The sequence below is a fragment of the Henckelia pumila genome, chromosome 3, assembly GCF_033568475.1.
Source record: "Henckelia pumila isolate YLH828 chromosome 3, ASM3356847v2, whole genome shotgun sequence".
In the NCBI taxonomy this organism is placed as follows: domain Eukaryota; kingdom Viridiplantae; phylum Streptophyta; class Magnoliopsida; order Lamiales; family Gesneriaceae; genus Henckelia; species Henckelia pumila.
The window spans coordinates 145,013,208-145,085,296 of NC_133122.1; the positions used below are offsets into that span (position 1 = coordinate 145,013,208).

Here is a 72,089-nt window from a genome sequence, read left to right on the forward strand (position 1 = left end):
GGTGGATTGTCAAGAAGGCATTGGAATGTTTGAAGATCATTTTGAAGGGTGTTACAATGTTATTGAAGTCCAAAGAAGTCAAGAGAGCGGAGAAAATGTCGAAGAGAATTAAAAAATATGCAACACATCCCAAGACGTATGTGCGCCCGTGCGCTGTCTAGCAATTTTGTAGTTTCGCGGACAGAACTTCATGCACGCCCGCGCCTCCCTGACGTGCGCCCGCGCCTGACGGACAGAACTTCATGCGCGCCCGCGCCTTCGAATTTTACACATAGTTCGGCGTGCTGTGTGTGTGCGAGACTTTTTGATATTTTGGCATTATTTTATATTTTGAGTCTTTTAATTAAACTAGGAAAATTTCTAGATGATATCTTTGATATCTTTAGGCTATATTTTGCGTTATCTTTTATTTTTTATTGTAAACTATAAATAATTTTGTTTTATTTCATTAATAATAATTCAGATTCAGTTTATACAAAAATTATTGAAAATTCTCTCAAGAATTTTATTGAAAGCTTTGCTTTGTTCTTCAAATCAAACTTTCTCAGTTAATTACTTGGAAATGTTTATCGATTGTTTCTCACTGAAGATTGTCAGATACAAGTTTATCTGAAGGTTTTCTTTGGTTTCAACTGTTGTGGTTTCTGTTGTTAATCGTACCATCGATTAAACGTGGAAATCCAAAACCCTATCAATTTTACTTGTTTCAAAGATTGGGCAAAACTTTGAGTCTTTTGTTTATTGGTTAGAGGGTGCGATTCAAATTATAATCGTGTTTGCTAATTTTACACAACAAGATTCATATCATTTGGTATCAAAGCCAAGGTTTTGAATCAAGTAAGTACATATCTTCATCTATCTCTGTTCTTCGTGTTCTTCGTTCTTCATCTAAGTCTATTCTTTATCAAATTTCTGTGTCGTTTCTTTCAAACTTGTTATCCAAGTCTCGTGTCTTGTGCTACAAGTTATAAATTTCAAAAAAAAAAAAAGAAAAAAAAAGTGAAGAAAAGTAACTTGTGGCCAATTTCCTACTTGTGTTTGTGCAATCTTTGTGGGTCAATTTTCAAGCGTCTAAAAGTTTTAAACTTGAAGGTTTGAATCTTATTCTGCAAAGCAAAGCCTCTCCATAAATTTGAGTGAAAAAAAAGGAGTGCTTGAGTTATTTGTTTGGAGTGAACTGTGAGAATTTGTGTGAGGAAGTTTTTTACTAACGATTTTCTTGCAGGTACCATGAACCCCAATAAGGATGTTAGTGAGAGTGTGAACCAAGGAATTTCCAAGGTTCAAATGGATGAGTTGATGGGGCAGTTGACTAGGGCGATGAGATCGGAGTTAGAACCTCTTCAAGAGAGGATGAGTAAGTTGGAGGAGAGTAGTGGTAGCGGAAAGAAAAATAAAAATAGGAAGGGGAATGATTTTGAAGACGATGAGAAAAGTTTTGATGAGAATTGGGAGGAGGAGAGAAGAGTACATAGGGGTAGACATAGGCGAGAAGCGGTGCGAGGAAAATATACGGAGGGTAGTAAGGAGGATGGGAATATCAGTAGTATTAAGATGAAAATTCCAGCGTTTCAGGGAAAATATGATCCGGAGGCGTATCTGGAATGGGAAAAGCATGTAGAGTTTGTGTTTGATTGCCATCACTATTCTGATCTTAAGAAAGTGAGGTTGGCAGTGGTTGAGTTTGTAGATTATGCATTAATCTGGTGGGATCAATTAGTGACCACATATATTCACCTTCCTGAAAGGTGATACTCGTAGGAACACATATTCACCAGATCTCATCACCTTCCTGAAAGGTGATACTCGTAGGAACACATATTCACCAGGCTCAAATTGCAATGGCCTGCGATGAATATTAGCATAACTGACTTGTCTATCTTGAGCAGCTTTGATCCTCCGCTTGATCCAATCTACCTTGTCTACAATCTGCTGCACCAGCTCAGGACCCTCGACTTGTTGTTCTCCGACTTCATCCCAGAATAACGGAGTACGACACCATCGACCATACAATGCCTCGAAAGGTGTCATATCAATACTACGATGATAACTGTTATTGTAGGCAAATTCGATCAAATGTAACTGATCCTGCCAAGACAAAAAAAAATCCATGACAGAAGAACGTAGCATATCCTCCAACGTACGAATTGTCCGCCCTGACTGCCCATCAGTCTCCAGATGATATGCAGTGCTCAAACTCAGAGTGGTACCCAAAGCCTGTTGAAAACTACCCCAAAAATGTGAGGTAAATCGCGGGTCTCTATCACTAACTATACTCACTGGAATCCCATGTAATCGCACTATCTCCTGGACATATAAGCGTGTCATGCGATCATAAGAATACTCCCGGTTGTAAGGAATAAAGTGTGCTGATTTCGTCAAACGGCCAACAACGACCCAGATAGCATCACACTGACGTGAAGTTATAGGCAAGTGGGTGACAAAATCCATAGTCACATGCTCCCACTTCCATTCGGGAATCTCAAGATTCTGCAGTAATCCACCTGGTCGTCGGTGTTCAACCTTGACCTGTTGACAAACCAAACATCTTGAAACAAACTAATATACACTCCGCTTCATCCCTTTCCACCAGAATCTGGTTTGCAAGTCCTTATACATTTTCATGCTTCCAGGATGAAAAGACAATCGACTCATGTGAGCTTAAGATAGAATATCATTCCTGAGCTCCGTAACATCAGGTACAACCACTCAATTTGATAAGCACAATAAACCATCTGCCTGAAAATGGAATCCAGATGTATTACCCCCATTGGCTAGGCGTGCCAAACGCTGAGTCTTAACATCAGATATCTGAGCATCTCTGATCCGAGAATACAATGCTGGCTCAGATAATATAGTATACAAACAAATTCCATTTCTTCCTTTCTTGTGCTTGAGTGTAAAACTCAATGAACAACACTCTTGAACCAAATGAGATATTTCACTAGTCTGAAGTGCAGAAAGTCTCACCTGCCGACTCAAGGCATCAGCAGTAAGATTAGCAGAATCTGGATGATATTTGATTTCACAATCATAATCCTTCAAAAGATCCATACAGCGTCTCTGTCGCATATTCAACTCCGCCTGAGTGAATAAATACTTCAAACTCTTGTGATCCGTGAATATCTCAAATTTCTCGCCATAAAGATAATGCCTCCAAATCTTGAGTGCAAATACAATGGCGGCTAACTCGAGATCATGTACTGGATAATTATTCTCATGCGTCTTCAACTGTCGAGAAGAATAGGCAATAACATGTCCATGCTGTGTAAGAACACATCCTAACCCCTGACCAGAGGCATCAGTATAGACAACATAATCTCCTGATCGAGAAGGTAGAGCTAACATAGGTGCAGTAGTAAGACGTCTACGTAGCTCGTGAAATGACTCCTCACAATCCGAGGACCATATGAAGGCAACATCTTTCCATGTAAGCTGTGTCAAAGGCTTGGCCAACTGTGCAAAATTATCGATGAACCGACGGTAATAACCCGCTAGACCCAAGAAACTTTGAATCTCAGCAACCGTCATCGGACGAGACCAGTTCAGCACTGCCTCTATCTTACTTAGATCAACAGATATTCCTTCATTGGAAATCACATGACCGAGAAACACTACCCGATCAAGCCAGAATTCACACTTGCTCAATTTCGCATACAGCTGCTTATCTCGTAACGTCTGTAAAACAATTCTCAGATATTGTGCATGCTCATCCTTGTTATGAGAATAGACAAGAATATCATCAATGAAGACGATGACAAATCTATCCAGATATTCTCGAAATACCTTATTCATCAGATTCATAAAGACTGCCGATGCATTCGTCAAACCGAATGGCATCACCAGAAATTCATAATGCCCGTATCTGGTCCTGAAAGTAGTCGTAGAAATATCTGAGTCTCGTACCCGCATCTGGTGGTATCCAAATCTCATATCTATCTTTGAGTAAATAGTAGTACCCTCTAATTGATCGAACAGATCATCAATCCGCGGCAAAGAATACTTATTTTTGATGGTGACACGATTCAACTGTCTGTAGTCAATACATAATCCAATCGATCCATCCTTTTTCTTGACAAATAAAACAGGTGCTCCCCACGGAGAAACACTCGGACGAATATATCCCTTATCAAGCAGATCCTGCAACTGCTGTTTCAATTCCCTCATCTCTGATGGTGCTAGACGATAAGGTGCTCGGGATATAGGCGTCGTTCCTGGTACTAGATAAATACCAAATTCAACCTCTCAAACTGGAGGAAAACCAGGAATCTCATCAGGGAATACGTCAGGAAACTCGCTGACAATCGGTAGCTGATCAATACTCGAACTACTCGTGGACATATCAACTGCATAAATGAGGTAGCCCTCCCCACATGACTCCAAGACATGACATGCCTTCAGAGCCGATACAAGTGGCATTGGAGGTCGCGCACCCTCACCATAAAAGTACCAGCTATCACCCTCATCCGGATGAATCTGTACCAGACGTTGATAACAATCCACAGTAGCATGATACAAAGTCAGCATATCTATTCCCAAAATACAATCAAAATCTGTCATCGCTAATATCATCAAATTAGCCGATAACACATGACCCTCAAACTCTAGAAAGCAACCCATCACTAGACGCTTAGTTACTACCTCCTGCTCCAGCGGAGTAGATACAACTAAATTCATATCTAATGATACATAAGGTAATCTATGTCTCTTAACAAAGAGACTAGAAATAAAGGAATGCGATGCTCCAGTATCAATTAAAACAGGTGCAGGAATACCACATAACAAAAAGGTACCTGCCAACATGCGATCGCTTCCCTCAGTAGCCTGCTCCTGAGACAGAGCAAATACCTGCCCTTGAGTCTGTGGACGGTAACCAGAAGAACTCTGTGGTGCTATCTGCTGACGTGGAAAAGTAGAAGCCTGAGATCCAACCTGTGATCCCGATCCACCAGCAGAACTCATGCGCTGAAGACAATCTCTCCGCAGATGTCCCTGCTCACCACAAATATAACAAGCACCAGTAGCTTTCCGACATGAAGCTGCAGGATGCTTCCCACCACAGTGACTGCAAAATTCCTCCTTCTTCTTCTTCTTCTTCCCAAAGCGGAATGTACCTCGTGAGCCACGAGAACCAGACGAAGTAGTAGGAGTAGAAGAAGACATAGGTCCAGATTGCACAACAGATTGAGCCCTAGGCCCAAGAGATCTACTAGGATGTCTTGGCATCATCAACAGTGCCCAAAATTCCGCCTATTGTTGTTCTCCACTTGACGGCAACGGTTCACCAAAGTCTCATAAGATGTCGGATTATCACATACGACAACTTTTGAGTAGATATCTTGATTCAGGCCTTGAAAAAAGATATCATACTTGGACGCATCACTGTCATTGATATGAGGACTAAAAGGTAGAAGATCAAGAAATCGTTGCTGATATTGATCAATAGTCATTGATCCTTGCCTCAGAGTCAGCAACTCCATAGATCGTGCCTGTCGAACTGCTGGAGGAAAATATAGTTTCTGAAAATGCTGACAGAAATCCCCCCAAGTCACCTGTCCTCTCTCAGTACGTGCTTGAGTAGCTTTGGCATCCTACCATAAGCGTGCTCGATCCTCTAGAACGAATTCTAGAACTTCCAGTTTCTGCTCCTCAGTGCAATCGAAAGCTCAAAACGCACTCTCGAGTTTTGACATCCAAACTCTTGCCTGTTCAGGATTCCCGCCTCCCAACAAGGGTTTCGGTCCTCCTTGCATGAACTTATTGATAGAGTAACAATGTCTACCCTCATGAGGACGATATCGATCATCATGATGGCGATGATGACGATGATGACCACCTCCTTGGCCAACACTACCGTAACTTTCGTCAGCCATATCCTGAAAAGAATTGCACATTAAAATCCCAAATGAGCAAGAATTACTCAACACTAAACTAAATCCCAAGTACTAATTCCCAAAATCTATGCATGCTCTGATACCAAAAATGTAGTGACCCTGCATGGAATCACCTACTAACTGGCAACTAATAGCATGCATTAAACTTAATACAGCAAAATACTTAACAGAGTAAAACGTGCGGAAACATAATCCATAAATTACATGTCAGCTTAATAAAATATATCCAGGCTTAATACTGTAGTGATACAACCATATCAAAAAACATAAAAGTAAACATTATACAGCTATATCAAATCCTGCTGTATAATAAACTCCTCAAGGCTCCTGCTCCCTAGTCCTGCCTTGAACTACCAGCTCCGTCCATCCTGCGACCTACCCCGTGGAATAGGGTGTCCAAGATAACAACTAGGACGTGAGCGCTAACGCCCAGTACATAAACATGAGTAAACATATGTATATAATGCATGCAACATGATGACTAGTAAAAGGTCATCTGAAAAGTCATGCTCAGTACCGGAGCCACATGAGTGTTGCCACCGCACGGATCAACCTCTGGGTGCAACCACACTCGTCTAGTACACCAGAGTAGTCAGACATACATGTCCCCGCCATCGCGGTACTCTCAGTGACAGACTATCGAGAATACAGCTAAGCGGCTCTATAATCAGGTATAACAAGGTTAGGCTCAACGTGTATATGCACATGACATATGAATATGGAAAACGGTAAATCATATATCATGCCATATAATAATGTCAAAAAATGCAACATATAAACATATATGCTCGCTGGCAATCTCAGTCAATGTGTACGTACCTCTAGGCTAGTTGAAGTATAGTAGATCCTAGGTTCCAAGCCTATATTCAAAAGTTCACCGTATCACTACATAGTTCTATAAGCCTTAACTAAGCTAATAAGTACTCCCAAAACTTAAATAGATTCCCGGACCATACCTTCGTCCGTAGATAGCCCTTTGGAGTCGCTGGTCCCGGATGACTATAACCACACCTTGGTTATTCCAAAACCTCGATTATAACCGATAGAGCCCTCAATTGTATAACTCACACTATATAACTGGAGAAGAAAACTCGGAAATTTGTAATTCAAATTGAAATCGAACGAGTCCTATTTATAGGAAAATTTCTGGTCGAGTTCGGGCCCTCCGAACTGGGGTTCGGATCGTCCGATCCAACTCACTGCCTGCATGCGAGACACGTCGAGTTCTGACCGTCCGATCACCACTTTGGGTCGTCCGAAGTGTCCTAAATTCGACACTTGTCAAAAACCATGGCTGAATAATCCTGCCTACTTGGAACAGGTGAAGTTCGGGCCGTCTGATCCTACTTCGGATCGTCCGAACTTGCATTAACTCCGAAGTCAATAAGCTCACCTTCGGAGCCCCCGGTGTGCTGAGTTCGGGCCGTCCGAAGTCCTCTTTGGACCGTCCGAACTGGCTTAGAAAATGAAAATCCAATTATTGATTCTGAAGTCCGATTAAACCCCGAAATTGGTTAATTACTAACCCTAAATCATGTTTAACATATTATTATCTTAAAATGGAATTTGGATTACTACACGCTGGATGAACACCTATTGACCAAATAGCACGCAGTAGATAATGCTTCTCCCTAGAAGGACTTAGGAACAGAAGCATTGATCAACATACATCTGACCCTTTCCAAAAGAGTTCTGTTCATTCTCTCTACCATGCCATTCTGTTTTGGTGTTCGTACCACTGTTCTGTGTCTGGTAATCTCTTTCTCCTTACATAGCTTCAAAAACTTATCTGATAAGTATTAAAGCCCATTATCTCTTCTCAGGTGTTTAACTCTTCGATCACTCTTGTTCTCAACTATAAGCAGCCATTCTCTGAACTTGTCATATGCTTCATCCTTAGTCTTTAAGATGAATATTCATACTCTTCTTGAGTAATCATCTATCAAAAACATGAAGTATCTGCCTTCACCATGAGTTTTTATCCGAGAAGGACCCCATAGATCTGAATGAATGTAGGCCAATGGTTGCTCAGTTGTGTGACTTCCTTGACCAAACGATACTTTTTTTGATTTCACAAGAGCACAACTATCACACAACTCCAGTGATTCGATCTTATCTCCACCTAACAAACCCTGTTTAGACAGCTCATGTAATCCCTTCTCACTTACATGTCCAAGCCTTAGATTCCATATCTTGATTTTGTCTTGCTTTTCCTGAATACTTGTTGTACTTCCAATAATCGTTTCACTTTGTAGTACATATAGAAGGTTCCTTTTGACAACCTTCATAACAACCAGATATCCTTTTGACACTGAGATACTTCCTGCTCCTGATTTGAATGAGTATCCCTGAGCATCAAGTGTTCCCAATGATATCAAGTTTCCCTTCAACTCGGGCACATACCTCTCCTTAGTGAGTACTCGGATGAATAATCGAACTACCCTATCCGGACTTTCCAAGTGGTTATCACTTATCGAGTGGATAAAGTCCGCGGTTTTGGTTGTACACCATTAGTCCTTACGACTTGAAACATCATGGAGACTTTATATGCTAGTACTGTGCTTTGACTCGTTTACCGACTCTGAGGGGGTCATCAGGTGTCGAGATTGGGTACAGTTACGACACATATAGGAGTCAATGCATTGTTGTCAAGGATTCACCACATACTTGCGAGTGTGGATATCCTATGCGATCTGAGGAGATATTAGTGTGACAAATCTCTGGCCAGAGTACTTGATGTGATTTAAGAAATGGTTTCTTAGTAGCACATGCGATGTCACTAATTTGATCTTCAAGATGTATTGCATAGTTATCGAATCTTGAGCGACTCTCGATATACCAATGGTTGTTGATTCGATCGGGATATATGGATGAAGGGACCGTACTGTACGCTAACCAAAATCTACTGGTTCTTGTAGGCACTATCAGTGATACCTAGGGAATCATGGGGCGATGTTGCTAGGCGCTTTACCATGATTCGTTGGGCAAGTCGGAAAGTGTTGTTCCGAGTCACAAGGAGTTGTGAGCCCACGGCTAGCTGTATCCCTGAACCATTGAGGGTCACACAGTGTAATGGAGTTTTAATCCCCGTTGAGATAGTTAAATTTAAAGAGTTAAATTTAATGAACTAAGGAGTTGGACTTCTTAAATAAGAGTAAGGGAGTAGGATTTCCTAAAATGACATAGGGATGGACATTTTTTGGAAACCACTGAATTCGGATTCAGGAAAATTTATTTTGACTTTAAAATGTGCAGAAATGGTTTCTGTGCACATTGGTGAAATCAGTTCATCAATCGGAGTCACGATGAATTTTATATTAATTTCTGAACGAGCGGGCTTTGCTTGTCGGGCCCCAGCTTATGACTAATGGGCCCTAAGGTGTTAGTGGCCTGCATTATAAATAAGTTATTTCAGTACAGAAATTACACACAATAGGTCATAATTTTTGAGGAGAAAAAAATCGAAACCCTAGCTCTCTCAAATAATATTTTGGCCGCCCCCTTGCTCTGTCACAGAGAAATTCCGGTCTGTGATTTTGAATCGCGGTCAGGAATAACGAATCAGATTCGTGTAATCTCTTCGCAGAAAACTTCTGATAGATTTTCTAGTGCAATCTATCAGAGGGATTAAACCTCTGTTCGTGGACCTGATTGAAGGAGTTCATCGGTTCCAGGGAGAGACAACAAGAGCAGATCAAATCTGTTGGTGTCCATTAATCTCGTTGCGAGATTGGAGGTAAAATTTAATAACTGTTATTTAAATTTTACACACACAATAATTTAATCGTTGAACGGTTGATACCCACACCATGGAATTGTTCCATGATAAAAATTTTAAACTTCCGCTGCACCGGGTATCAATCGTGATTGATCTGACCGCCAGTTTTCCAACAGTGGTATCAAAGCCAGGTTGCTCAGATCAAACGATTAAATTAATCAATTGTACAAAATTTTTGAGTCTCGGTTTTTGAAACAAAATAAATATTTTTTAAATAAAAAAAAAAAATTTTCGGGGCAAAACCCGGGCAGCGATTGGATCGCTGCCCGGTGGGGCAGCAATTGTTGCTGCCCCGGGCGGCGCACGGCGCCGCCCAAGGGCGGCGCACGGCGCCGCCCAGGGCAGCGCTGTGCGCTGCCCAACGCAGCGCTAGGCGCTGCGCAGGGCAGCGCTGGGCGCTGCGCAGGGCGGCGCACGGCGCTGCGCAGGGCGGCGCACGGCGCCGCCCAGGGGCGGCGCCAGGCGCTGCCCTAAGGGGGCAGCCGGGCTGCCCCCGGCCCGCGCCCCGGGTGCGGGCCGGCCCGGGAGTGTCCCGGGCGGCCCGCGGGAAAAATTATATTTTTATTTAAAAATTAATTTTAATATTTAAAATTTTATTTTTGGTCCGGTCAAAAATTGTTTTTGATTGGTTCACGAGATTTCGGATCGAATTGTTCGAGTCCGTAAATTTTAAAATTGATTTTTGGATAAATTTGAATTTTTGGAAAATTTTAATATTTTATCCTTAAATTGAATTTTGAAATCAATTATTTTTGGTACAATTGATGATAAGATATGATCTTATAATATATTAAGTAAAATATGATTTTATCTATAAAATTGGATTTTGTAGATAAAATATGATTTTATTTGATAAAGAGATAAAATATGATTTTATATGTGAAATGAGATTTTATATGTAAAATATGATTTTATCTTGTTTAAATTTGAATTGCCACTGCATGTTATCCAATAAATTAATTTTGAATTAAAAGTTATTGGATAAGGATGATCGATTGCCATGACCAATTTTGTAGGTGTATGTTAGGAATTTACATTTTGTCTTTATTATTGTTGGTTTTATTAATGGGCCTGGTTTATGGCCCGATATGAATGTCATATGTAATAAAAGTGGGCTTGGTTTATAGCCCGTTCCCAACCCCTAAAAATGTATCCCCTACTTGTCATTGTTATTTATTGTAAATACATTAGATTTAGTGGGAGATCAAGATTTGAAGATGGTGGGCCCAGCAGACAATGAAGACTGAAGAAATGTAAATTGGAAGCATATGTAATAGGATTGCATTTGCATACTGCATATTACCTAGGATTGGACTAAGACCCGTGATTGGCAACCACGGGTCAATTAGAAATGGAATCGATCATCCTATATAATATGTGATATTATGATTGTATGCATGTTTAGACATAAATTGCGTGAATCCGGCAATGCATGCAATAAATTAAATATGATGAGACAAATATTTTTATAAATAAAATCCCTCATTTTAAATATGATTTAAAATTTATATCAAGATAAATAAAGGAAATTTAAATATTGTTTAAATGTTCCTACCTTCCATCAACGGTCAATGTATGTGATGCTACCCGCGGATACGGTCCGGCTCATATTATTGGGGGGGCCCGTCCGTCGGAAAGCTGTACATTGGATCGACAAATGTTGTAAGTTGGGTGGAACTCCCATGGGATCGGCTCATATTATTGGGGGATCCACATGGCGACCGTCCATCACAACTTAATATTGATGGGTCATCTTGACATGTCACTTTAAACGGCGTCATATTATTGGGCCCTTATTGGACATGAGGTAAACACATGGGGGTTGCTTTGGAAGCAATTGGGCTCTACCTTTTGAGAATTATGGTTGGCTGATATTATTCGGGACCATAAGTTTGTCAATTGGACTCCATGTTCTCACTAAGGAAAAAGTTTCCCGTTTTCACTAGAGGGTGGTGAAATCGTTAAAATAGTGGGAGTGAGATTCATAAAATTAAATTCGCCTATTTTATGTCTTAGTAAATTGTTAAACAATCATTGATATATGTCTGTTTTTCTTTTCAGTATTTCATACGATGAATTCGCGTAATCCTTTATTCTCGATCCTCGAACAAAACAAGTTGACTGGCGCCAACTATACGGAATGGTTCCGGAAGTTGAAGATTGTCTTAACTTCGGAGAAAATGCTCTACGTGTTAGAGAAAGCACCTCCGAAGGAAGCACCAGCTGATGTAAGTCCGGAGGAATTGGCCAAGCTTGATGCATGGTGGGACCATGACATCAAGACCAAATGCTATATGCAAGCCTCGATGTCTGATGAACTCCAGAGGCGATTTGAGGACACGGTGAATGCTGCTGACATTCACGCGCAACTCAAGGAACTTTTTGGGGCTCAATCGAGGGCTGAAAGGTTCGCAACTGTTAAGGAGTTGATGACGTGCCGCATGCGTGAAGGGACTTCGGTCCGTGATCATGGGGTACGAATGATTTGGCTCGTACAAAAGTTGGCGACCCTTGATTTGGTGTTGGAGCATGAACTCAATGTGGATTTACTGCTTCTGTCTCTTCCTTCTTCATTTGATGGATTTGTGATAAATTTTAATATGAACAAGATAGAGGCCACCCTTGAAGAGATGGTCAATATGCTCGTTACATATGAATCCACACTTAAGAAGGATAAGCCCGTTTTCTTGGTGGGCTCCTCATCTTCTGCTAAGAAGGGGCCAAGTATGAAGGGCAAGAAACGTTCTGCCCCACCCAAGAAAATCGAGCCCGAGAAGAAGCAAAAGACAAAGGCTTCAAACAATGGAAAATCCAAGGATGTTTGCCATTACTGCAAGAAGCCGGGACATTGGAAGCGTAACTGCAAGGAATATCTTGAGCAGTTGCGAACTGCAAAGGGTATGTTCTATATTGAAATTAACGTTTCGCTTAACACTACTTCTTGGGTATTGGATACCGGATGTGGATCTCACATTTGCAATGATTTGCAGGTGATGACAAGAAGTCGGAGGCTTAGAATGGGTGAGACCCAGCTGAGGCTCGGGAATGGTTCCAGAGTTGAAGCTACAGCCGTAGGAGACGTTTGTTTAATTTTGCAGAACGGTTTTAAGTTATTGTTAAGAGATGTTTTATTTGTTCCGGATTTAATTAAAAACATTATTTCTGTTTCTATGCTAGATAGAGATGGTTATTCTTGCAATTTTGTGAATGGGATTTGCAATATTTACAAGAATGAATGTTTGATTGGAAATGGACAACTTGAAAACGATCTATACAACTTAAAACTAAAAGACGTTCCAATTAATTATCTTGATAAACCGGCTACAACAAACAAAAGGAAAATCGATAGTCAAAACCCGGCAAACCTATGGCACGCTAGACTAGGTCATATTTCCTCAAGGAGGATGAACAAGCTAGTGGGAGAGGGCATGTTTGATATGTCTGATATTAACTCTACCTACTTGTGAATCCTGCCTAAAAGGAAAAATGACTAAATCTCCTTTTAAGGGGAAACCTGAGCGTAGTCAGAATCTGTTGGATTTGATCCATACAGATGTTTGTGGTCCATTTAGAGTAGGGACTCAACATGGCCACACCTACTTCATTACCTTTACTGATGATTATTCAAGGTATGGGTATTTATATTTAATGAAATATAAGTCTGAAGCATTTGAAAGTTCAAAGAATTCAAGGCTGAAGTAGAAAACAAGCTAGGTAAAAGTATTAAGGCACTTCGATCGGATCGAGGTGGAGAATACTTGAGTACCGAGTTTTTGGACTATCTGAAAGAGAATGGGATTCTCTCTCAGTGGACTCCTCCTATGACACCACAGCTTAATGGTGTATCGGAGCGTCGTAATCGAACTTTGTTGGACATGGTTCGATCTATGATGAGCTTCACTGAGCTTCCACCTTCGTTTTGGGGCTATGCGCTTGAAACGGCGGTATTGTTATTGAACAACGTCCACACTAAAGCAGTGGACAAAACACCATACGAGTTATGGAATGGCAAAGCTCCTAAGTATTCGTACTTGAGGATTTGGGGATGTCCTGCTTACGTGAAGCGGACAGTGGGAGATAAGTTGGATAGTCGATCCAGCTTATGTTATTTTGTAGGGTATCCGAAGAATTCAATCGGATATTATTTCTATTATCCTGCTGAAACAAAGGTGTTTGTTTCTAGGAATGCCACCTTCTTGGAGAAGGAGTTCTTATTGGATAAGAAAGGCGAGATGATGGAACTCGAAGAAGTTCGAGAAGAACCCGAAATACAAAATAACGATCCTACACCTCAGGAACCATTGCTGGACACGCCTGCACCTAGAAGATCCGAAAGGACTTCTAGACCTCCAGTTCGATATGGTCTTCTTCTTGAAGGGGATCAAGATGAGCCCGACATTGGATGTGATCCAAGAAACTTCAAGGAAGCAATTTCTGATGCGGATTCGAATTTATGGCTTGAAGCTATGCAGTCAGAATTGGATTCGATGCATACAAACCAAGTTTGGTCTTTAGTAGATCCTCCCGATGGTATTGTTCCGATAGGGTGTAAATGGATCTACAAAAGAAAGCTTGGGCCTGATGGTAAGGTATTGACCTACAAGGCGCGATTGGTGGCTAAAGGTTATACTCAAAGGCAAGGAGTTGACTATGACGAAACCTTTTCACCAGTTGCAATGTTCAAGTCCATAAGAATCCTAATTGCCATAGCTGCATGGTATGACTATGAGATATGGCAAATGGATGTGAAGACTGCTTTTCTTAATGGAGACATTAAGGAGGAAATCTATATGAAGCAGCCTGAGGGGTACACATCCATGGGAAGCGAGCATAAGGTATGCAAGCTTCAGAGATCAATTTATGGTCTAAAACAAGCATCAAGAAGTTGGAACCAGAAATTTGATGAAACAATAAAAGATTTTGGTTTCATCAAGAACCCGGAGGAACCTTGCGTGTACAAGAAAGTAGTTAAGGATGCGGTGACATTCTTAGTACTTTATGTTGATGACATCCTACTCATTGGGAATGATGTAGGGATGTTGCAGTCAACAAAGATATGGTTATCAGGTAGATTTTCGATGAAGGATTTGGGAGAGGCATCCTACATTCTTGGGATACAGATCTATAGAGATAGGTCTAAGAGAATGATAGGACTCACTCAATCAACCTACATCGATACCATATTGAAACGGTTTTCAATGGATGGGTCCAAAAGAGGACATCTACCCATGTGTCATGGAGTTTCTCTATCCAAGTCTATGTGTCCCAAGACTGATGCAGAGATAGAGAATATGACACATGTACCATATGCGTCAGCTATAGGTAGTATCATGTATGGGATGATATCTACCAGACCGGATGTAGCATTTGCTCTGAGTGTCACGAGCAGATATCAAGCTAATCCCGGTCAAATGCATTGGAAAGCCGTGAAGGACATTCTTAAGTACTTACGAAGGACTAAGAATATGTTCATGGTTTATGGAGGACGAGAACTCAAATTGGAAGGCTATACCGACTCTAGCTTCCAAAGTGATGTGGATGACTCGAAGTCAACCTCTGGATTTGTGTTCATGCTCAATGGCGGTGCTGTCTCTTGGAAGAGTTCCAAGCAGGACACCACAGCGGATTCCACCACTGAGGCTGAATACATTGCAGCATCAGCTGCTGCTAAAGAGGCCGTTTGGATGAGGAAGTTCGTCCAAGAGTTGGGCGTCATTCCTGAATTTGTTGGTCCAGTCCCGGTGTACTGTGACAACACGGGTGCCGTTGCTCAAGCAAAGGAACCAAGGTCTCATCAAAGATCCAAACACGTACTGAGGAAATACCACATAATCCGGGAGATTGTGGAAAGAGGAGACATCATTGTCGAACGAGTGGCCTCTGCAGACAATATCGCTGATCCGCTTACTAAGCCCTTGCCAGGACCATTGTTTGACAAACATCGCGAAGCAATGGGTCTACGTAGTATGACTAGTTGGCTATAGGGCAAGTGGGAGATTGTAAGAGTGGGTGCCCAGTGAGCCAACTGTGTGGCTATGGGCTTTGATGACTCTTTGTATAAACAATCTTTTGTTTAATATTATTTACACTTTTTAATGGCAATGACTTTATATTACTTCATATTGTTATATTGTGATATACTATTGTTGTTTTGATAAAGACCTTGAATATACTATAGTGTATGTAAGATGTGGTAGAACATGGAGATGTCTATCATGAAATACATCTTATAGTCACTGTATATTCTAAAACCGTTCCTAGTCGATTGAGCCGTCCGATAATAAGGATAAGGATCGCTCGAGTTTGAGACTAGCATTTGCGATGCGGAGTACCACGTTTCATTGGTAGGGAACATGGAGATGTTCGAAGCATGCAAATGGATATTCATAGGATGAATAATCGAACTACCCTATCCGGACTTTCCAAGTGGTTATCACTTATCGAGTGGATAAAGTCCGTGGTTTTGGTTGTACACCATTAGTCCTTACGACTTGAAACATCATGGAGACTTTATATGCTAGTACTGTGCTTTGACTCGTTTACCGACTCTGAGGGGGTCATCAGGTGTCGAGATTGGGTACAGTTACGACACATATAGGAGTCAATGCATTGTTGTCAAGGATTCACCACATACTTGCGAGTGTGGATATCCTATGCGATCTGAGGAGATATTAGTGTGACAAATCTCTGGCCAGAGTACTTGATGTGATTTAAGAAATGGTTTCTTAGTAGCACATGCGATGTCACTAATTTGATCTTCAAGATGTATTGCATAGTTATCGAATCTTGAGCGACTCTCGATATACCAATGGTTGTTGATTCGATCGGGATATATGGATGAAGGGACCGTACTGTACGCTAACCAAAATCTACTGGTTCTTGTAGGCACTATCAGTGATACCTAGGGAATCATGGGGCGATGTTGCTAGGCGCTTTACCATGATTCGTTGGGCAAGTCGGAAAGTGTTGTTCCGAGTCACAAGGAGTTGTGAGCCCACGGCTAGCTGTATCCCTGAACCATTGAGGGTCACACAGTGTAATGGAGTTTTAATCCCCGTTGAGATAGTTAAATTTAAAGAGTTAAATTTAATGAACTAAGGAGTTGGACTTCTTAAATAAGAGTAAGGGAGTAGGATTTCCTAAAATGACATAGGGATGGACATTTTTTGGAAACCACTGAATTCGGATTCAGGAAAATTTATTTTGACTTTAAAATGTGCAGAAATGGTTTCTGTGCACATTGGTGAAATCAGTTCATCAATCGGAGTCACGATGAATTTTATATTAATTTCTGAACGAGCGGGCTTTGCTTATCGGGCCCCAGCTTATGACTAATGGGCCCTAAGGTGTTAGTGGCCTGCATTATAAATAAGTTATTTCAGTACAGAAATTACACACAATAGGTCATAATTTTTGAGGAGAAAAAAATCGAAACCCTAGCTCTCTCAAATAATATTTCGGCCGCCCCCTTGCTCTGTCACAGAGAAATTCCGGTCTGTGATTTTGAATCGCGGTCAGGAATAACGAATCAGATTCGTGTAATCTCTTCGCAAAAAACTTCTGATAGATTTTCTAGTGCAATCTATCAGAGGGATTAAACCTCTGTTCGTGGACCTGATTGAAGGAGTTCATCGGTTCCAGGGAGAGACAACAAGAGCAGATCAAATCTGTTGGTGTCCATTAATCTCGTTGCGAGATTGGAGGTAAAATTTAATAACTGTTATTTAAATTTTACACACACAATAATTTAATCGTTGAACGGTTGATACCCACACCATGGAATTGTTCCATGATAAAAATTTTAAACTTCCGCTGCACCGGGTATCAATCGTGATTGATCTGACCGCCAGTTTTCCAACAGGTCAATCCCATCATGCATCTTTATTCTGATGTTTCCAGAGCCCTTTATCCTGCAGGACTGATTATTCCCTAATGGTACCATGCCCTGATATGATTCCTCCAATTTTTCAAACCAAGATCTTATAGGACACCTGTGAAAGGAGCATCCTGAATCCAATATCCATTCGTGGTTTTGATCACCTTTAGAAACCACCAATACTTCTGCTGAGTCATATCCATCTGAAACTATGGCCAAAGTACCATCTTCCTTGGGTTTTTATTATTGCTTCTCTTTCCTTTCTGGACAATCTCTTCCTAGATGCCCAACCTTCTAACATGCATAGCACTTCATATTATCCAAATTTCTATTCTGGTATCTTCCTTGACTCTTCGATCTGGATTTTGACCTGTATTTACCATTGGGTGCCCTTGAAACGACCCAAACTCGAAGGAATTTTTATTTTTTTTTAAAATATTTCATATATGCCCATACATATATGAATCTATACTTAAAATAGATTTTCATAAAATTTAATGCATAATAAAAATCGATTGCATCTTAAAAGTTTAAAAACTCGAGCAGGTTAAAATCCATGCAAACGACTATAATCTCAAAAGTATGCAAACTAATGAAAAATAGTAAACATGTGCGGAAAATAGCTCAATACATAAAATGTCTCATCATAAACTAAATCAACTGAAACATGAGCTGGCGAAGGTCACGGGTGTGCTAGCTCGCCACTGATGCACAGAGGTCTTCACCACCAGTCGGAACCACAACCTCCTGAATAACATAAAACTCACCTGCACACCATATAGATCTAGTGAGCCTAAAGGCCCAGCATGCTCTACCTTTAATAACGAGTACTACTAAATAAAATCACATGCAAGCACATAACGTATATAAAAATAACCTGAGGATTCTAATGCATGCAAGATCATAAAATCATATGCATAAACTGCGTCGTAATCTAAATCATAACATAATACGTAACATAATACATAACATAATCATTGGCATGTCATGAACATAAAAATCATTTTCTGTGGGTCATATCAGTGAAGTGTAACCTAATTCGATTGATCAATCTAAATCCATCATACGTGGTGGCGGCCTGTGGGGTGTACCCCTAACGCCCTATGCCACTTCACCCAACCTTTGGGGATCCATAGGCTCATAATCGTAAGTGAAAAGGTCATCGAGCCCGGTATCCCGACCTCCAGTCCCGTGTTTGTCACAAATCACTTCAACTTCCCAAAAATATTTTTTTTTACATGCTCGTTATCTCATCATAAAATACATGCATGAATCATGAACTTAGAAATATCATTTTCTTAAAATTTTTCCCGTAAATATATATTTAATTTATTTTTCATAAAAATCATATTTATATCAAAATATACATATACATCTATTAAATATATATTTACGGACTATTTTGTTTGTCACTGGCTAGTTCGAGTTGCTGCACCCCCTTAACTAAAGTCCTTAAACTTAGATTCGTTTGATAACACTTATACTAACCCATTAATACTTAAATTGACCCAATAATACTTAGATTAGCTTAATCACACTTAAATTGACCCATTTAAACTTAGATTGGCCCAATTAAAATACTTAACCCAACTTAGAACTTAGTTCAACCAATAAATTAAACAACTTAGATCCATAACAAATTTAGCCCAATTAATACATTAAGTCCAATTAATATCTTAAGCCCAACAATTTTGGCTAAACAAACTTGGTCCAATAAAAATAAATTCGGCCCAATAAAATAAACTTGGCCCATCAAACAAATTTGGTCCAATAAACAGACTGGGCCCAATAAACAGACTTGGTCCAATAAAAATAAACTTGGCCCAATAAAATAAACTTGGCCCATCAAACAAATTTGGTCCAATAAACAGACTGGGCCCAATAAACAGACTTGGCCCAATAAAATAACCCGGGCCCAGACCCATACCCATACATATGACCCTAATTCACTTGACCCGACCCGGACAACCTACTTGCCCGAGCCCTGCCCGCTAGGTAGCCAACCTTACAACCATCCCACTGTTCATCTAACCGACACTAGTTCAAGCTATCTTAAACCAAGACCCAAAGGAACCTGACTCAGCCATCAAACCAGTGAACAACAACTAAAAACTAGTCATGACAGAAAAATCATTCACAATACATAAAAAACACGAATGATGCATGAGTTAAAATTTGAGCTACTATATCCACATACAAATGCAACACAATTTAATCATCAAAACAGTGAATATACTGATCTAAATGGTGTGATAAAGGAAAGATATAACATGCCTTTGCGTTTAAAACGCACGAAAAACCTATACAGTTGCGGTTGCGCATATCGGGACTCGAAAATCTCATAATTATCCAATTCTGGATCAAATCCCTAATCTGCTAATTTCTGCCTCTAATTATCCTCAACGGGCTTTCGATCTGCGAAAAATCACACAATGGTCAAAAGTCAACCTTGGTCAACTCTGGTCAAACTTTGACCAAAAATTACCGAACTTTATTGCGCTCTCACCGCTTAACGATTTCGAATCTTGACTCAAAACTTGGATATTCGGATCTATCACGTCGAGACGATCAAAAATGGTTAGCATACCGACGGCTGGTGGCTCGCCGGAGAAGACGGCGGCGATGGTGGTGGCGGCGGAGGTCATCGGAAAATCGCAGAACAACTCCAAAAATTCTGAAATTTTGCAGGCTTGTAGAACTCGACGAGACGATTCTAATGGACTAAGCCCCGACTGAAGAGGACCATCGAGGCGGCCGGAATCGGCGATTTACAGGCGGCGGCGGCGGCGAGCTCTAAGCTCCGATCCATGCGATTTTTCGACTGAAAATGATGTAATAAGCTTGGGACATAATCTACACACATCCTAGAACCTTTTAACAACACAAAAACAACAAGAATCGACCTGAAATCCGACGATTCGCGCGAGGAAGATGATGAATAGTGTCGCCCCTTTCTCGACGTCGTGCTCACCAAATCGAACACCAAAACTCACGATTCTTGGTATGTTTGTGATCGCCTCGACGAGAGCTACAAGATGGCATGCTCAATTGACGGCGAAAGGTGGCAGGCGGTGACGGCGGGACGTGAATGGGGGTTAGGGTTTAGTGTGTGATTTAGGTGTTTAGTGCGTGAGAAAGAGTGTACCACTTAATATTATAAAATTTGATCCTAAAATGACCCGGTGTGTAGTGACCCTTACCCGGATCACCTACTAAACAGAACTTAGGCATGCAATTAACTTAATTAAACAGATATCAGAATAAAACTGCGGAAACCATAAACATTATACAATCCCAAGTAAAGGAATCTGTAATTTATCCAAATAATATACAACCAAATCGAATAGCTGTGTAAACCCAAACAACAGTAATAAAACCTAGACGAAGCTCCAGCTGGCCAACCACTGACTAGCCCCTCCTGGATCCACCCTTCTCGTCCAATCGCAAACCTGCCCCATGGAATAGGGTGTCCAGAAACACAGAGTACGAGACGTGAGCATAAAACGCTCAGTACGAGAGTATGAGTATACATGCATGCAAAGTGAACTCCCTATAGACTCGAGGTCAAGGATCAGATAACAGAGACAGACCGGGCTCTGGTATGTAGCACGCTATGCCGTCGCTTCAGGAGGTGGCTCCCATACCGAGATAACCGTGGATACGCCGGACCCAAATCGATGGAAGTCCATCCACTAACAAAATAGGGTACAACCCTACTAACAGACATCTCGAAAGAGATACAGCAAGATGCAAATGAATGCAGCATAATATCATGGCATATAAATCATGCAGTCACATAATACATGCATACTCAGTCAGGATATCTCGAACAGTACTTCCGTACCTCAAAAACAGTGCAAGCTCTACCAACTCTAGGTCTCCGCCTATAGTCTGCTCTACACTGCCAAATGATACTACTATCATTAAAGCGCTCTAAAAGCCTTAACTAAGCTATTGCATACTCCTAAATATTTATAGGAAGCAAAAGCTATACCTTCGTCCGTCGTTAGCCCTTTGATGTAGATGCCTCCAGAACTTGGGCACAACTCCGCTACGACTACCGAACGCCTCGCCGACCGCCGGGTCAAGCCTAGGAAGGCTAGAACAACTCGAATAGACTAGAAAGGAGAGGGAAACACTCGGAATTGGCAATTGGAAATGAAGCCTCGGCCCTCTATTTATAGACAACGATCGGAACTTCCGATCCCCGATCGGAACGTCCGAACCTCGATCGGAACGTCCGATCCTGCCATCGGAGCTTCCGAAGATCCTGATCTGCCACGTGTCAAAATATCACTTGTTGAATCCGGATAGGGGTGATCGGAGCCTCCAGTCCTGATCGAAGCTTCCGATCTAACCACACGTCATGGATGATGTAATATCATCGGTGCCTCCGATCGCTCATCGGAGCTTCCGATCCTGCCTTCGGAGCTTCCGATCGTGCCTTCGGAGCTTCCGATCCGTCCGATACCTAATTTATTTAATTAGCATTAATCCTTTAATTACTCAATTAGGGTACGGGCTACTACACGGTGTGATCTATTTTAATTCTCTTGTGTTATTTTACTCCAATATGTAATTTAACACATTTTTAAAATTATCTGAAATAGCGAACTTTGACCTGGCAACTAGACCAGTTAATTCCCAATAAATAAATTGAGTCAATTTTAGGCTTTGACCAATGACTCAAACTGATTATTTTCTCCAAATTAAATTATATGGCATAAATAATTATTTTAATTTCAATATCTCAATAATTATCTCAAAAATACCAATATTACCAGATATCCATAAATAGTCAAACTCATTGACTAATTGTCACGTGTATTTTGTAAATACACTCTATAACTCATTTGGCAGAAATAATTATTTTTCCAACTCAATAATTATTTTAAATTGCCAATTAAATCGGTAATAAATTTTTGGGGCGTTACAACTCTCCCCCCCTTAAATGGAATTTCGTCCTCGAAATTGGATCAAGTACCGATAAGCTCTGGACAATACGTCCGCATAACGACCTTGGCCTCCGAGAGAGCCTCCTCCTTTGACTGATTCTAACACCGGAACTTTACCAAGGGAAAAACTCACGTTCTAAGTATCTGCTCCTCCCGTGCTAAAATCTGCTCTAGTCGTTCCTCGGACGACAAGTCTGACGCCAACTGCAGATGCTCATATCCATAACGCATCACGCTCTTCATGGGCGCAATCCTCACAAACACATGGTCTCCAACAGCAAACTCGAGGTCTCATAGTCGTCGGTCATCATAACTCTTCTGACGACTCTGTGTGGCCCTCATCTTGTCCTAAATTTGAACCACGATATATGTAGTCTGCTGAACTAACTCGGAACCTAAGAGAATCCTCTCGCCACCAACATTCCAATGCACAGTAGATCTACACCTTGTTTCGAAAAAGTTTCGTATGGATCCATACCTATGGACGCCTGATAACTGATGCTATAGGTGAACTCCACTAACGGTAGTCTCGACTCCTAAGAGCCCTGAAATTCAATCACAATAGGATCTCAACAAAACCTCGATATTAACTGTCCCACGATTCTATTTGGTGCCCGCCAAACACTAAATTCCAATGGTGCTAATAATCACTATCTGTTACGAGCCAAAACAATGTCAAGACAACGTTCAGTATAACTCAGCTCAATAAATAACTTGCTGGGTCATAATCAAATCGAAATCGAAGAGACATGGTTCAGAACAATATCAAAATACAATAATCTGGAAAACAGATCTTAAAAAAGAAAACAACTCATTTGCAGTCTAATACAAGGGGTGAGCGAATCAATTCAAGGCTCCATGAACAAAGGATACGAGCCAATCAATCAATATCAAATCAGATGATCACTTGTCAACAGGTATGACATCATGTCCATAATCAATACAAATCAAAATCAAGGTTGTCAGCGTGGCTTACACACGAGGAAATCCGCATGCACTCAACAAAAATGAAATAAAATCCCAAGGTGTAATCCGATGTCAACAAAATAAAATCGAGATCCCAATGGAATAGAATAACAATACTCACCCAAATCAATATCCATGTCCAGATTTAGAATTCAAGTTCTCCAAAAATATGAATTTCTGAAATTCATAACCGAAATATCATTCGAAGCCAAATTGACTGAATCTTCAATGAACAATGTCATGCGAATCAAGGAATGCATCAACGACAAGAAGGATTCCAATATTTTCGAAAAGAATATATAAAATGACTCACGTAACTGATTTTTCTTTATCCCAAAAGCACCTTCCCAATCTCTCACAAAATCAACTAAACGTCAATCGATGTTTAATTACTCAGTTAGAACTATCACCAAATTCTCAAATTTTATGTCTTCAACAAACTAATTCATCTCTCAATAGTACCCTTCACCCGAATCATTTGGCTCAACGATTCCTGAGAAAAATGAAATCTAAATTCCTCAATAGCAATCAATCAAATATCTAAGAGAATTCTCAAAATATTCTCTCCGACCCAACATTCGCATCTAACCTATAACAAATAATTACTAAAATCCTCAAAAACTACTGAGAGGTAAAAGAATGCGTAGCTCCAGAATCTAGTAACACAAACGTAACAATACCTCTAATGCTAATATTTTCTGTACGCAAAAGATTTCCCAATAGATATAGATCATTCTTTTAGAGCAACCAATTAACATCTAAAGTTCAATCATATGCATGCTAATTTCACCAATTTATAATTCTCATCCTACACATGAATTTCTAAAACACAAGTACAACAGTCAAGAAATTTCCAATACAAATCTTAACTAAGCATCCCATTAACTGAAATTTAAGAACGCAAATTAAGACTATCCGCGATAAGAGAAGTATCATGATCTGCATCCTCAGCCTGCACCAAAAACAAGTGCCCTTGTGTCTGCCTCTCCCTGTGACAGTTCCACGAAATTGTTCCGGATCCTCGCAATGGTAGCTCCTGCCTGAGCCAACCAAACACTTTCCAGCATGAGGCCTCTGACACTGTCTGTAAGAAGGTACCCCTCCAGTGCTAAGGGCAACTGCCCCCTAATGTTGTTGTCTTTGCTGGCCTTGTGGCCTCTGCTGTCGCCGCTGCTGTGGTCTAAGAGAATCTGAGCCCTTAGATGACCCAAGATAAGACTTATATGTTGGCTGCTGCAAGGAATGTCCTCCAGTTGACTGTTGGAACTGTCTCTGCTTCTGGGAGTCAGCCTGCATCTCCTTCCTCCCTTCTCGGACTGGCACGCTCGACTAACCGCTACCTTGTGCTTTGTCACGTCTGCCATGGAAACATATGTTTGATGTCGGACCTCAAGTTCCCAGTAAAATGACGCAGCCTCTCTCCATTGTAGCAATCGTGGGCACGAAGTGACACTCCCGCTCGAATTTCCTCGGATACTTGGCCACAATCCTGTCTCCCTGTCGAAGGCTCATGAAGTCACGAATCAGATGGCCTCGCACATCCTCTGTGAAGTACTTTTCAAATAAATTCGTCTTGAAATCCCTTCAAATCATCCTGGCCAGATCAAGACCAGTCACTGTGCCTTCCCACCAGAGAGTTTCTCAAGACCAGTCACTACGCCTTCCCACCAGAGAGTTGCATCATCCTTTAACATGTAGATTGCGCATCTGACCCAATCAGCATCCTGGGTCCTCATGAAGGCAAAGATCGTCTACAACGCTAAAATCTACTCCTCAGCCACAAGTGGATCACGAGTCCACGCAAAATCCTTCGATCCTTGCTTGCAGAACCTCTCAGTGATGTCCTCCTCATGCGCCCTTCTAAGCTGTCCAGCCTGATGCTCAATTAAACTCGTGATACCAGCTAGCATGCCCATGCTGGCCCTCTCAAAAGCTGCGAGTGGTAGAGCTGCAGGTGAAGGTAGAGGCGAAGGTGGATCCTGATTATCCGCATCGCAAACTACGCGACTCGGAGACATACTGCAATTCCCAATAATCCCTCACGCAACCGTAGTGCACAGCTATGTATTTTAATTTAAAAGCATTATAACATGAATTTCAGTGAAAACTAACTCATGGGTCTCATTCATAAAACATAATTAAAAGCATTTAAAACTCACAGACTAGTAGTGTGACTTCTGAGCTCCACGTAGCAGGCTAGTCAACCCTCCAAGGACCTTGCTCTGATACCAAATGAAACGACCCAAAATCGAAGGAATTTTTATTTTTTTAAAATATTACATATATGCCCATACATATATGAATCTATACTTAAAATAGATTTTCATAAAATTTAATGCATAATAAAAATCAATTGCATCTTAAAAGTTTAAAAACTCGAACAGGTTAAAATCCATGCAAACAACTATAATCTCAAAAGTATGCAAACTAATGAAAAATAGTAAAAATGTGCAGAAAATAGCTCAATACATAAAATATCTCATCATAAACTAAATCAACTGAAACATGAGCTCGCTAAGGTCACGGGTGTGCTAGCTCGCCACTGATGCACAGAGGTCTTCACCACCAGTCGGGACCACAACCTCCTGAATAACATAAAACTCACCTGCACATCATATAGATCTAGTGAGCCTAAAGGCCCAGCATGCTCTACCTTTAATAACGAGTACTACTAAATAAAACCACATGTAAGCACATAACGTATATAAAAATAACCTGAGGATTCTAATGCATGCAAGATCGTAAAATCGTATGCATAAACTGCGTCGTAATCTAAATCATAACATAATACGTAACATAATATATAACATAAGCATTGGCATGTCATGAACATAAAAATCATTTTCTATGGGTCATATCATTGAAGTGTAACCTAATTCGATTGATCAATCTAAATTCATCGTACGTGGTGGCGGCCTGTGGGGTGTACCCCTAACGCCCTATGCCACTTCACCCAACCTTTGGGGATCCATAGGCTCATAATCGTAAGTGGAAAGGTCATCGGGCCCGGTATCCCGACCTCCAATCCCGTGTTTGTTACAAATCACTTCAACTTCCCAAAAATATTTTTCTTTACATGCTCTTTATCTCATCATAAAATACATGCATGAATCATGAACTTAGAAATATCATTTTCTTAAAATTTTGCCCGTAAATATATATTTAATTCATTTTTCATAAAAATCATATTGATATCAAAATATACATATACATCTATTAAATATATATTTACGGACTATTTTGTTTGTCACTGGCTAGTTCGAGTTGTTGCACCCCCTTAACTAAAGTCCTTAAACTTAGATTCGTTTGATAACACTTATACTAACCCATTAATACTTAAATTGACCCAATAATACTTAGATTAGCTCAATCACACTTAAATTGACCCATTTAGACTTAGATTGGCCCAATTAAAATACTTAACCCAACTTAAAACTTAGTTCAACCAATAAATTAAACAACTTAGACCCATAACAAATTTAGCCCAATTAATACATTAAGTCCAATTAATATCTTAAGCCCAACAAGTTTGGCTAAACAGACTTGGCCCAATAAAAATAAAATCGGCCCAATAAAATAAACTTGGCCCATCAAACAAATTTGGTCCAATAAATAGACTGGGCCCAATAAACAGACTTGGCCCAATAAAAATAAACTTGGCCCAATAAAATAAACTTGGACCATCAAACAAATTTGGTTCAATAAACAGACTGGGCCCAATAAACAGACTTGGCCCAATAAAATAACCCGGACCCAGACCCAGACCCAGACCCAGACCCATACATATGACCCTAATTCACTTGACCCGACCCGGACAACCTACTTGCCCGAGCCCTGCCCGCTAGGTAGCCAACCTTACAACCATCCCACTGTTCACCTAACCGACACTAGTTCAAGTTATCTTAAACCAAGACCCAAAGGAACCTGACTCAGCTATCAAACCAGTGAACAACAACTAAAAACTAGTCATGACAGAAAAACCATTCACAATACATAAAAAACACGAATGATGCATGAGTTAAAATTTGAGCTACCATATCCACATACAAATGCAACAACATAATTTAATCATCAAAACAGTGAATATACTGATCTAAATGGTGTGATAAAGGAAAGATATAACATGCCTTTGCGTTTAAAACGCACGAAAAACCTATACAGTTGCGGTTGCGCATATCGGGACTCGGAAATCTCATAATTATCCAATTCTGGATCAAATCCCTAATCTGCTGATTTCTGCCTCTAATTATCCTCAACGGGCTTCCGATCTGCGAAAAATCACACAATGGTCAAAAGTCAACCTTGGTCAACTTTGGTCAAACTTTGACCAAAAATTACCGAACTTTATTGCGCTCTCACCGCGTAACGATTTTGAATCTCGACTCAAAACTTGGATATTCGGATCTATCACGTCAGACGATCGAAAATGGTTAGCATGTCGACGACCGGTGGCTCGCCGGAGAAGACGGCGGTGATGGCGGTGGTGCGGCGACGGTCATCGGAAAATCGCAGAACAACTCCAAAAATTCTAAAATTTTGCATGCTTGTAGAACTCGACGAGACGATTCTAATGGACTAAGCCCCGACCGAAGAGGACCACCGAGGCGGCCGAAATCAGTGATTTACAGGCGGCGGCGGCGGCGGCGAGCTCTAAGCTCCGATCCATGCGATTTCCGACTTAAAATGATGTAATAAGCTTGGAACATAATCTACACACATCCTAGAACCTTTTAACAACACAAAAACAAAAAGAATCAACCTGAAATCCGACGATTCGCGCGAGGAAGATGATGAATAGTGTCGCCCCTTTCTCGACGTCGTGCTCACCAAATCGGACACCAAAACTCACGATTCTTGGTATGGTTGTGATCGCCTCGACGAGAGCTACAAGATGACATGCTCAATCGATGGCGAAAGCCGACGAAAGGAGGTCGGCGACGACGGGACGTGAATGGGGGTTAGGGTTTAGTGTGTGATTTAGGTGTTTAGTGCGTGAGAAAGAGTGTACCACTTAATATTATAAAATTTTGTCCTAAAATGACCCGGTGTGATCCATTTTAATGCTCTTGTGTTATTTTACTCCAATATGTAATTTAACACATTTTTACAATTATCTGAAATAGCGAACTTTGACCTGGCAACTAGACCAGTTAATTCCCAATAAATAAATTGAGTTAATTTTAGGCTTTGACCAGTGATCCAAACTGATTATTTTCTCCAAATTAAATTATCTGGCATAAATAATTATTTTAATTCTAATATCTCAATAATTATCTCAAAAATACCAATATTACCAGATATCCATAAATAGTCAAACTCATTGACTAATTGTCACGTGTATTTTGTAAATACACTCTATAACTCATTTGGCAGAAATAATTATTTTTCCAACTCAATAATTATTTTAAATTGCCAATTAAATCGGTAATAAATTTTTGGGGCGTTACAGTCCTCCTATCACTTCTGCCCCTCGCCGTAAGACCTTCTCCATGAGATTCAGTGTTTGTGTTTGACTTTCTCTAAAGTTCTTTGAATTGAATAGCAGACATAACATCTTCCAAGGTTATTGTCTGTTCTCTTCCATAAAGCAAAGCATCTCTGAAATTTTCATATGCTTTTGGAAGAGAATTCAGAAGTATCAAAGCCCGATTTTCATCCTCAAGCTTTACTTCACTATTCTCCAAGTCATCCAATATCTTGGTAAATTCTTCGATCTGGTCTTCAAGATTCTTCTCATCATTGATCACAAAGGAATACAACCTTTGTTTCTTGTACAGATGGTTAGCCAGAGATTTCTTCATGTATAAATTTTCGAGTTTAAGCCACACCGCCGCTGCAAATTCTTCTCTGGCCACCTCCCGAAGAGGTCTATCACCCAGACAGAGAATAATTGCACTGTGTGCTTTCTCGAGCAATTCATCCTTGTTCTTTATCTCATCAGACATCTCCTCCTTCTTCTTAAGAGCTTCCACAAATCCTTGTTGTGTCGAGATTGCCCGCATCTTAATTCTTCAGAGCGAGAAATCGTTCTTTCCAGTAAACTTCTCAATATCAAACTTCATTGATCTCACCATCTTTGCTTAGTTTCCCACAGACGGCGCCACTTGTTAAGAATCAATCCGGAAGAATTCGATGTTTTGAGAATTACCAGACAAACGAACACACAAGAACACCATCCTAACTCACAGATAAAACCAACGCACACAGATCAAACACAACATTCACGCGAAAGCAAATAAACGACGCAAGTATTTACGTGGTTCGGCAAGAAATTTGCCTACATCCACGGGAGAGCAACACACCCATTTTATTAATCACCAACAGAACAAACCAAGATCAATAACCAGAGCTTATTACAGAAACAGACCAGAAAACTATAAATGCTAGATACAGACATGATTCAAGCTTTAAATCCTTGAATCTTCCCGTCACAATCTGCGCCCAAGTTTTCTCCTCTGAAATCTCTCTTTTCTTCTCTCTCAATATATTCTGAAGAATTTGATTTTCTGTTATGTTCGTTGCGGCCAGCTTCCATCTGCTTATACAGAGAAATAAACCAACTTTTATCTTGGGTTTTAGGTCAACAACAACTTACGGCCCAATTATAAAGTCAATATGGTCCAACCCGATAAATATTCTCACATCAGTCTGCTCTGATCTTGTACTTCGATCTGCTTTGATATGCCTTCAAGCTTATAGCTTCTCGTACACTCCATCTAACTTCTCTCCAAGTCTTAGTACTCGAGCAATCGATCTGCATGAACTCATTCGAAGACTCATCTGACCATCACTTCGATCTGATCCCAGTATTCGATCTGGACCATGAATTCATCTGATAACTGAACTCATCTGATCTGCACTATTTGATCTGATCTCTTCTCTATTCTTACTCAATCTAATAGAAGAATACTTCATCATAACTTTTCTTGATTTTATATCAAACATAAATGCAACTATTTTTAAATTTTTATTTCAAGAAAACTCAACTATTTTACGATTAAAAATAAGGTAAGTCTACCTGAAGTAATACTCACTCGTATTTTAATATAACATATTCAATTTATAATTTGCTCCGAATATTTTTATATAATCCGGTGTGTCACGTTAATTTTATTTTGTATTCATATATTTAATTAAATATATTATATTGAAATATAGTATACTTACAATGAGGAAGTGTCAAGATTTTCAGTTATTTTTCTGTTTTTTTTAAAAATATTTAATAATCTATATCGTATAAAAACAAAAAAAAAATCTAAAAAAAAACCATCATTTTTCCGCCAAAGTGTCTTTTCAAAAATAGTAAAGATATCTTTCAAAAAATAATAATAATGATGATATTTTATAAATACAAATAAATATATGGTTGAACTTTTAACTTATATAGATAAAGATAATACTGAAGATTCAAAATAAAGATGATATTATGAGTGATAAACTATTTTATCTAACGGTTAATTATAATTCAGTCCCCAAACCTAAACAAAAATTAATGATCAGTCTCTGTCAGAAAAAAACTTTGTTTAAACTCCCTGGGCCCACATGTTTTGTTTCGGATAAAATTCGATACAAAACATGAAAAATATGGTACAAATACATGATATTTGAGTATCAAATGTGTTAGATCTAGTATAAATATATGATTTTCTAGAACAAAAAAATATTGATATTAATAACACATTTATCTTATTTGGAGTTAAATCGGTACAAAACATTAAAAATATGGTACCCATATGTGATTTCTGAGTACCCAATGTGTTAGATCTGGTACAAATATATGATTTTTGAGTACTCAAACACATGTTGCAAGTTCACATTAATAAAGATGTTTAGATTTTATACTCAAAATTATATTTTTGTACTCGATCTTGAACAATTAGTGTTCAAATATCTTGTATTTGTACCATATTTTCAATGTTTTGTACTTAATTTTATCCGAGAAAAATAATGTGGGTCCAGGGAGTGCAAACAAATTTTTTCTGACAAGGGACTGATTCTTAATTTGCTTTTGGATTTAGGGACTGAACACCAATTCACTATCTAATCATTTTAAAATATAAATAAAATTAAGATTGAATTTAAAGAAATTTTAAAATAGTCTTTTTCGCAATTAAACAAAAATTTTTTTTTTAATAAATTAGTTGTTTTGCCGATATGCAATTATACATATACGCAAAAACAATTAAAAATGATATTATGATTGATAGACTATTTAATCTAAAAGTTTTTTTTTAGATAATCTAAAAGTTTTTTAAAAATTTATGAAATACGATTGCATTTAACAAATTAAAAAAATGCCTTTTCATGATAATTTTTTTAACTTTTTTTCTTTTATTATGATGATTGTTTTGAATTAATTGCATTGTTATAAATTTCATAAAATAAGATTTTATTATATTTTTTGTGTTTTGTAAATTTCAATTGATGTTAGAAAGTTGAATCTATAAAGGGTTTCGTATCATATGCATATACAGTAGATGAATTATAATTTTTTTTTTATTATCAGACTATTTTGTTTTGTTTATTTAATTTTATATACTTTTCAGATTAATTTTCATTATATTTAATATAAATAGCATTTTACACTAATTGTATGGAAGTTTAATGTATATCATTTTATCAAACTGTTACGTGATCTATATTTTATTAGCATTTTTTATATTTTTCTATCTTGCTATTTTAGTTCTAAAAATTCAAAAATTTTATTTTTTTTCTTTTATTTTAATAGAATACAAGTATTGCATGTGTCAAATTTATAATTATTTGCTAAATAAATCTCTTAGAAAAAAAAATTAAATTTATAATATTTGAAAATATTTTTTCGCCACAAATCAAAACAAAACAAAAGATCTGTAATCTTTTTTTTTTTTTTTTGAGATTTCAGAAGTTAATTAGTATGTAGAAAAAAAATAATTCAGAAGAAAAAATAATCATCAAAATATAATGATTTTTCTCCTAAATATGTGTAAAAATTCAAAATAAATAAATAGCTAAAAGCAGTATGAAAACTTTTTATAAAAAAAAAATCTATACGAACATATATTTTCATTGTTAAATATCTTAAGAAATTGAAACTCAAATCAATCAACTTATTATTTTCACTTTATGAATTTCAAATAATTTCAATATTCTAATGATTTGAAATACACTGTGATTAACTTAATTATTGTGTAAATAAATATAAAGATGAAATTGATTCTTTTGTTGTAATTTTTATTACTGATTACAGTAAAATAAATAGAGTTTGCCATTAGCCAAATGTCCAGCCAGTATTTCAAGCAAGCTTTCCCAAAAGAAAATAGTGAACAAAACGAAGATAAGTAACACACAAAATCCAGGAAAACGGAACAATGGTGGCCAACGGTAGAAATCTCGCGAGTCTCTGCTAATGGGTTTTCTGTTCTGATAAAGAGGAAGTCCTTTTTGTATTGGGTGTTGATATAGTTCGCAATACTTTGTTGATATTTTCTGGGCTTGGAAAGGTGTGCCTTTTTTTGTTCTGATTTAAATTTCAATACGTTTTTCTCTGATGAGCGTATATATGTATGTATATCTTTTTTTTTTTTCCATTTATCTTGCTTGTTTGTAAGATTCCGATGAATCTGTTTAATGTTTGGAGAAATATGTTTTATTTTGTTGTTGGAGTTTGAAATGTAATGTGGTGAGAGTAGAGACGTCGTTCTTGTGGTTGCATGTTTATATCAGCTCTATAATACTTTTGGGATTTCATGATTTTTTTTGTTCTCTAGTAGTTTAATGCCATCGTGTTGTTTTTTATTTTTTTAGTCGATTGCGTTGGGTGCTTCTGAATTCTGACTTCGGCTATGTTTGCTCCGCATACATGATTTAAAAGACTGATAGATCGGGACGAAATACTCTGCTACATTTGGTGCTACAAACCGTGCTACACTTTGCTAAAAACAACCCCGTTTGCACAAATTATTAAAAATTAAATTCATTAAACAACATAGATGAACAAAATATAATTAATCATTGATAAAATTTTCGATTCACCTATTTTTTCAATTAAAATAGGCAATAAATTGTGTTCCAAGCACGATAAATGAGCAATTTAATTTTTAATAATTTGTGCAAACGATGTTGTTTTTAGCAAAGTGTAGCACGGTTTGTAGCATCAAGTGTAGCTGATGATTTTGTACCCGATAGATCATGTGTAAGAATGAGAGCTTACGTTAATTGAATTCTGCCGGAGAAATGTTTCCTTTTTGTTGTGTCAATTTTTTACGTTTCTGTTGAACTTCAGTTTGACTCATATCTCCGTCTGACAGACTCTGCTCTAACCAAGCCATGGTGGCTAATGCAGCAACTTCTGCATTCCTTCCGTTGGTGTCTCCGACGTCGGATTCCTCCGGAAAACCATTGGGAAAGTTCGTGGGAAGCACTGATGGTCGTGGAAATGGCCTTAGTTCAAAATCCTCATCTTTGGGAAATTTACGTGTCAGGGCCAACCGGCGAATCCCCCCCAAGGTTAGTGGGGCTAAGGTTGGATTTACGGATGGTTTTGAGACTGATGAAGTGACCCCATCACCTCCTCCTCGAATGTTTGTCAACCAATTTCCTGACTGGAACATGCTCCTTGCTGCCATCACGACACTATTTTTGGCAGCCGAGAAGCAATGGATGATGCTTGATTGGAAACCGAAGCGAGCAGATATGCTCTTCGATCCTTATGGGTTCGGGAAAATTGTGCCGGATGGTTCAATCTATCGACAAAACTTCAGTATCATGTCCTATGAAACAGGAGCTGATCAAACAGCTTCTGTAGAGACATTGATGAATCATTTTCAGGTGCTTTAATTATGTTTTCAAGACTACGATTGTTGAAAGTCTTCCTTGATTATGGCTAATATGGTGTAACCTTTGTGCAGGAAACAGCTCTTAACCACACAAAGAGTGTAGGTCTGCTCGATGATGGCTTTGGTTCAACACCAGGGATGAGTAAAAACAATTTGATTTGGGTGGTTACTAAGATGCAGCTTCTTGTGGATCGTTATCCTGTTTGGTAATTGATCACGAACGTTGAGAGATATTGGTTTGGCTATCCTTTGGTTCGAGGTTTTAAATTGTGATCAAATCTGTATGATCTGCAGGGGTGATGTTGTTCAAGTCACTACTTGGGTAGTTGCATCTGGTAAGAATGGAATCCGACGGGATTGGCTTGTACGTGACACCAACACAGGTGACATTCTAACCAGAGCTTCCAGGTGAGAATTGTCTGATTAATCTGCATGAAAAATATTTTATTTACAGTTTCTAGATTTCTCCATCAGTGTGGTAGCCTTCAGTAGCCTACTTTGTCAATTAGGCGATTAAGATCACTAGCTAGACGACATTATGTCCTATGAGTAACCAGGTCAATAAGATTTTGTGGGTTAAAGAAGAGGGGCCAACGAAAGAAACTCTACTTCCAATCTTCATTAGTCATCAAGGGGTGACTTCTTCCAGCACTTTTTGAGTCAGACTGATGGAATTTGTGGCTAAACGTTGTATATCATTTTAATTCTATATGACTCTGAATAATTTACCGAACTTTGTTGCTTGGGATTATGGCAGTCTGATGGCGATGATGAATAAAGAGACGAGGAAACTAGCTAAAATTCCGGAGGAGGCACGAGAAGAAATGGCCTGCTATTTTGTTGATTATCCTTCCGTTGTGGACGAGGATAGCAGGAAATTACCCAAACTGAATGAAAACACTGCAGACTCTATTCGTACTGGTTTAACTGTAAGTAGAGTCTGTTCTATATTAGTAAACTACTTTGTACCCTACATATATCAGATTCTTTTTATCATTGGTTGAAAGGATCCATTCTTTGTATGCAGCCAAGATGGAATGATTTGGATGTGAACCAACATGTGAATAATGTGAAATATGTTGATTGGATTCTTGAGGTGAATAGTTATTTTTCCTCCCCCTTCCCTTTTACTTTGACAAATGTTGCATTTTGGTGTCCTTTATTTGAAAGACAGGATATAGAGTGTATGTTTTTGGTTATTTTAGTTCATCTTAACTTTTGATTGATTGCCATTTGATGAATCAATCAATTCTATGAAATGTATCAAAATAAATAATTAACTTCACAATGTTTACAATGTAATCTTATCCGTGGAGTTACTGATTGTGTAATATCTCTTGAGTTCAAACATACCAGGTTTCTTCATTAGCTATTACTTTTTATTCTCTTTCTGGTTGTTTTTTTTGTTCCCCAAGTTTTTAGTAACTCAATACTCTCGGGGCCATCCTTTGAGGAAATTAAATGTATTGGTTCCTCCTGATGTATGCAACCGATTTCTATCACATTATCTTGAATTATGTAGTATATCATTTGAAGTCACTTGTTTTAAAGTGATCTGAATCTATATCATTCTACGTTTGTTGCAGAGTACTCCGTCAAAAGTTTTGGAGACTCGCGAGCTTTTCGGTATGACCCTGGAGTACAGGAGAGAATGCAGGAAAGACAGTGTTTTGGAGTCCCTCACTTCAGTTGTGGAGAATAAGGTTGGTGATTTGGCAAATTCTGGCTATATCGAGTGCCAGCACTTGCTTCGATTAGAGAACGGCGGTGAAATTGTCAAGGGAAGAACCGACTGGAGGCCTAAATCTTATAAAGCCATAAGCTCGGATCCCCTTCCTGCAGAAAGTGCACAATGACTTTGTCTTCTCACAGCTGAAATGGAGGTACTGTGAATTAGATACAGCTTCTGCTTGTGGTTGTGAGTTTTTCGGTCAATCCCATGTATAATTCAAGACTCCATGTTTTGTTTCTTTTCCAAAATTTGATTAATTATTTCATTCCTCACGAAAAAGATTAAAAAAAAACATTATTAAGTTATTGCAGCTAAATTAAACTCACAATGATACCAATATTTTGGGGATTAAGTTGGTCTTAGGGGGTTAGCAGTCTATTATTTTGTTGTCCAACCAGTTTCTGCTTTTATTATTAGAAGTATTAAAATTATGTTGCTTGCTCGTACACATGGCTATTCGAGGCTAGATATTGGATGATGCTAACTGTCACGCCCCGCTCCCGGGATCGGGTGGCATCGACGTTGCTTTCAAATAAAATTCAAAAACAACCAGACTCTTAGTACAAAATTTAACTAACGAATTTAACTAAAACCAATCTATTTCATAAATAAATTCCATAATAAATATTCTTTACAGCTCAAAATTCTCAAATATGGAATAAACTTGCAGAAGCAGTCTTACAACATAAAAATCAGAATAATATCTATAAAATCTCAAAAAAATCTCTTCATCACCATCTCCAAAACATGACTTTTTCTCGATTTCTTCGACTTGATCTTCATTTCTATCTGTTGGGGAAAGTAAGGGGTGAGTGTTTTGAAAAACACTTAGCAAGTGGGGGTCGATCGATCATACAAAAAATATATACATATATATTTATTTGAAAATCCCTACTTGGATTACAAGCATAACATAATTCAAAACATAATCATAATCATCTCATATATGTCTCCTCATAACATATCATAATCATCATACAAAATCGACATGATTTAACATATTTTGGCCAGACACTGAAATTCATCTCAAATTCATCTCATTATTCGTGGCTAATTGATCAGTCCCCTATATGTAATCCCTCTAAAGGGTGAGGTCATTTGTCGGTTATTCTTACCCACCGCATCAGGGCCATACATATCATGGTTCGTTGAAATTCAAGTCATAATAGTGCCTAAGCATACTTTTAACAAAGTTTCATCATGAAAAATATTAAATAACAAGATTCTAATAATTATCATGAACGATCGAGATTTTTTAAACATACATAAAATTTTAAAATAAAGCCCACCTGCTGTGTTGATGCATACTAAAATCAATAACTTGAACGGGCAACCGTAAAAAAAAAACTTGAACGGTCAAAGTTTTGACCGAAATCTTTAGAAGAAAATTCTCGAAAATTCAGCCTACTGATTTTCGAAAATGAGGCAGATTTATTTGGACTTTTCTTGACCACAATTCTTTCCAAATTCCTAGGCTACTTCCACGTGCGAGAAAGGTTGACCAATTCCTTTTACCCAATTTTTGCAGCTTATTTCACGAAAATATGGGGTAAAAGTGGACTGAATTCTCTGACCCAATTTACAGCTTTGTACTCTCGAAAATATAGAAAAGGGAGTGGGTAGATTTCCAAGTAAATTTGCAGCTCCCTTCGAAAATATGGAGAGAAAAATAGCAGAGTTCTAGCGTGAATAATATGGGCTGAAGGGACGGTTTGTGCAGCTTAAAAAGAGACTGAAATCTGTCTTATTTTCCGTAGTAAGGAAGGAAAAATTTGTAGCTTTTTATTCCTTGATTTAATTGTTGAATATGGGTTGATTTAATTGTCTCCGAGCACGACTCCGATCAGCCGTATTTCCGACGTTCCTTGCTTGCTTTAGACTTCTCTTCACCTCCCATACAAGCCTAGACATTTTTTCCTTCATTTTCTTTCCTCAATCTGTCGAGCTCCAGCTCCAATCTTATGCAGGTACTCACCACGAAGCCGACTGATTTTCCTTCATTTCCGACCAACTCCGACCACCAATCTTCCAAAGAATCTCGATCTGTGACCCTCTTGTCCAGACGAACAAAATGCACACATCAATTTAACTGATCCGTACTTCCTTAGTGAAGATAATATAGGGGCAATTTCGTCATTTTTATTTTTTATTATATTAAAATTTTGAATGGTAATGGTGTGCTGTAAATGTGAAATCATAGAGAGTTATTAATAGCTCAAAAAAATTTCACAAGGGATTATCAACGAACACGGGATTTCACAGGGGTGATAATTTCCCCATTAAAAAATATATCTCATTGAGATCATATAGCAAACCATATTGTAGGGTGACTTGTAATAATTGGTAGCCAACCAATGTCCCATACTACAAAATATGTGATAGACCCCTCCTATGTTAAAACTTAAAAGATGAGGTGGACCGAATTCGAGGGTTGATCTCACACGTATTTTTATATGATGCAATACATTGTTCACATGAGAAAAAAATACATGTGACTCATTAAATATTATTGAATCAACTCTCGCTCGAAGTAATAGTGATATTCTAAAGATAGAGTCGAATAAGTCAATGATCTGATTTAACATAAGAACATGTGAGGTCCACTATTTGTTCGGTGGACATCACACATCACATATATTGATAAATCTTCACTCTTAGATGTATTATTAAAGCAATATTTAGTGTATGTACGTGTGGGGTGAAATTTTCCAGCTTTGCATGGTCAGGTATGAATCGGAGTGTCCTTATTTTGCATGAAGTTGATGGTTATTGAAAAGTATCTTTGTCCTGTGGTTTAATTCACATTGAATTTTCATTTCTTGATTTACGTATTGATGCACAGAAAAAGCGTGGAGTTGGATCGTAGCGGGACTGTGACTGTGAAGTCGAAGGCATTATTGAACCAATTAAATAATTAAAGTAAATGAACATATTATGCATACATACCAAAACTCTTGCGCTTCCCCGTATTAAATCGGGTATGAAAACGATTTGTAATAGCAAAAAATATATATATATAATATAAATAAATAAATGGTGGAATAATGTATACCTTTCTTGTATCTTATATTTGTTTTCTTATGATTTTTCATTGCGTTTACATTTTATTATTTATAATTGAGAATAAAAGTAAAAGAATTAAGGAAAAGAAACACCGACTACATGTGGAGTGATTCTACTATGGATTTTTTCTGGTTTTTATCGCTTTTATATGAAGTTATTTGCATCAAATACGTCTGTGAAATATGGAAAATGCACACTTCTCTCTTATGAAATTTTAATAGGCTTCAACCCTGACTTTTTATAAAATTAGCACACTCGTCCCTTCAGATGAGTGATTGTTGCGCACGCGCCCCTCATGCGACTCAGCAAACATTTTGATTTTTTTTGCACCAAATACCCTTGTGAAATATTAAAAATGCATATTTGATCCCCTGAGAGTATAATTTTTAAATTTATTCAACTCATAAACATCCAATTATAAAATATTTAGGAAACACTTTTCGTTTTATTAAATTTTATTTTAAATTTAAATTTAAATTTATTATGATTAATTAATTGTTTTTTTAAAAATTATTATTATTTTATCTTGCTATCATTATTTTATTAAACTCACTTCGTGTTTCCAACTTCTCCATTAAACATGCATTCATAAACGAGATTTAAATACCTAAAAGTACCAAAATATTAAATCAAAATAATAAGTTCATGCATATTACTTTTCAATTTAGGACTATATATTTTTGAACCAAAAATCTAAATTTTTTAAAATGCATTGCAAAATTTGCATTAAATAATAATACACAATATTTATTAAAATCCAATTATAAAATATTTTTCAAATATTTTTAATTTTATTTATTTTTTATTTTTTATTTTAAATTTATAATTCTTAATTAATTTGCTTCTAAAAAATATTATTATTTTATCTCGTTATCATTATTTTATCAAATCACTTCGTTTTTTCAACTTATCTATTAAACATGATTCATAAATAAGGATTTAAATATCTAAAAGTACCAAAATATTGAATCAAAATGATAAGTTCATGAATATTACTTTTTCGATTTAGAATTATATAATCATGTTATTTTTTATTATTTATTACAAATTGTGCAATGTATCTTCTCGAAAAATTTAAATTTTGGTTCAATAATATATAGTCCTAAATCGAAAAATCAATATTTTTGAACTTATCAGTTTAGTTCAATATTTTGGTACTTGAAATTATTTAAATACTTGTTTATGAATGAATGTTTAATGGAAAAGTTGGAAATACGAAGTGAGTTTAATAAAATAATGATAGAAAAATAAAGTACTAATATTTTTTTAGAAAATAATTAATTAATGATAATACATTTAAAATAAAAAAATAAAAATTAATAAAACAAAAATGTTTGCTAAATATTTATAATTGGATCGTAATAATAATACCTAATTACGTCCTCAAAGTTTTTTAACTTTTTCAAAAATATACTAACACTTTATTCGTTCCTACTTATGTCCTTTATTTAACAAATAGTTTTCTTAATATGTTCCTCAAACTAAAAATTGCCTATAATACCCTTATTCTAACAATTATTATTAATATTTCCTTTGGGCTCAAAAAATGGTATCAGAGCCTAGGTAATTTTATTCAGACTTTATATTATTAATTAAATCATACTTTTCTTTGTTGAGAAAGAGATTTTCAACAAACCATGGATTCAAACGAGAGTTTGAACCAGAAGGGTTTCATTTATATGAAATCTCATAAACAAGTGAATCTATTTAAAATAGATTCTTTACAAAAGAGACTTAGGTCTTTTATACTCTCTGAAGAGATTAAGAAATATGATTTTTAATTCTCAATTTTTAGAGATCACACCAGATTCCTCTAAACTCTCCGGAGATCTTAAAAAAATTCAAAAGACGGTACAATATTACAGCAATCAGCTGTATGAAATACCTCGGCAGATTGGAGAAATCCTTAAGAAACAAGAAAAAATTCTTGTAACTCTAAAGGATCTTCAATCCAAAATCATAAATCTAGAACACATTTCTAGTTCTAGGATGGGAAATACAGGAGGAAGGTTACCACTCTCGTTTGGTACCGAACCTCTGTTACATCAGAAAGGTAAAACGAAAATGGTTCAAAAACCTTTAACTGATGATGAGATGATGATTAATCTTATAAAAGCAGTATCAGAGAAAAATACTATCTGATGACTACTTTAGAAAGATTAAATCTCGAGGATCTACAAGATCTTGCGGATTCTTTTGCGAATCTCAAAGTAGTAGATCTAAAAATGAATTCTCCTGAAGGTGAACAACCCATAGGGAATCCCCCTAGATATGTTGTTAAAACAGAAGAACCACATAGTGAGTTCCATGTAGGAGAAAATTCACATCCAGCAGGAACCAGATCAAGAAGGAGTAAGATACCAATACATCAAACTCCTTATGGAAAAACTGTTTTAAACCCGATACATCCTTATGGGGTTATGTTAAATCTGGATGTTCTGGACTTCAAAAACAGAGAAGATCTCATAGATGACTGGACGTCAGCTATGAGAATTGCAGCAGGGACATTGGATCTCAATAAAGAAGGATTCATTAAACTTCTAGAAATGAGTCTAATGGGATCTGTTAAGATCGCATGGGAGATGACTATGCCAGAAACTAAGGAATCAATCTTAGCAGGAGAATCCCTCAGCGAGATTGGAGGAAGAATGGCCACCCTATTTAAAGCACAATTCATAGGGGTAGACTATTTCAATAATCAAGATACAGAGAAAAAGAAAAGATATACTCAAGCTCTGTATAGCCTCGAATTATATGATATCTGTTTAGTTGATGAATACATTATGTTATTCACTAAATACAGATGGAATTCGGGAGTCGAGGAAAATATAGCTATTCAGCTATTTTTCGCAAAAATGTCAAGTCCCTGGAGAGAAATGCTGATTAAAGAATATGTTCCAGGAAATCTTGATACTTTGGCAAGACGAGCCTCTTTTCTGAAAGGAAAATTGGCAGAATGGTGCCATATGGCAGCATTACAGAAGAACTACAAGAAAATAAGGGGTATAGATAAGCGTACACCTTTATGTTGCAGAGAAAATGATCTTCCAACGATCATTGGAAACAGATCACAGAGATTTAAAAGGAAGAAATTCAGAAATAATCCCTATAATAAAAGAATGAGAAGTTCTTGGAAACCAAGAACATTTTGGTCCAAACAAAAGGCCAGATCTTATAGATCAGGTAGAAGAAATGGACCTACAAGAACATCCCCAGCAACAAGCTCATCACAAAGCAGGGGAAGAACACCATCAAGAAGAACTTTCAGAAGAACTCATACAAGAGCAAGTGAAAGTTTCAAGGATTGCAACTGCTGGACATATGGAGCAAGAGGACATATATCTACAAATTGTCCAGAAAACGAGAAAAAATGAGTTAAACACTTTGAAGCAACACTAGATATAGATGATGCGGTCTTCTTTCAAGATCTAGTCCAAGTATATCAATTTGAGGATATCCCCTCAGATGAAAGCATATACGAAGAAGAGATATTGTTTAGTCAAGAAGATTCCGAGGATGAATCAGAATCAGAATCAGAATAAAGAGGAAGTGTTTCGGCATGAAACACATGAAAGTTTGGCTGAATTCTTTAGCCAAACTACGATATCTCATAATATGGTCCAAAGGATTATGAGAGAAAATCCAACGTTACAAAAGTACCAAGGATTTTCGGCAGGACAAGTAGAAAGAGTCTTAGGCAACCTAGGGCTTAGACAAAGAAGACATCATTTGATTTACAAAGTATTCAGAAGGGAAATGGCAATCCCTATGGAGTTAACAAGTAATCAAATAAAGATGCAGTTAATTCCTTTTGAAGAAGTAAGAGAGGAATTGCAGAAGCTGAAAGGTGAGATAGCAAGAACGATGTCTTGGATTCATATTGGAGCAATCCAAATAATGATCAAGGCAACTTTTAAAGAAGGAATAGATTCACCCATAGATATCGTAGTATGTGATAAAAGAATGGGAAATATCCAAGATGCTGTTCTGGGTACGATCTCAGGAAATCTATGTGCAGGGAAAATTGTAGGAATTATTCATCCAAGAATAGCCTACAATTTAGCTGACAGAGATTTTAGTCGAGCCTTGACGTTGCACCAAAACTTCAAGGAAAAAAGATTAATGAAGGAAGGTAATCGACCATATTCTATTACTTATCAAATTTCATATGCTCTTTCTATACTCATCACTCTGAATTATTCATTAGAAATGAGTTTATTGAAATTCCAGAAATCTTTGGGAAAGTTGCTCAAGCAATATGCCCGGAAAAAATCGAGTTTCCTTTAATTCAAGAAACAGACATTCAAATACAAGATAAACCGGTTCTATACAGAGACCTTAAAATAGAACCCCCAAGGCGACCGAATGACAAGTCGAAGGTGGAAAAAATCTCCTATTAAGGAAATTCCACCAGAAGAAAAGGAGTTTTCAATAATAGGAAAACTTAGATCTCCAGAAGGATGGAAAGAAGTCAAAATAGTATTCGAGATTACAAGTCACAGGAACCAATTTCCTTGTAACTCGATTTACTATTTAGAGCAGCAGGTAACAGGAACTTACCAAGGATTAATAAATATTGAAGAATTGGAAGTTCAAATCTGTGGAATTTCAGGAAAAGAAGTGGATCAGCTCATTCTTGGCCTAGAGTTTCTAGAAGACCATAAACCATGGAAACGCCTTGAAAAAGGAATAGAGTTTATGGCAAAAGAAAAGACTTGGAGAATTCAATAATAATTCTACAAGATGGAAAACCAAGAGAATTGGATAAGGGACAATCCCTTAATCAGATTCGAAAACTCTGTTTACAAACAGAGAAAGAAGCAACTGTTGAAATTAGTAAGTCATGAACATGATTTACTAGAACGTATTGAAGAAGTGGAAAGGAGTAACCATACTCTACCTTCTGAGGCCTTAGGAAAACTAAAGGTGAATAGTCTTAATCGGATTACTGAGTTACAACACAGTCTGATAAAAATGGCAGGGCCATTTAGTAATCCTTTTAAAAAATGACAACAAGTCCTTTCTCCATATACATTCCGATAGGGATGTTGTATGAACAATATAAAGCTGAGTACTTTGCAGCTTATATTGACTCAGGAGCAGGAATTTGTACAGCAAAACGAGGAGTTTTTCCTGAAGAATGGGAAGAAGAATTGCCAAAAATTGCTGGACGAGATTTCTCTCGAAGAATTTTAATTCTTTGTAAAGGAATAAAATAAGCAGAGATCTTTATGGGAGGAGCATGTCAAACACCTTGGTACAAGGTAAAGACACCACCAATCTATTTTCATGATACAGAAGCTGATATCCTGTTAGGAAATAACTTCTTACAAATGTTTAAGAAGTATACACAAGACAATGAATCAAGAAGACTTATGTTCACTACAATTTGTAATCATAAAATTATCGTTCAACGACTCAAGGTTGCTTTCTATCGACAATTTTCGATAATATTTCGCAGCCAGCGTAGTGATAAAGGACAACTTTTCCACCCAAAAATGAAAGATCCAATAAGGTTTGGAGAAACCATGTTGAAAATAACAACAGAACAAGAACTCCAAACAGAGGATATGGAGTTTCTCAAGGTAACTCTTAATCACAGAGATATAGAGTTAGAAAATAAGGTATCCCTTGAAGATGTCAAAAAGAGGCTCAAAGAAAGTTACAACGAGCATCATTTGGCATGGTGGGATAGAAATCAACTCAAAGCCAGTCTTACTCTAAAGGAAGGCAAATAGTATGAATTCGTCAGATATAAGCCTATCCCAATGAACATAACAGATCAAAGGGATATGAGAATGATTATCAAGGAACATTTGGACCTTGGTCTAATCAAATAAGGAGTTTCACCATATAGCAGCCCAGGTTTTCTGGTCAGGAATCATGGTGAAATAAAAAAAGGGAAACCCAGGTTAGTTATTAACTACCAAGGTATTAATAAAATCCTGGAGTTTGATGGGTACTTCATACCCAGTAGAGAACATATAATTAGCTGTGTACGAAATGCTAGAGTGTTCTCAAAATTTGATTGTAAGTCTGGATTTTAACAGATTCGAATGGAAGAAGACAGTAAGAAATTCACAGCCTTCTCTACACCACAAGGACATTATATCTGGGAAGTCATGCCTATGGTATTGGCTAATGCACCCCAAATATTTCAAAGAAAGATGGATAATCTTTTTAAAGATTATTTCAACTTCATGTTTGTTTATATTGATGATATTCTTATAGCATCAAAAAATATAGATGAACATGTTAAACATTTAGAGATTTTTTCTAAAATTTGTAAACAAGAAGGACTGGTTTTATCTGAAAAGAAAGCAGTCATAGCAACAAGGAAAATTGAATTCCTTGGAATTGAGATTGATGAAACTGGAATAATTCTACAACCCCATATTGTGGAAAAGGTAAAGAATTTTCCAGATAAACTCAAAGATGTAAAACAACTCCAAAGTTTTCTAGGAGTAGTTAATTTTGCAGGGATGTTCATAAACAATCTGGCAATGTACAGAAAGGTGTTCAGTCCTTTGTTAAAAAAGGATGCGAGGTTTATATGGACTGATGACCATACTAAAGGGGTGAACCAATTAAAGGAGATATGTAAGAATCTCCCAAAAATGGCTATACCCGTGGATGAAGATGATCTGGTGCTATTTACGGATGCTAGTGACGAATGCTGGGCAGCAGTGCTTACTAAAATCACTCCAGATGGAGAAATACCATGCAGATATTGTAGCGGTATTTTTTCAGAATCTGAGGCTATCAGATGGCATATCAATGAGAAGGAATTTTATGCAGTTAAAAGGGCTTTCGAAAAATGGCCATTATTTTTACTTGCTAAAAAATTCACTTTGAAAGTTGATAACACTCAGGTAAAAGCTTTCTTAAGAAATAAGATTGAATCTAAACCTGAGAAAGCTAGGTTATTAAGATGGCAAGCTTTATGTCAAAATTGTATTTTTGATATTGTTATTATTAAATCTCATGAAAATATTCTTGCAGATTTCTTAACAAGAGATGGAAGGCAGTGACGTAGATTCCATCATGAAAATGCAGAGGCATCTCAGGGAACACCTTGGGTTGCTTCAAACCGAGTTCAACCAGCTTGCCATAAGTGCTGATATGGCGGGCAGGTTACAACAAGCTGATCGGATCAAAGTATCCAATCGAATCACAGGATGTATGCAAGCTCAAACTCAACTATGGGCTGCTATTCAAGAGCCAATTATGCATGCCATAGAGAAACCATTGGTTTCTCAGAAACAAGAAATGTTAAAATCATTGGTTTTACAAGAACAAGAAATATAGCCACCGGTTGTAAATCAAGAAATAAGCGCTAATCTATCATCAGCTTTTGATGAGCTAGAAAAAGCAACAATCGATGAGGATAACTCATCAAGTCAACCCTCCGCTTCTGGGGTAAAAGAGGAAGAGATCAATCTTAGGCCCAACACTGACAAGGGTAAATCTAAGATTGATACTAACCCAGCTGTCATTTCTCCATTTCAGGTTTATCAACAAATATGGGAGAAATTAAGTACAAGAAGTGAAATTAACCCAATCACTTGCAGGGTTGATGTTGCAGGAATATATCCAAGGGTTTGGCTAAAAAACAATGTCAATCCTAAGGATGTAAAACTATGGTATGAATTTGGGGCTTTAGCCTCAGTTTATACAACTTCACCAGGCTTTCAGGAAATATCACAGCTACCAAAATGGATTCAGGAAGCAGTCCAAGAAACATGGGCAAATAATGATCATTTGTCCAGAGGAGATGTGCTCGAGCTATACTTCTTTAGTGCAGCTCCAGAACCAACAGGAAAAGGATCACATGAGCCCTTTCATTTCATCAAGCTAAGGAAACCTGACATAAATAATCAAAAATTTATCAAGGATCCTATATCTGAAGAAATACCATTGGTGTCCACTTTTGGAGAAAAGGAAATCGCAACCAGAAGGGCATGGGGTATTTGGGTTTGTCTCACCGAGATGGACAAGGTCAAGTTTTCGTTCAAATTTTATCAGAATTCTGTGAATGGATCATTTCTGTTAAACACAATGACAGGAAAAACTACGGCTTTTGCGGAAGAACTCTTCGAAAAGAAGAGGAACTTTTTGTGGAATAACAAGCTGTCGGGGAGTAAAGAAACTCGCCGAAAATTCTGTAACATGGCTCACATCGAAAGATGGTCAGAGAATATCTGCCCAGAATGTCCAAACCAGAAGGATCCAGAATTCGGAAAAACCTTCAAACCCCGAACGGATCGAAAGGATTTTTCCGAGACAAGTAAAGGTGGACAGGGACCACCAAAACCGCATTTTCCCAGGGGCCTACTGCAAAAGCAAAAGATGCCCCGACAACAATTAAGAAGACATGTGAGGAGAATAAATCCAAAAGAAAAAGTCAAGCATGTGACTCCTCCACTAGTAAAAGATGTCATCGGGCATGTGACTTGCCCACTAGCAAAAGATGCCATCAATAATGGCATAAAGAATTCAAGACAGCTTTAAGATTCCCTGAAGTTTCTCGGTGAAACGAGTGGAACTTCAGCTATAAATTCAGGCTCTTAAGGAAGCTGAAGACATCGATCATTCCCTTCAGTTTTCTTACAAATAAAACATTGTAATATTTCTCTTTCTAAGTTTGTATTAAGTTTTACTTTTATGTATTTCAAGAATAAAGCTACTATGAGTAGCTAAAATAGTTATCTCCTCCTCTTCAAAGGAGGTTGATTTATGTAATAGTATGTTGTCTGAATAAATTTTCTAAGTCTCTTGTTCATCCATTCTCATATTTTATAATTAATTTTATATATCATACGCCTTAAGGTAGAAAACGAATTAAGACTGTGCTGGGTGTCGTTGAAGGAGCTTGTGCAGAAACCATCTGTTGCGACTGCGTGGTTGAGTGTGAGGAGCACTTCGTAAAACTCGGCAGGTATGACCCGACGACACTATGATCAAAGAGGTATTTAATTTTAATTAATCTTACGGAAGCATGATGGGCTTATGCACTATTTTAATTAAATAAGGAAATAAGGGGTATAATGGGCATTATTTAGTTTTAAGGACAAATTCAAGAAACTGTTTAATGAATCAGGGATATATTTAGAACATGAAAAGTGAGAGAGATATAATACGGAAAATGGAAAAGATACAGAGACATATTTAGGAATTATCCCAAATTTTGTATTATGTGTTGAATAGATTTAAAAATTATATTCTAAAGGGGTCAAATATGTATTTTTAATATTAATTTCACAGGGATATTTGGTCAAAAAAAATATCAAAATGTTTGCTCAGTCGCATGAGGGGCGCGTACGCAACAATCACTCATCTGAAGGGGCGAGTATGCTAATTTTATAAAATGTCAGGGTTGAAGATGCCTATTAAAATTTCACAAAGGAGAAATGTGCATTTTCAATATTTCACAGGTATGTTTGATGCAAATAACTCATCTTAAATGTTAATCTGACGTGTTTCTCTTGCACATTTTGTCTTACACCACATTTTTCTTCTGTTTTTTTTTTTACGGACGATTAATAAATTTTAAATTAAATGACTTTTATGCAATCAAGCCTGGTTGGTTTATATTTTTCTTCCCTTTATTATTACCTAAAAACATGCTGAAGTTAGGGATTACGATATCGAAATATCAAATATGAAAAGCCCTTACAACATGAGTTACACAAGCAAGAGCATCTGACATCGTCTTTATTTCCTTCTAAATTTTGGAAATATAGAATGCGTCATAGTTACTATGATATATTAGAGCACGGAAGAAGGAATACCAAACATAACGAGCTTTGAATTTAAGAAATTTGATTATGAAACTAAAAGTAGATCAAACTGTTTTGGTACATTTAGGGTCATGAGATCCACATATTCAGACATAAACCCTGTGATACACTGGCCTAATCACATCACTCGGTGTTGTTCTAACAAAATGATGTTTAGCTAGCTAGCAATTTTTTATTTCTTTTTGGATTTTATTTCTCTCGTTTTCCAATGCACAATACTGAAAGCGCTCTCTTACTGCACAAAAACGTGTCTTTCTTTTTCGACTGATCAAAACACCTTGGAAAAGAAAGATGCATTTTTTGCTTCGATTCTTGCGGAAATTCTCATAAACGAAAAGTTTCTTATAGTTTCAATCACTCTACATGTACAAAGATGATCCATGGGACGGGACGCTGGAGATTGCTGCCGATTCCACCACCGACATTGATAGGAGTAGGAATTTCCCGGCCGTTGGACGAGACGCGATCATGGTTTGCCGGAATGGTAGTGGTGTTCGTCGCAGCAACCATAGTTTCAGTTCCAATGTTATGTTTTGGAATGATCAGTCGCGAGATTTAATAAAAAAATTTAAACTTTTCAGAAATTAGTAAAAATATCAAAAATATTACTAGACTCGTGCATGCATGTGTTTGATGGGACTTTAGGAGAACAGTAAAATATGACCATCTTAATTATTGTAATAAATAATTGTAAAGTACAATTCGCAAATAATAAATATGAAAAACGATACAAAAGTACACCAAGAATAATACATTGCATCAATTACAAGTCAACAAATATTTGAAATAATTATATAAATACTACTCGTCTAATTGTTTGAGACAATAATATCTTTCAAATATGTGTAATCCATTGGTCGGACCATTTTTTGTCAATATACAACATAGTTAGCTTATTTATTATATCATGTGGCATTGTTCATCGAAAATAATTCTTGATTAAATTCAACTTGATAAGCTCATTCCACTGATGTAACTTGTAAGTGTTATTGACATGGTTAACAAAATCTCATAGACGATATAAGTAATTGAGAATAAATCACTTAGTTTTGTCAAATATTGTAACATACTTATTTTTCATTTGTTACAATAGCATCTCACAACAATCAACTTCGAACATAACTCATCATCATTAATGTTTAAGCGTCCATTGTTATTGAATATTTGTTGAAGGTTCATACAACATTTTTTCGAGCTAGTTAAATGTTTATTCTTTAACTCCTCCAAATTTAACAAAAACTTAAAGGTCTCTTAAAAATGTATAATAAAAACCGAACTTGAAAAGCAGATCAAGCTTGATCAATTATAAACAAAAGTATTCAAATAGGTCTTCTTTTTTTTTAAACTTATTTTAAAAAAATTCAGTTGATCATTAACTCAACATATATATATTTTTTTCGAAAAAAGAATTTGTGCTCCTTGTATAACAGGGCCCTGAAGCGAAAGTCTTATTGGTCTTATTGAATGTCCGGCCCTGTGTATATTACTATCACCGTCCACCTGTAATAATCTATCGCAAATGTATATGAATAAATAAATAAATTAATTAAATATTTCATTATTTTTAAGTAGATTCTATCATTTTAGGGTCCGCTTGGTACATGATGAGATTATTAAGGATAATTGATAAATAGAAAATATGAAAGAATATATAATATTACCATCAAATAAAAAATTTGTTTGGCTTGTTTTATAAAAATTGGGATATCATTTACTCACACACATAGTTTGACAAATATACCTTTTAACCATCTCCAAATTTACAATCAATAAGCGTGTCTTAACTCTTGTTTATTACAGACGTTGGGTTCCCCATTTTCTTCTTCTTCTCCAGATCCAGTGAAGACAACAAAAGCGGTGAGTAGATCTCAAACATAATGTAGATATATATCAATATAGGTTATTGTGGGAGCAAACCACTGATTTTGTAACTTTTTTTTTTTTTTTCAGAAAATGTTGCATATTAAAGAGATTTGTGATCATGGATTCGACGACCGACAATCTTATTCGACGAATTTATGGGTGATACCAGAGGAAAGCTATGGGTGCCTGTAAATTTCCACTACCAACCAATGGTAATTTTGTGCTGGAAAAAGTTCCGATTAACGGTGTAGGAACCCGACAAGATAAAAAATACTTATACGAGTAAATGGGAATTCGGATAACACTGAAAAATGTATACGAGTAAATGGAAAATCGGTAAACGTAGATTCAAATATATTGATTGTCTAAAAGCCACCTCGGAGATCTGTAGATGCATCTACATATCTGAACTTCACATTGAAAACCTCTAGATTTGGATCTATTTTTCTCGTGTGATTAAGACAATGGAGAAAGAAAAAGAGGACAATAATTTATTAGGGCAATGGGTAAAAGAGTAAATGTGCTCCACAATTTCAATTACTGTTCATAAAATATTGACAATACCTGCTCTCTCACGTGGATGTACTATCCGTGCTTTTCAGGCCTATTAGATCAATTAGTACAAGGCCCTTGGGATGTGTGCTATATGAACCAAACAACCGTTTAATTATTAATCCTACCCTAATATCCCATACCAAACAAGCCCTTAATTTTATGTTATGAAGTAACTAAATATTATTTTGGACAAGACGGAGAAATGGTGGAGCAGTACATCCACGTGAGAACAAGTCATGTAAAACTTTTTTAAAAAATCGGATAGAAACCTTACAATACAATTATACAACCAGATTGCGCTTGGATCGAAGGATTTGAAATCAATGAATTTCGATTATAATTTTAGTGTTAACAATGAAACATAGAAAAATCTCAAATTCATAACTTAATTATTTACACATTACTTAAATGGAGTAAAAAGGATTTTAAATCACCACTTTATTGGATGAACTTGAAATCCATCACAACTACCATGAATTACTATATAAACATAAAAAAGTGGATTTGATGTTTGTGGTGCTACTTCTCTAAACCACAAAAATGCATTTGAAATCCATGGATTAGAAATATTTCAATCTAATCGAAGCCCCGATATTTTAGCCTGTTACTTTGGCACGCCAATAACTGTTCCCGTTCTGGCTAACCATTAACACAGCAGAGCTGGCTGTTGGGTCCCGTGGAGCAGAAGAAGAAGAAGTAGGTGGATCTCTGTTGTGGCTGGATTGTTGGCTGGGTTCGTCACTTTGATTGTGGTCTATCCACAACCTTTTTGGCAAAATACAGATATATGGAAAAGGTGAGAACTGAGGAAAAAAGGCCCCCCCAATAAATTAAAAAAAAAACAACAGAAAATGCTATCTAGCGAAACTGGTGTCGTTTTGAGGTCACAATATCAAGTGATGTGATTAGACCGATGTAGACGATCCTATTCCAAAACGAAAACGGTCATGTTCATGAATTGTTCGAGTGTCATGTTAGAAATATATATACATGAGTTTTGATATAATAAATAACTACCGTGAGCATTTACCTGAAAACCAACCTATGTGAGAAAGAGAAATGTCACTCATCTGATACAAAAAGATGGTCCATCCCATAGAAACATTTCTAGGCCAGGACTCCTTTTATCCATGGCTAAAAATTGTGCCCAAACAATCACGTTACATCATCCGATCGATCGAGTTACATCCGGTGTATCATAATAGTTGGACTGTTGAATTATATATATCTACAAAAACCCACGTGAAACCGCCTAAAATTCGTCAACATGATCGAACAATCCTATGATTCCAAGACTTAAAGCTCGTAGCTATCGACCCGTGAGTCTCGAGAAAGTGAAAGAGCAGCCAATGGAAATAGAGGGACTCTCACGATCCAATTGAGCAAACCTCGGCTTCCTCTCGTTACCCTCATTTTCCCGCATCGTCGAAAGATCCACGAGGAACATTTGCGTCTGCGGAGGCTCTTCGATACCGATACGGCCTTCCAGCATCTCCACGACTTGTCTCATGCTAGGCCTGATCCTAGGCTTCTCTTGTATGCACCACAGTGCTATGAACACCATCTTCCTCACCTCGAGCTCCTCCATGCTCGCCCCGTTTTCGGTCAACCTTTCGTCCACGACCTCCATGATCCTCCCCTCTTTCAATTTCTCCACCACGATCTTCGGAAAGTACTGGAATTTTCTCTTCGAGTTGCTGTTCTTCCCTGCCTCATCGTGCAGCACACAAACACATCTCCTCCCTCCGATGATTTCCAACAACACGACGCCGTAGCTGTAAACGTCGCACTTCTCGGACACCCCGTTTTCGAGCAGCCATTCGGGAGCCAAGTAGCCTTGCGTTCCTCGAATGGTAGTCACCACTCTGCTCTCTTCTCTCCCTTTGAGCTTCGAGAGCCCGAAATCCGACAGAAAGGCCCGGTGATCTGCGTCCAACAGTATGTTTTCGGGCTTCACGTCGAGGTGCAGTATACAGGAGCGGCAATCGTGGTGCAGGTACGACAGGGCCTTGGCCACATCCAGGGCCACTCTGCATCTCAAATCCCACGGTAAACAGCCCGTCGGTGTGGTGTGATTATACACTCTCGTTCTTGTGAAGATCCAATTGGATAAAGACCCGTTGGGGATGAAATCGTAGACCAGAAAACGAGGGCCCGCGGAGGAAACAGAGCAGTAGCCCAAAAGGCGCACCAGATTCACATGCTGCACGCTGGCGATCGCCGTTACTTCGGCCTTGAACACCTTCTCGCCGCCGCGATCCTCGCCCTCGATTCGCTTCACCGCCACTTGGGTGCCGTCGGGCAGCACCCCTCTGTATACGTAGCCCGAACCTCCTCTGCCTATTGCGGATCGGAAACCGTCGGTGGCTTCCTCCAGTTCCCGTTGCCTGAACTTAGTCGGGACCCCGGCGACTTTCCGCATGAAGCTGTACTCGATCCGGAGCTCGCGGCCCTCGGAATCGAGCTGGGTCTCGAGCTGCTTCCTTCGAGTGATGAACCGGCTGCGGAGGACGATCACCGTGAAGACGGCGAATATGGCGGCCAAAGAAGCTCCCAGCACGAGGAAGAAGGATTTCGAAAGCTTGAGAGAGAGGCGAGAAACGATGATCAAGACGATGAGACATATGGTGGTGGAAAGGCCTATCAAGTTTGCTCTTCTGTCCTCCATTAAAATCGCATTGCTCTGTAACTGATAATACGAGAGAGAGTAGAAAGATTCATTGTTTGTTTTATTCGCATGCCAAGTGGGAAACCATGTTGACTATATCAATACTTTTTATTTTTCATGAGACGACCGAAAAATTGAGGGAGAAGGTTTCAAGTTTCAACTTTCAATGGAGTTTTATATACTTTATAAAAAAATTAATAAAATATGTGATGCGTTTATCATAAAAATGAGTACTCGGAAGTGGGTAAATTCCCAGATGAAAAGATAGGCGAGTGCTTTATTAGTTTGGAAAAAAAGTTTATACGAATATTTGAGAGAGTGAGTGCATGCGAAATTATCATGATGCCTCTCGAGAGATTTTTCCTAGGTTTTTAATACTCGTCCGCCCGAGCCCTCAATGATTATTGGGTATGGGCTCACTGACAGCCTACAGGAGGATGCGATGGTTACCACGTGTGATTTAGGCACCCCGTAATTTCCGGAAAGAGCCCACTCCGTTGGAACGTGGTTAGTAATGATTTGGTCTGTGATTTGAAAATGTCATACTTTAAGTAGACGTGGCTGTTTCGTGGCCCTAAGAATAGAAAAGCTCGAGTCCCACCAACTTTCCTTCCTTTTCTACCCTCCAAAAGGTTACTCCTAGATTCCTGGCTCCCCTGTTTTTATCCGGGCTTCTTTCGTCTTCCCGGGATCTCCAGGGCTTCCCAAGCCTCTGGCCCGGGTACTTAAACCTTTCGGGTTATACCATCATTCGGGGTATTCCCCGGGTCCTAGCCCCCCGGGGTATCTTAATAGGATATCACCACACTTCCTAAAAATAGTCGGGTTAGGACCTGCTCCGCTGTCCCGAGGAGTTAATGTTGTCGGGGTACTTAAACCTTCCAGGTTATACCATCATCCGGGGTATTCCCCGGGTCCTAGCCACCCGGGGTATCTTAATAAGATATCACCACACTTCCTAAAGATAGTCGGGCTAGGACCTGCTCCACTATCCCGAGGAGTTAATGCTGCCGGGTACTTAAACCTTCCGAGTTATACCATCATCCGGGGTATTCCCCGGGTCTTAGCCACCCGGGTGGTGACACTAGCCTTACGTCAGCCCTAAACGCTTCGTAGTGCGCATGTCAGAGATTCTGTCAGAGGTCGCTTCAGCTTCTTGAGCACGCTTTGCGTATCTCTGCCGTTCAATTCAAAGTACACTGCTCAGATTGTTTTGGCCCTTTCTGGTATTTAATCCTTGTGACCTTTCATTCTTTTTCTCACCGTCTTCCCCCCTTGCGCGATTGTTCTCTGGTTTCCTGCACTTTTCTCCAGCTTCCGTCACTCGTTCCTTGCACTCTCTTATTTGCTCCTTAACCTGTAAGTGTTTCCCTCCCTTATGTCTACAGGTACATCTTCTAACTCTGGGGCGAATGTCAAAGGCTCGCCTAGAGACGAAGTGCCAAGCGGTAGCTCGAGCGATGCTCGCTCCGCCTCTGCTCTTTCTTCCCGACCCCGCTTTTCTAGAAAAACTTATCGCACTAAAGCCTCTGCGGCTTCGTCTTCCCATATGAAGGGAAAAGGAAAAAAGAAAGTGAAGAACCCTACACCCCTCGCTTCTGCTCCTCCAGCCCTAGGTTGGTACACCTATCTTCCCAGCACCCTGTCGCAAGGGGCTGCGGAGGAACTGCGCGGCTCGGGGGAAATCCCTTTGTCTCACTCTTTATTCCGCCCTTTACCAGGGAGTACCCCCGATACCCCTCCGGCGGGTTGTTATACCTTTTTTCGAGACCAAATCCGCAGCGGTCTTCGATTTCCTATTCCTCCCTTCTACCTGGCCGTTGCCGATTTCTTTAGAGTTCCTGTTAACCAGTTCTACCCGAACTCTTTCCGAATTATGGCCTCCACTTACATTCTTTTTAAAATGCACAATTTAGCTATCACCCCTCTCGTTCTTCACTATTTTTTTTACCTGTCGATTTAACGAAGGGGCCTTTTCCTTAGCTGCCCGGCTGAACACCCGCTTTCTTTCCGATATCCCCTCTTCCTTTAAGGGATGAAAAGAAAGGTATTTTTCATCCGTCCTCCGGCCCCTTTTACTTTTAGGACCGGGTTCTTGTCCAGTCTCCCTCCTCAACCTGAGCTCCCAGACCATTATAAAGTCGAGGAGCCTTATGTTTGCATCCTGGCTTTAGTTGGCAATAAAAACTTTTCTTCTCTTGTCCTTTTAACAAACGAGAATATGATAGCTTACGGGTTGAGTACCCGGGTGGAAGATCCCCTTAACCAGGTGATCGACGCATACGGTGCCCCAGGAGCTCAACCTGGTAATTTATGGTTCTTTTACTTCTATTTGTCTTGATCAATTTCAGATATCTTGATATTAATGTGCCGCTTTTGCTGCAAATCTGTCTGATATGATGAGTAGGAGTTTGCTCGACGGGCAGCGGAGAGGCAAGCTGCTAAAGAGAAAGCCCAGGCCTTGGCTGAAAGGAGGAAAAAGGCCAGGGTAGAGGAGGAGAGCCGTACTATCCTCCCTGATCCTCAGCGTCCGCCAACCACTGCAACCCTTCCCCCTGTTCAACCCACCCTTTCTGCTGCTCTGCCTCTACTTACCAACGACGGAGTCCCAGAAAGCCGAGTTATGGCATTGACTTCCCCTCAGTTGGAACTTCAATCTCAGCTGTCTTTGTCAGCAGAGGACTTGGAGGACGAGATACCACTTTCCCAGCACAAGAGGAAAGCTAGCCGGGAACCAGATATGATCATTTTAAGTGATCCGGAGGACGCTGTCTGTAGTGACCCTGCATGGTATCACCTACTAACTGGCAACTAATAGCATGCATTAAACTTAATACTGCAAAATAACTTAACAGAGTAAAACGTGCGGAAAAATAACCATAAATTACATATTAGCTTAGTATAAAAGTGTCAAGCTTATTCATCAGTAGTGATACAACTGTGGGGACCCGGGTTGCTAATCTTATCTTAGGGCAATTTATTGTAATTAAAAATTAAACAAGTACTTAAAAGAATTAAAGAAACAAGAGCAAAAAAAAAAAAAAATTTGTTTTAAAAGGCAGGGTCTCGCTCGATCGGGAAATATGCTATCAAAACTCTGCTGCCAAAGAATGGATAAACAAGTCATAATCTTTTATACATGCTACAAAATCAAATACATGCTATCTTATAACGTCTTACAAGCTTCTAAACATAATAAACATAAACTAGCATGTATTCAAGCCATAACATGGTTCAACAACATAAAGTACAAGTCGTGCTACTTAAGCCCGTGTCCTCACTTGATATGCCTCTATCTCGAGCTATCCTTGTCTTTTCTGACTAGCTCCTGCCCCACCTATTGCCATGCACACATACAAAACAAAGCAATAGCCGGATAACTCCGGTGAGAATAAAATCCCAGTATAAACAACTTTAAACGCGAGATAATAAACGTGAATGCAATGCAAATGGCAAAGGAAGGCTATCAAGCTGATATCAATAAAACTTAGTTCTTTGGGATCCCGAGGAATAAAATAACTATCAAACCACCGATACTCCCATTCGAGGCGGCATCAAGTATTTTAGTCCTCTGACTTTGGTACAACTATAGTGAGTCTTCTGGCTCTGAACATAAATCCATATTCTGTGCCATGAGTCAAGCTGACTCTAGAAATAAATTTACAGTCCATGCCACTCACTACAGCTCTCCAACGTCATCTGCACTCTAGGCGATGGCTGCCCTCTGTGCTATTAAGGCTGGAGTTCAAGATGAATGCAACATAAGCTGTATGCATTAAAAGCTATAAAACACATCTTGAACAACTAAGCATATAAGCAAACAAAGCAGTACAAACAAATAATCACATAAGAAATATAAAGAAACAAGTATGTGATTGACATGGGAATACTTGAAATGAAAGCTATTTCAAGAGTTCTATCCCATCTGGATTTGCTGTCATTTATACCTTTCTATGTCACGTCTGAAAGTACTTCAAATCTGCAAGTACATCAATGAAAATTCATATCAAAAGGTTGCTCCACTTCTCAACTCAATCTCAAGTGCAAATGCTAGCAAACCTTGCTTCAAATCCTTCTCGGTTTGACTCGGAGATCTCGAGTTCGGCAACTTCGATAGAAAGCTGATAAATTACATATCGAATAACTAACAAGATCAGATGCCATTCAAACCATGCTTCGTTCAATCAACAATATCAAAGTCTTGACATTTTGCAAATCGACGGCATAACGGCTAAAACCGGCAATCCAAACAATATCCAAATCAATCCAACAATCCAGATAACTTATAATCTCTAACATATCATCTCATTACCATAAAAATCAGTATCAATCAAACATGGTAGTGTTCGAATTATTCTTCCCAAATTCATATAAAATCCGAACGACAGTCTTTTTCCGAACCGTCTGCGAATACACGATCGGTACAGCTGATATACGCATATATGATAAAATCATAATTTTCCATCTTTCACATAAAAATAAAATCTGAGATATGTGAATAAAACATGTACCAAATCGAAGGTCTCGAAGCTGTGATCGCAGATATATATTTATCTGGAATTTCTGACAACCGGAGCGCGAGTTATCGAAGCTTTTTCGGATCAAAAATGGTGTTGAAGATGGTTCAGCCGAGTCTTCTGCCTATTCCCTTTAATTTTGATGGCTTTCACGTGTAATAAGATATAAATCAAGTGGAAATTAAGATATATATGGCTAAATTGCAGTTTAGTCCCTGAACTTTTAGCTATTTGCAATTCAGTCCCCGGAAAAGTGATTTAATTCAATTTCAATCCTTATTCATTTCAGAATATTAGAATTTAATTCTAAACTCTAAATATTCCCAAATTAAATATTCTTGGATTAAAATTAAATAATCCCGAGCCTTACATTTCTCCCCCACTAAGACATGAGTTCGTCCTCGAAATCATAAGCAAGCTGTATAGACAATCTGTATACACATAAGATAATGAAATAGCATAAAACAAAATAAGAACTCACATCAATGAAACAACTCTGGAAATCTCTGTCTCATGTCTGACTCAGTCTCCCAAGTCGCTTCTTCGATGCCATGTCGACTCCACTGAACTTTGACTAGCTGAATTATTTTGTTTCTGAGCTGTTTGTCTTTGCGATCAAGAATCTGAATAGGCTGCTCAAAATAACTAAGAGTCTCGTCAAGTTCAGCTTCATCAGGCTGAAGAATATGGGAAGGATCAGGCTGATACTTCCGCAGCATAGAGACATGGAATACGTCATGAATACCAGACAAAGATGGAGGAAGAGCAAGTCGATAAGCAAGATCGTCTATCTTCTCGATAATCTCATATGGACCGATAAAACGTGGAGATAACTTTCCTCTCTTTCCAAATCTGACCGTACCTCTAAACGGAGAAATCTTCAAGAAAACTCTGTCTCCCTGATCAAAAGATAGAGGTCGTCGTCTGATATTTGCATACTTTTCTTGTCTGTCTTGAGCTGTTTTCATTCTTTTCTGTATAAGCTTTACCTTTTCAGTCATTTCTCGGATCATATCTGGCCCAACATCTAGTACGTCTGAGATATCATCCCAATATAACGGTGATCTACATTTCTTTCCATACAGTGCTTCAAAAGGAGCCATCTCAATGCTCGTCTGATAGCTATTATTATAAGAGAATTCTGCAAGTGATAAAGAATCTTGCCAACTAGTACCAAAATCTAGTACTATAGCTCTTAACATATCCTCAAGTGTCTGGATAGTCCGCTCTGACTGTCCGTCTGTTTGAGGATGATAAGCTGTACTCAGATGCAATTGAGTACCAAGAGCTTGTTGCAAGCTATGCCAAAAGTGGGATGTAAATCTAGGGTCTCGATCTGAAACAATAGATTTAGGCACACCATGTAATCTTACCACTTCTCTGACGTAGATCTCTGCCATCTGATCATGTCTGTACGTCATTCTGTACGGAATAAAACATGCTGATTTCGTCAAACGATCAATAATCACCCAAATGGCATCATACCCTCTGGATGAACGTGGTAGCTGTGTAACGAAATCCATGGAAATGTGATCCCATTTCCATTCTGGAACTGATAAACTATGCAATAGACCACCTGGCTTCTTCCGTTCAGCATTCACCTGTTGGCAATTCAAACATCTGGATACAAATTCGGTCACATCTGACTTCATCTGTTTCCACCAATACTGCATTTTCAGATCATTATACATTTTTCTGCCACCAGGATGAATACTGAATCGACTGCTGTGAGCCTCTTTCAATATCTGCTGTTTCAAAGCTGAAACATTTGGAACAACAAGTTTGTTATTCACATATAAAACATCATCAGCACTGACTTGATATTTAGATTTATGTCCAGATCTGACCATAGCAATAGAATTCTGAATATTCTGATCCTCTTTCTGTGCTTCTTTGATTCTCAATAACAATTCTGGCTCAGCTTTTATAGCATAAACACGAATAGATCGCATATCTGTTTCAAATACTAATCCAGAAATACAACAATCTTCCACCATTTGAGATACACCTATCGTAGACAAGGATAAAGAACATACCTTTCTACTTAAGGCGTCTGCAGCTGCATTAGACTTTCCTGGATAATATTGATCTCGCAATCGAAATCTTTCAATAAATCAAGCCATCTACGCTATTTCATATTCAATTCTGATTGCGAAAACAGATATTTCAAACTTTTGTGATCTGAAAAGATTTCAAACTTCTCACCATAAAGATAATGTCGCCATATCTTCAATGCAAAGACAATAGCGGCAAGCTCCAGATCATGGATAGGATATCGAGTCTCGTGTGGCTTTAACTGTCTCGAAGCATAAGCAATAACATGCTCTCTCTGCATAAGCACACAACCCAGACCCTTGTGAGAAGCATCACAATATACTACAAAATCACCCGTACCTGATGGAATCGTCAAGACAGGTGCACTTGTAAGCCTTTTCTTCAACTCCAAGAAACTAGTTTCACAGGCTTCAGTCCAGACATACGGCTTATTTTTCTGTGTCAATTGCATAATAGGCTTCGCAATGCTGGAAAAGTCTCTGATAACACGTCTATAATAACCTGCCAAGCTCATAAAACTCCGTATTTCTGGCACTGATGTAGGTCTAGGCCAATTCAATACAGCCTCGACCTTGATTGGATCCACTAAAATCCCATCACCTGAAATAATATGCCCAAGAAACACAACTTTCTGCAACCAAAATTCACATTTCGATAACTTGGCATATAATTTCTCATTTCTCAAAGTCTGTAAAATAATTCTGAGATGTTCAGCGTGATCATCTATAGTCTTGGAATAAATCAAGATATCATCGATAAAAATAATGACAAAGTCATCCAAATATTTCTGAAATATCTGATTCATCAATCCCATAAATACTGCCGGAGCATTGGTTAAACCAAAAGGCATGACGATGAATTCATAATGTCCATACCTTGTTCTGAAAGCAGTTTTAGGAATATCTTCATCTCGTACTCTCAGTTGATGATATCCAGATCGCAAATCAATCTTCGAATAGATAGCTGAACCCTGTAGCTGATCAAACAAATCATATATTCTAGGCAGTGGATATTTATTCTTGATGGTTACCTTGTTCAATTGACGATAATCAATGCATAAGCGCATGGAACCATCTTTCTTTCGTACAAACAGTACCGGAGCACCCCAAGGTGAAACACTCGGTCTAATGTACCCCTTGGCTAACAAATCTTCCAATTAATCCTTCAACTCCTTCAATTCAATAGGTGCCATTCTGTAAGGAGCCTTGGATATTGGTTGCGTACCTGGCATTAGATCAATACTGAAATCTATATCTCGTACTGGAGGTAAACCAGGAATTTCATCAGGAAATACATCAGCAAATTCATGCACAACTGGAATATCTGTTACTGCTGGACTGGATTTCAATACATCGACTGCATAAATCAGAAATCCTTTCGCCCCTCTCTGCAATAAACGGGTCATAGATAACACAGATATCAAAGGAATCTTGGCTCAAGAACCCTTACCGTAGAATTTCCATTCAGATGCCATTTCTGGTCTAAATCGAACCACTTTCTGGAAACAATCTACAGTTGCTCTGTACTTGGTTAACATGTTGATACCAACAATACAATCGAAATCTGATAATCCAAGTACTATACAATCTATATTAATCACATTCCCGTCATATTGCAACGCACAATTTCGAATCATTCGAACAGATATAATACCTTCACCCAACGGTGATGAAATAGAAACAACAGTAGGCAATGAATCAGAAGATAAAGAATGCATCATAACAAATTTTTCAGAGATGAATGTATGAGATGCACCTGTATCTATCAAAACATAGGCAGGATAACCATAAATAAAGCAGTTACCTGCTATGACATCGTCAGGTGCCGCCTGTGCCTGTTCCTCAGTAAGTGCAAAAACTCGAGCCTGTTGTCTAGGAGGTCGAGTCACAGTCTGGCTTCCTCTTCCTCTGGTCTGTTGCTGAGGTTGCTGAGGCTGAAATGAATGCACTGATTGCCTTTCGGCCTGAGGTATTGGTCGAGAAGAACTTTCACCTATAGCTCTTTGAGGACATACCTTGGCATAGTGACCAGGTTGACGACAAATATTGCAATTACCTGTCACACCCTTGCACTGATCACTTGAATGTTTTCCACCACACTTAAAACATAATGCTCCTGATTCACCAGTTCTCTGACCTGCCCCAAACTGTCTCTGTCCACTAGAACTTGAAGAACTACTACCTGGCTTCTTAAATTGCTTTTCCTTTGGCCTGAATCTAGAATCCTTTCTGCCACTGCTTCCTCCCTCAAATCTGGGAGATGTTTGCTGAAACTGTGGCGGATTCTGTGGAATGAAAGCTGATACAGGCTGGGGAAATGGCTGTGGAATGAACGGTGTTCCTCTTTGTCGCAAAATACCTGCTTCGGCTCCCTTAGCTTTGTTCAAGGCATCAGCAAAAGTATTTGGTCGTCCACTGTTCACCAAGGTAAACACCTCTGGATTAAGGCCATTGATAAACTGATCCGCCATTGCTTCATCAGTAGCTGCTATATGTGGTGCAAACTTCAAAAGACTTGAAAATTTGGCCACATATTCCTCGATATTCAAATTACCTTGCCTTAGATTGGCAAATTCAGCACCCTTATCCTTCCTGTAGGAGACTGGAAAGAAACGTTGATAGAACTCAGTTTTAAATACAGTCCAGGTGATAATCGTACCTCGTTGTTCCAATGCCCGTTTGGTAGTAATCCACCAACTTTTGGCAACTTCATGAAGTTGATGTATTACCAGTCGGATACGACGATCATCTATATAGTCAAGTTATTCAAATAGTTGTTCTATATCTTCAAGCCAATTTTCACAATCAACTGAGTTTTCTGTTCCTTTCAGTTTTGGCGGTTTGAATGACTGAAATCGCTTTAACAAAGTCTCCATTGGAGTAGCAGTAGGATCCAATGGGTCAGTAGATGTACTACCCTGTGCATTCTGAGTTTCAACAATTGGCGGTGGTACTTGTACTGGTTCAGCTGGAGGAACCACTAATGGCTGTCTAATGACCGGTGCTTTACGGGGAGGCATATCTGATTGTCAAACAGATTAGTGCATAAACAATATAATATGCAGAAATTTATTCCATCCTTCTCTGATAAGCATTCTCATGCATTCTCATGAGAATTCAGGTTCTGACTAAGGATATTCTGGAATACAATTGCATATATATAGCATGCAGTAGCAATAAAAGCACATAATCATGCAATCACATAATTATTGCTATATATAAAGCATGCTAGCAGATAATGCACATAATCAGATATAACATGTACTCTCATGCAATATTAAACAATCAGACAGACTCAAACTATCCCGCTCATCAACTTCTATCTAAATCCAGAAACTTATGCTCTGATACCACCTATTGTGGGGACCCGGGTTGCTAATCTTATCTTAGGGCAATTTATTGTAATTAACAATTAAACAAGTACTTAAAAGAATTAAAGAAACAAGAGCAAAAAAAAAAAAAAATTTGTTTTAAAAGGCAGGGTCTCGCTCGATCGGGGAATATGCTATCAAAACTCTGCTGCCAAAGAATGGATAAACAAGTCATAATCTTTTATACATGCTACAAAATCAAATACATGCTATCTTATAACGTCTTACAAGCTTCTAAACATAATAAACATAAACTAGCATGTATTCAAGCCATAATATACAAAGTTCTTGTATCACTTCTAGCATGGTTCAACAACATAAAGTACAAGTCGTGCTACTTAAGCCCGTGTCCTTACTTGCTATGCCTCTATCTCGAGCTATCCTTGTCTTTTCTGACTAGCTCCTGCCCCACCTATTGCCATGCACACATACAAAACAAAGCAATAGCTGGATAACTCCGATGAGAATAAAATCCCAGTATAAACAACTTTAAACGCGAGATAATAAACGTGAATGCAATGCAAATGGCAAAGGAAGGCTATCAAGCTGATATCAATAAAACTTAGTTCTTTGGGATCCCGAGGAATAAAATAACTATCAAACCACCGATACTCCCATTCGAGGCGGCATCAAGTATTTTAGTCCTCTGACTTTGGTACAAATATAGTGAGTCTTCTGGCTCTGAACATAAATCCATATTCTGTGCCATGAGTCAAGCTGACTCTAGAAATAAATTTACAGTCCATGCCACTCACTACAGCTCTCCAACGTCATCTGCACTCTAGGCGATGGCTGCCCTCTGTGCTATTAAGGCTGGAGTTCAAGATGAATGCAACATAAGCTGTATGCATTAAAAGCTATAAAACACATCTTGAACAACTAAGCATATAAGCAAACAAAGCAGTACAAACAAATAATCACATAAGAAATATAAAGAAACAAGTATGTGATTGACATGGGAATACTTGAAATGAAAGCTATTTCAAGCGTTCTATCCCATCTGGATTTGCTGTCATTTATACCTTTCTATGTCACGTCTGAAATTACTTCAAATCTGCAAGTACATCAATGAAAATTCATATCAAAAGGTTGCTCCACTTCTCAACTCAATCTCAAGTGCAAATGCTAGCAAACCTTGCTTCAAATCCTTCTCGGTTTGACTCGGAGAACACGAGTTCGGCAACTTCGATAGAAAGCTGATAAATTACATATCGAATAACTAACAAGATCAGATGCCATTCAAACCATGCTTCGTTCAATCAACAATATCAAAGTCTTGAAATTTTGCAAATCGACGGCATAACGGCTAAAGCCGGCAATCCAAACAATATCCAAATCAATCCAACAATCCAGATAACTTATAATCTCTAACATATCATCTCATTACCATAAAAATCAGTATCAATCAAACATGGTAGTGTTCGAATTATTCTTCCCAAATTCATATAAAATCCGAACGACAGTCTTTTTCCGAACCGTCTGCGAATACACGATCGGTACAGCTGATATACGCATATATGATAAAATCATAATTTTCCATCTTTCACATAAAAATAAAATCTGAGATATGTGAATAAAACATGTACCAAATCGAAGGTCTCGAAGCTGTGATCGCAGATATATATTTATCTGGAATTTCTGACAACCGGAGCGCGAGTTATCGAAGCTTTTTCGGATCAAAAATGGTGTTGAAGATGGTTCAGCCGAGTCTTCTGCCTATTCCCTTTAATTTTGATGGCTTTCACGTGTAATAAGATATAAATCAAGTGGAAATTAAGATATATATGGCTAAATTGCAGTTTAGTCCCTGAACTTTTAGCTATTTGCAATTCAGTCCCCGGAAAAGTGATTTAATTCAATTTCAATCCTTATTCATTTCAGAATATTAGAATTTAATTCTAAACTCTAAATATTCCCAAATTAAATATTCTCGGATTAAAATTAAATAATCCCGGGCCTTACATTTCTCCCCCACTAAGACATGAGTTCGTCCTCGAAATCATAAGCAAGCTGTATAGACAATCTGTATACACATAAGATAATGAAATAGCATAAAACAAAATAAGAACTCACATCAATGAAACAACTCTGGAAATTTCTGTCTCATGTCTGACTCAGTCTCCCAAGTCGCTTCTTCGATGCCATGTCGACTCCACTGAACTTTGACTAGCTGAATTATTTTGTTTCTGAGCTGTTTGTCTTTGCGATCAAGAATCTGAATAGGCTGCTCAAAATAACTAAGAGTCTCGTCAAGTTCAGCTTCATCAGGCTGAAGAATATGGGAAGGATCAGGCTGATACTTCCGCAGCATAGAGACATGGAATATGTCATGAATACCAGACAAAGATGGAGGAAGAGCAAGTCGATAAGCAAGATCGCCTATCTTCTCGATAATCTCATATGGACCGATAAAACGTGGAGATAACTTTCCTCTCTTTCCAAATCTGACCATACCTCTAAACGGAGAAATCTTCAAGAAAACTCTGTCTCCCTGATCAAAAGATAGAGGTCGTCGTCTGATATTTGCATACTTTGCTTGTCTGTCTTGAGCTGTTTTCATTCTTTTCTGTATAAGCTTTACCTTTTCAGTCATTTCTCGGATCATATCTGGCCCAACATCTGGTACGTCTGAGATATCATCCCAATACAATGGTGATCTACATTTCTTTCCATACAGTGCTTCAAAAGGAGCCATCTCAATGCTCGTCTGATAGCTATTATTATAAGAGAATTCTGCAAGTGGTAAAGAAAGTCCAGCTCTTGGGTCTGAATCCATATTGGGCTCGCTCGATCCGCAAAAGTCACCCGATCGAGCGGGCTCCAAATTTTGGAAATTTTGCTGCAACTTAATGCTGTCAAACTTGGAATATAAAGACATCTAGTCTTATACAAGCTACAAAATAATATACATGCATTGACAAATAAATCCTAACTCATAAATACATCAATTCATGAATATAAACTAGGATTTACCAAATAGAAACATGTACAAGATTCTTTGTCTTCTAACATGTTATTAACAATACATATCATCTGCTTAAATCCCGAGTCACCACATGCTATCTCTCTTCTCAAGCTATCCAAGCCAACTCTAGCTTGATCATGCCCCAACCTGATGCAATGCACACATACAAACAAAGCAACAGCCGGATAACTCCGGTGAGAATAAATCTCAGTATGAAAGACATGCATATACATCATTAGAGCATATGGAATCTATATGCCATAATAATCTGAAATCATAAAACATGTAATAACATGTAAATCATAGAATCATCATCGATTCTTAATTTCTTAAAGCATAACGATTCATCTAAAGCAATAGCATATAAAGCATAATAAAACATTCATATCTAGAATGACATATCACAACATGCTAGCATTTATAATTGCATATTCTAAACCATAGAAAACTCTAGGTTAATGCATAAATGCAATGCATGTGCCAAGGAATAGACTATCAAATCTGATACCAATAAGCTTAGTTCTTGGGATCCCGAGGAATAAAATCTTTAACGAACACCAACTCACCCAATCGAGGTGAAGTTAAATACTTTATTTCCTCTTACTTTGGTGCAACTATAGTGAGTCTTCTGGCTCTGAAAGTAAGTCTACATTCCGTGTCACTCAACTACAATCCGCCAAACGTCATATGCACTCTAGGCTTTTAACCCTCTGTGCTTATTAGGCTGGAGTTCAAGATGAATGCAACATAATCTGTATGCATTACTCAAATAAATACTGATAAACATCTTGAACACATAAATCAATATTCATAGAAACAAAAGCAAGTAAATCACATAAGAGCACTTAAACAACTAAGTATGTGATTTCAGGATAACTCGAAAACCACCACGTTCTCGAGTTGTTCTACCTGGAAAGAATAATGTCAACTCATACCTTTCATCGCGATTCAAACATCTTGAATCTGCTGCAAATGCTGATCAATCTTAAACTAGCCACATCTGTCATCAAAATCTGCTCATTTCAATCAGTGCTACTTGAAGGTGTTTTTGATTCAACTTCAAACACTTCAAGTCATTCGAACTTGAACTCGTCGATTCAACTTCGATAATCTTCACTTCAAATCTGAAATGGTTTATAACATAGCTAAACATCAATATCCAATCTGAATCGATGTTTCTTTAAAGCTTATATAGTTCAAATCTTGCTAATACAATCGGAATTCAAACCGACGTCGCAACTATTTGAGTCCGATAAATCTTTCGATTCAAATATCATCATATCCTCATTATCAACATAATTTCATATTCCATTCATCCACAATAAGCTTAAAGATTAGCTCTAGACATGTAGAATTCATAACAATTCAAAATCTTGAACCGGCGGCGTAACGATACGATTTCGGTCTTTCCAAAAGCTTAAACATCAATATGATCATCATCTTAACAATATAACATCTTCAATTCCAGCAGCATAACACGTGAATGTCAGCCCCCAAAAATCCAGATTTTTGACAATTCTTACAAAAATCGAAATCATGTTCAAACGACGATCTTTTCTCGAGCCGTCTTAGATATGCTATCGTCGTATATGCTAGAACATGTTTATACAATCAAATCTTAATTCTAACAACATCATAAAATTTAAACATGGTAGAACTTCATAAAACTTAATTCAAAACGAAGCACTCGGAGTTGTGATCGCAAATATACGATAAATCGGAAATTCTACCGGGCGGATCAAAAGATATCGGAGTTTAAAGGGACAAAAATTGGCTTTGGAACCCTTTTTCCCCCTTCTCTCGTTTTTGGCTGCCACCTTTCTGATATCTCACGTGAATGCTAAGTCACAATAGATATATATTGGCCTATTTGCAGTTTGGTTTCTGAACTTTGGCCTAATTGCAATTCAGTCCTCGGACAAGCGATATAATTTAATTTCAATCCTAAATAATTTAAGAATATTAGAATTCAATTCTAAACTCTAAATATTCTCAAATTAAATATTTTCGGATTAAAATTAAATCATTTCGGACCTTATCGCATTCTAGTCCTTGAACTGGTCAATCTTTGCAAATGGGCCCTTGCTCGGATTTCATCCTCAAATTAAATCCTTGATATTTATCATCTTGTAATTCACATCTTAAATTCCATAAATATCAATTCAAATATTTTTAATCTTTTAATTTAAGAATTCCGGATATCAAAATCTTAAAATCCGAAAATACTCAAATTAAATATTTCTGACCCGAAATTGAAATCTCTAATTTTCATAAATTCTTAAATTCATCTTTTCACTTTTATTCGGAATTTAAATTGTAAATCCTGTAATTAAGAACATAATATTTTCGAGCCTTACAGTTATCTACGGACGAAGGTATGGTCCGGGAATCTATTTAAGTTTTGGGAGTACTTATTAGCTTAGTTAAGACTTATAGAATTTATGTAGTGATACGGTGAACTTTTGAATATAGGCTTGGAACCTAGGATCCTACTATACTTGAACTAGCCTAGAGGTACGCACACATTGACTGAGATTGCCAGCGAGTATACATGTTTATATGAAACGACCCTAACTCTCTAATATAAATAAATATGCGGAAATTTTTTTTTTTTTATGCTTACTAAATAATAATATGTATATACATGCCCATACATATATGCACAGAATAAATAGATTTAAAAATAAATAAACTAAGTAAAAATGCAATCTTTAATAAATTAAATATCTGAGTCAAACATTTTAATAAAATACTGACATAAGCAAAAATAAATAAAATTTTCATGCACTGAAAATATTTAAATAAAATATCTCATACTTCCAACCACTGAAAATGAATAAACAAATGTATAACATGCTAAAATATTCAAAACATGCATAACGACTCAGAAGACTATCACGGTCACGGGGTCACTGCATGTCCGCTCATATGTCCTCGCCGCCGGTGGGTACCACATCCTCCTCTACGTACTCACCTGCACCATACCAGTGTAGTGAGCCTAGAGGCCCAACATGCTAACATAACAAGGGTTTAAAATAATTTAAATCACGTTAATACTAATACATAACATATACATGAATGAGCATGCTTAAAAAAATATCATGACATAACATAACTTAAATTAGCTTAAATATCATAATCATACATAATACATAAACATTGTTGAGCAAAGTATTTTCTAACATCGCATGGTTGTATCCATAGTGTAACCTTAAATCATACATTAAATACTTATCAGCGTGGAAACCAACGTACGTGGCGGTGACGAATCACCTCTTAAATTGGCAGTAAACTGCCCTTCAATAGTTCACATATGGGGACGAATTCCCCTCAAATTGTCACACTACTTCAACTTCCAACATAAAAATTATTTTTCTTTTGCTCAACCTTAAACATTAAATCATGCATAAAAATTATTTCATGAATGCATGCACTGAAAATATGTCCGTAATATATATTCAATTAATTTTTCATAATATAATATACTTATACTTAACATAGACTTTATGCATAAAAAAAATAATTTAAATATATATTCCGGACTTATTTATTTTTCATGGGTTGGTCCAGACTGCTGGTCACTCACTCTAAGCCCATGAACTTAAATAAAAGCACAATAATCCAATCTTAGCCCAAATAACTGAATTAAACTTAATTGGGCCTAAATAAAAATATTTAAGCCCATAAACTTACTTAAACCCAATAAAATTCTAGATTGGCCCAAAAATTCACTGACTGACCCAAAAATTCCTATGGGCCCACAAGCCCATAAAATTTATTGGACTAACTTAAAAAAATTTTAAAAAGCCCAAATAAAATTATTTAGAAGCCCAAATAATTTTATTTCTAATTAATTGGTCCAAAAACCAATTAAAACATTAAACACTTTAAAATTAAAATACTCGAGCCCGGCCCACCTAACCTGGACCCGGACCGACCTGACCCGACCCACTACCCTACAGACCCGACCCAGATCACGCAGACCTGACCCAGCCCCAGCCCCAGCCCAAAACCCGATCCCCCCTTACCCGACTTCCTCTCGGCCGTGAGCAGCAGGCCTTCATGGCCTGCTGCCAGCCAGCTCCGGCCACCCCTGGCCAGAGCGCTGCCGCCCAGACGTAGCCCACGTCTGGGCGGTGCTAACCCACCATGGCTCAACCCGAGCCATGGCCCCTAGCCCCTGACCGATCCATCCTTCCACAAAACCCTAGACTGTCGACTCCTTTGACCAAACAGTGCATCAGACCAAACCTAGCCCACACCAGACCGAACCAGCTGGTCCTGCTCGTCTCTAAGGCACCCTAGGACACCCCTTGATCGAGCCCTAGCTCCTGGACCGAGCCATGCAATTAAAAACGTGAACCATGGCTAAGAATTTCATGAATATGATCAAGAGTCACAAGAACGAACGCATAAAACCATAACAAATCTCGTTTTTCTGAAAATTCTTGAAGTAAACCGATACTCACGCACACACACACGTATAACTCTAATATGGCACATTAAAATGAAAGAAGACATGTCTTGCACCGTTAAAGGAAGAGATAGGAGCGTGTAGAACGAATCCGGGACGACGGGACGACGAGCAACCTTGAAACTTCGAAGAAAAATCGGCTATGGAGCCTTGGAGATTTCTGATCGATGAAGAAGATGAAGGAGAGGGGGAGATGTCGGCTGAGAGCTTAGGAGGCGTGAGGTTTGGGTAGGTTTAGGGTAAGGTTTTAAATTTAAAATAGGTTTTTAGGATAATAAAATATAAATATGGATTTTTAATTATGAAATATATAATAAAAGCTCTAACTAATAATTAAAATCTGATAACTAATTTAAAAAATCCCGAAATAAATAATTAAGGGAATTTTAAAAATACTAAAAAGTCATTTTTTTGGCTTATTTTGAATAAAAACGGACTCCTAAAATTATATAAAATTAAATACTAAAAATATTGAGGAAATAAAACTCAAAATAATATTTTTGGGCTCTAAAAAAATGCTCATTAAATAAATTGGATAGAAAGTTGTCATCTCGTCCGTCCACGGTCCCGTCTACGCGATCAAAAACAATTAATTTCCATAAATCGTGAAAATCACTAATTATGGGTTAAATGCTTAAAAATAACTTAAAACATGCACAAATAATTTCACATAATTATTTAACCCATAAATCTAAAATTTTCAATAAATAAATTTCCTAATTATGCATGTGAATTTACGTA

The 72,089-nt window shown here is 37.9% G+C and overlaps 2 protein-coding genes across 4 annotated transcripts; one reads left to right on the forward strand and one right to left on the reverse strand.

Moving 5' to 3' along the window:
- Positions 1–32,760: 32,760 nt before the first annotated feature.
- On the forward strand, positions 32,761–38,983 carry LOC140892801 (palmitoyl-acyl carrier protein thioesterase, chloroplastic-like). 2 transcript variants are annotated; one of them, XM_073301803.1, is made up of 8 exons: positions 32,761–32,832; positions 33,759–34,278; positions 34,359–34,492; positions 34,581–34,694; positions 35,044–35,215; positions 35,314–35,382; positions 35,873–36,169; positions 38,861–38,983. In XM_073301803.1, the coding sequence occupies exons 2-7, from the start codon at positions 33,778–33,780 to the stop codon at positions 36,140–36,142; spliced, it is 1,260 nt and encodes a 419-aa protein (XP_073157904.1). In that variant the 5' UTR covers positions 32,761–32,832; positions 33,759–33,777; the 3' UTR covers positions 36,143–36,169; positions 38,861–38,983. The 2 variants fall into 2 exon arrangements, with proteins under 2 accessions (XP_073157904.1, XP_073157903.1); XM_073301802.1 differs by having other exon boundaries at positions 32,771–32,951.
- Positions 38,984–51,853: 12,870 nt separating this feature from the next.
- On the reverse strand, positions 51,854–54,024 carry LOC140891786 (probable receptor-like protein kinase At5g20050). Of its 2 annotated transcripts, none has more exons than XM_073300430.1 (2): positions 52,330–54,024; positions 51,854–52,064 (listed from the first exon to the last, which is right to left on the reverse strand). In XM_073300430.1, exon 1 carries the CDS (start codon positions 53,965–53,967, stop codon positions 52,609–52,611), a length of 1,359 nt encoding a protein of 452 aa, XP_073156531.1. In that variant the 5' UTR covers positions 53,968–54,024; the 3' UTR covers positions 51,854–52,064; positions 52,330–52,608. The 2 variants fall into 2 exon arrangements, with proteins under 2 accessions (XP_073156531.1, XP_073156532.1); XM_073300431.1 differs by lacking the exon at positions 51,854–52,064 and adding an exon at positions 52,208–52,224.
- Positions 54,025–72,089: the final 18,065 nt, after the last annotated feature.

Coding starts and splice junctions, on each gene's coding strand:
- LOC140892801 (XM_073301803.1), top strand. CDS start 33,778: ATGGTGGCTAATGCAGCAACTTCTGCATTCCTTCCGTTGGTGTCTCCG. Junction 34,279..34,358: donor CATTGATGAATCATTTTCAG/GTGCTTTAATTA, acceptor ACCTTTGTGCAG/GAAACAGCTCTTAACCACAC. Junction 34,493..34,580: donor GTGGATCGTTATCCTGTTTG/GTAATTGATCAC, acceptor TATGATCTGCAG/GGGTGATGTTGTTCAAGTCA.
- LOC140891786 (XM_073300430.1), bottom strand. CDS start 53,967: ATGGAGGACAGAAGAGCAAACTTGATAGGCCTTTCCACCACCATATGT.